The sequence below is a fragment of the Pelobates fuscus genome, chromosome 6 (genome assembly GCF_036172605.1).
Source record: "Pelobates fuscus isolate aPelFus1 chromosome 6, aPelFus1.pri, whole genome shotgun sequence".
Lineage (NCBI taxonomy): Eukaryota > Metazoa > Chordata > Amphibia > Anura > Pelobatidae > Pelobates > Pelobates fuscus.
Window position 1 is genome coordinate 22,796,141 of NC_086322.1, and position 72,089 is coordinate 22,868,229.

The 72,089-nt window shown below is 45.0% G+C and overlaps 1 protein-coding gene across 1 annotated transcript; it reads left to right on the plus strand.

Annotated features, from left to right (window-relative positions):
- The first annotated feature begins 12,579 nt into the window (after positions 1-12,579).
- On the plus strand, positions 12,580-27,368 carry LOC134614113 (tachylectin-2-like). The gene is made up of 4 exons (XM_063457556.1): positions 12,580-12,698; positions 16,826-17,672; positions 17,752-17,932; positions 27,012-27,368. Exons 1-4 carry the CDS (start codon positions 12,686-12,688, stop codon positions 27,213-27,215), a joined length of 1,245 nt encoding a protein of 414 aa, XP_063313626.1. The 5' UTR covers positions 12,580-12,685; the 3' UTR covers positions 27,216-27,368.
- Positions 27,369-72,089: the final 44,721 nt, after the last annotated feature.

The following is a 72,089-nucleotide window of genomic DNA, read 5'->3' on the forward strand; positions in this document are numbered from 1 at the left end:
GGGACGCCTGCTGTGTTTGGTCTTCCACCTCCTCAAAGCCACCTTCCTCCTCTGACTCCTCTTCTTCAGACTCCTCTCTCTGCGTTATTATAAGGTGTGTTAAGTAGTACTATTCTTATCAGTTTAATCCCTGTTATGTCCCCTATCAGGGGACGTGTATATGGCATCGATTTTAGAAACCGGGAGATGGAAAAAGATGCTTGGTTAGTCCTCCTACTTCAAATTTGGGGCACTGCGCGTGTAATCTAATGTGCCACCAGATAAGAGTCATGTGTTAAGTAGTACTATTCTTATCAGTTTAATCCCTGCTACGTCCCCCTCATCAGGCCTTTTTCAGTCGAATGTATCGCCCACTGTCAGTCCCTTTCGGGATCCATCCCTCATTCATCTTAACAAAGGTGAGGTAATCTAGACTTTTTTGACCTAGGCGACTTCTCTTCTCAGTGACAATACCTCCTGCTGCACTGAAGGACCTTTCTGACAGGACACTTGAAGCGGGGCAGGCCAGAAGTTCTATCGCAAATTGGGATAGCTCAGGCCACAGGTCAAGCCTGCACACCCAGTAGTCAAGGGGTTCATCGCTCCTCAGAGTGTCGATATCTGCAGTTAAGGCGAGGTAATCTGCTACCTGTCGGTCGAGTCGTTCTCTGAGGGTGGACCCCGAAGGGCTGTGGCGATGTGTAGGACTTAAAAAGCTCTGCATGTCCTCCATCAACACGTCTGTAAAGCGTCCTGTCCTTGCCGGCATGGTCGTGGGAGGTGGAGGATTACTTTCACCTCCTACCCTGTTAGATTCCCGTTGTGCTGTGACATCACCCTTATACGCTGTGTAAAGCATACTTTTTAATTTATTTTGGAACTGCTGCATCCTTTCCGACTTGCGGTAACATTTCAGGCACTTTATGCTTATACCTGGGGGTCTAGTAGTGTGGACACCCAGTACAGGTCGTTCTCCTTCAGCCTTTTTATACGAGGGTCCCTCAACAGGCACGACAGCATGAAAGACCCCATTTGCACAAGGTTGGATGCCGAGTTACTCATATCCCGTTCCTCGTCCTCAGTGATCTCAATGAAGGTATGTTCATCCCCCCAGCCACGTACAACACCACGGGTACCAGATAGGTGACAACGAGCACCCTGGGATGCCTGTTGTGGTTGGTCTTCCTCCTCCTCCTCAAAGCCACATTCCTCCTCTGACTCCTCTTCCTCACAATCCTCTTCCAGCGTTGGCGCAGGTCCAGCAAGCGATGCTGATAAGGCTGTTTCTGGTGGTGATGGTGACCACAACTCTTCCTCTTCACGCTCATCTACGGCCTGTTCAAGCACTCTTTGCAGGGCACGCTCCAGGAAGAAAACAAATGGTATGATGTCGCTGGTGCCTTCGGTGCGACTGACTAGGTTTGTCACCTCCTCAAAAGGACGCATTCAATGCTGCCAACGCATTTCTTGCCCCAACACTGTGTGCCAGACATGCCATTACTTCCTTTTGCACAATCGAGTACAGGTTGGGGATTGCCTTTTGTGCAAAGAAATTTCGTCCGGGTACCTTCCACTGCAGTGTCCCAATAGCTACAAATTTGTGGAATGCCTCAGACTCCACCAGCTTGTATGGTAAAAGCTGGCGGGCTAAGAGTTCAGACAAGCCAGCTTTCAGATGCCGGGCAAGGGGGTGACTTTGTGACATTGGCTGCTTATGCTCAAACATGTCCTTGACAGACACCTGACTGTGGGCAGATGAGCAGGAACTGCTCAAGGCGAGAGACGGAGTGGCGGATGGTTGAGAGGGGGCAAGGAGGACAGCAGTGGTTAACGTGGCTGAAGATGCTGGACCAGGAGGAGGATGGCGGCTTTGAGTTTGTGTGCTGCTTGTACTCATGTGATGATCCCATAGGCGTTTGTGATGTGAGATCATGTGCCTTCGCAAAGCAGTTGTACCTAGGTGGGTGTTGGACTTCCCACGACTCAGTTTCTTTTGGCACAGGTTGCAAATGGCATCGCTGTTGTCAGAGGCAGACACACAAAAAAATGCCACACTGCAGAGCTCTGCAATGACGGCATTCTGGTGGTGGCAACAGCATGCGTTGATTGGCGTGCTGTCTGGCTGACCCCGGGTGCCGATGCATGCTGTCTGACTGTGCCACTAGCTCCTTGCGACGACCTCCCCCTGCTTCCAACTCGTCTCCTCCTTCTCTCTGTCTCCCCATCTGAACTTTCCCCCTGTTCTTCTTCTCATCTAGCGGGCACCCACATGACATTCACGGACGCATCGTCATCATCAACCGCTTCACTTGTATCTGACAACTCAGCAAAGGAAGCAGCATCATCACACCATACGTGTGTAATTATGCCTGACTGAGACATATCCCTGTTATCTACATCCTCTGGCAATAATGGTTGTGCATCACTCATTTCTTCCAACTGATGTGTAAATAACTCCTCTGACAGATCAAGTGATCAAGTGAAGCGGCTGTGGTGCTAGTGTTGGTGGTGGCGGCAGGCGGGCGAGTGGTAACTTGAGAGGTGCCCGAAGCTAAGCTGGAGGAGGATGGTGCGTCAAGGTTCCGAGCGGAAGCTGTAGAAGATTGGGTGTCCTGTGTTAGCCAGTCAACTATGTCCTCAGAACTTTTTGAGTTCAGGGTACGTGGCCTTTGAACACTGGACATTATTCTAGGGCCAAAGGGAATCACAGCACCACGACCACGACGGCCCCTGCGGGGTGGCCTGCCTCTGCCTGTCATTTTTTTTTCGATTAGTGGTACTATGCGTGCAAGCTACTGTGACAACAGATATGAGTGGCACTGTGCACTGGCAGAAGTTGGCAGAGTAGACGCTGTAGGCCTGACACACACGCTTGCAGACAACTAACTGCTATTCAATCTATTACAGTCAAATTTTTTTTATTTTTTTTTAAATTATACTACTGTTACACCAGGTATGAGTTGCACTGGTGTGACACTGTGCCCTGGCAGGCCCTGAAACGCACACGTGTGAAGGAAACTGACTGCTATTATTTCACAGTCAAAAAAGTGTTTTTTTTTTAAATGCAAGCTATTGTGACAACAGATATGAGTGGTGGCACTGGGCAAGTGGGCACAGTATACGCTGTGAGCCTGACACACATGCTGGCAGGCAGGCAACTGCAATTAGATTACACAGGAAAAAAAAAAAAGCAGACTGATGTTCTAGCCCTAAAAAGGACACTGAATACACTAGCCTAGCTATCGATTTCCCTATTAAATCAGCAGCAGCTACACTGTCCTTCCCAGTGGCGTACACATGACCCATGGGGCCCCGGTGCGAAAATTGATCCGTGGGCCCCTCAACCCCCCGCGCTTACTCTGGCGGACCGGGGCCGCAACACATTGCGGCGGGCACCTGGTCGCAGGGGTTGCAGGGCTGCGAACCCTGCGACCGCGGTATGTACGCCAGTGCATACAGATGCACACACACTTAAAGGACCACTACAGACACCCAGATCACATCAGCTCAATGAAGTGGTCTGGGTGTCAGGTCCCTCTAGTTTTAACCCTGCAGCTGAAAACATAGCAGTTTCAGAGAAACTGCTATGTTTCACTGAGGGTTAATCCAGCCTCTAGTGGCTGTCTCACTGACAGCCGCTAGAGGCGCTTCCGCGATTCTAAGACACTGAACGTCCATAGAAAAGCATTGAGTAATGCTTTCCTATGGGCGGTTTGAATGCGTGCGCGGCTCATGCTGCACATGCGCATTCGGAGCTGAGAGGCGGAGGGATCCCCTGCGCCAAGGGAGTCCGGCACTGGAGAAAGGTAAGTGCTGAAGACACACACACACTCTCACGAACAGACGCATACACACTAGCTAACAGACACACACATTTACTGACAGAGACACACTCAGCGACAGACATACATACACACTCACTTACAAAACATACCAAAACATACACTCTCACTAACAGACATCAAACAGACTCACTAACACACACAAACACACTCAGTAACAGACACACACAGTAACACAATCACTGACACTCACTAGCAGACACACACTCACTCACTGACACTAGCAGACACACACACACTCTAACACAAACACACACACACACACACAAACACACTCAGTAACAGACACACACAGTAACACACTCACTGACACTCACTAGCAGACACAAACACACTAACACACACTAACACACACTCACACTCACACTTACACACACACACAAACGTTTTTTTTTGGTTTTTTATTTAATCCCCCCAGCCTCCTTACCTTTTGGAGTGCTGAGGGGATTCCCTGGGGTCCAGTGGTGCTGCTGGGCTCCTGGGGGGGCCGGTCACGCGGCGGGCAGTCAGGCTGGCAGGCGCGCAAGGGAGCACTCTCCCCTGAGTGCTTCCTCTTCAGATCCCTCGCGCGCCGCGTACTGATACCGGCGCCGGAAGATTACGTCATCTTCCAGCTCCATTATGCGGCACGGAGAGAGCAGGAAGAGCTCAGGTGAGCATGCTCAAAAGTGGCCAGCCGGCCTGCTCTTGAGCCCCCCAGGACACAAGGCAAACAAGGGATCTGCCTGGGCGTTTGGGGGTGGCTTTTTTGCCGCCCCCTGCAAAGTGACGCACAAGGCAGATGCCTTGTTTGCCTCATGGAAGATACATCCCTGGCCCTAATAGAGAAAAGTTGTCACCAAAAGCGCTGGGGTATGATGTTGGACAAACTGATTTGAACACCAGCAACAGAAGCCCTCAACTCCCTAACAAACTGAAATTTTGAAAAGTTCCATCTTGATGCATCAGGAACTGGGCTGAAATCAGCACCTGGGTAAAGGAACTTAAACATCGAGCAAAGCTCCCAGTCCCCCTGGGGGAAACATCAGCCAATAACCTCCACTTATCTGATTCATCTTGGACCAAGAGGATAAACAACAAAACTGCATCCCCATCAAGGAAATGGGGGACAACTGAATCCCAAACCCAATGGCAGTCTTAGAGGAAGCCACCAGCTCCCCAATTCAGAGGGCCCCCAAAAATTCCAGGCCAAATGCACTGTGGAACAAGGAGACTTCGCAAGTGGTGGAATGGACAAAGGACAAAGCATGCAATAGCCTTTGTGATCTACATTCACAATTCTCTTACAACATATTAATTCAATACACTTTAGATAATTAAGCAGTAGCACTATTAAATCTGTTGCCTACGTTGGAATTATTCTATGACTCACTGATATTGTGGCACTGTGGCATAGTGGTGGGCTTAACATGATATGGCCATATGGTGGAACTGAATCCCATGTTTGTTTGCTGAGACAGGTGATTTTAAGTATCATTGTAAAATTTGAAATTGTATGTTTTTGTGTGTACTCTACTCTGTTCCTTAATCTGCATGTTGTATACATTTTGATCTCTACCTCAGCACCACTGCTGAGAATTGCATGTTCCGATTGCCCCCAATTCCATCTTTTGTCTATTAATGTATGCAAGTCACATGAGAGGTTAATGGAATTTGTAGAATTACCCACATGAGGACTAGCAAGCATACCCTTAATCCCAACCCCAGTCTGAGTAGCACTAACAGGGTTAACAAAGTTCCCAGTCCTATTCAGCTTCCCTTCTTGGTATCACCACATTTCCTTTTAGCCAACATGAAAGGACAATAAGAGGCTTCCTAGATGCGGCAGGGCCCTGATATCTGGAAGATGATGATGCAGAGAACTGGCTGGCCACTTTTAGGTGATCCGTCTGCAAGGCTCACCTGCACAAGCATCAGGCCTGACCACGTAGCTGAACATGAAGGCTCAGTGACGCGCTCTTGGGTGTTGAAGCAATTGGCATCAGAAGAACTCAGCAGAAGAGAAGGGGGTGTGGACCCAGCTGTGAAAGACCCTGAATTAGTTATGGCCACCTGAAATATTTGTTACATGCCCACTAGTGGACCCTCCATTCATATTTTTATGGTTAGACTAAATTAGTAATGATTTTTTTCATATTGCAAACTCAAATTTGACCTGAAGAGTCATTTTTTTTTTTTTTTAAAGAAAACCATTTTGCCTATTCATAAATATTTATTGCTGTCAGTATTGAACATATCTACTTGTTACATATTAGCAGACTCACTGTTAATTTATGTCCAATGTGAGTCCAACACGAGAATGTCTTGAGGGCTTCTATATCTTTTTGAGGATATAGCAATAAATCATATCATGTGTTTTTTTCTGCCATACATGAATAACAAGTTTTGTCCAGAGTCTGCTAACTCCGCAATTTTAGCCAGGTTCAGCTGTGTTTAGGGGGAGGGGTCCTGACTATAAAGCTAATGCACTGATGGTGTTGTCCTTATACTGTATCTGGAGACCATTCCTGATCTACACAAGCCAGAGACCCTGAGAGGAATCAAGAAGGATCCCTGGAGTCTAGAGATTTGGAAACTTGTTTTTTTTATTCTCTCTGTGATAAAACATACCAGGTAAGTGATACCTCTGTAATATATGTTTTTTGTGTATGGGAAGCTCACCATGCAGGGCCCAATATACTGAGTGTTACTAGATTATCTCATTGTATAATGGATATACCAGGTAAGTGCTCTCTGTATTATATCAAGTCAGGTTTAAGGGAATCTAAATACGCCTCCTATCTCATGGTGGGGATTTTGACCTGAATATATAAACTTTTTAGCTTTTTTTTTTTTTTTAATCAGAGTTGAAGACTGACTCATTTCTCCACAGCTTAGAAGTCTTTCCTCACTGACCTTTGCCACTTGTAAAATGTGTGTCTTTAATATTCAGGATACAATATAACAGTTCTTCTAATACAGATTTTATCCTAAACCTAAATATATCATTTCCCATATGATGAATGAAAAGTGACATTGGCGGATAGCAAATTAGTTTAATATTTAGACTTTAGTCTATGAAGCCATACATTTGCTGCCTGTCTGCCTTGTGGCGGCTTTGTACTGTGGTTGTGACCAGCCGCAAGACAGGAAAGAGTGTCTGTCTGTCTGCAGAGCAGTGCCACAGGAGCGTCTAGCCTGCTTGAGCAGAGAAGAGCAGAGCTGGAACCAGAGGATAGGCTTCTCATCTTAAAGGACCACTCTAGTGCCAGGAAAACATACTCGTTTTCCTGGCACTAGAGTACCCTGAGGGTGCCCCCACCCTCAGGGACCCCCTCCCGCCGGGCTCTGGAGAGAGGAAGGGGTTAAACTTACCTCTTTTTCCAGCGCCGGGCGGGGAGCTTTCCTCCTCCTCTCCATCTTGATCGCGACGTCATCGGCTGAATGCGCATGCGCGGCAGGAGCCGCGCTCGCATTCAGCCGGTCGCATAGGAAAGCATTTACAATGCTTTCCTATGGACGCTTGCGTGCTCTCACTGTGATTTTCACAGTGAGAATCACGCAAGCGCCTCTAGTGGCTGTCAGTGAGACAGCCACTAGAGGATTTGGAGGCTGGATTAACCCTCATTATAAACATAGCAGTTTCTCTGAAACTGCTATGTTTATAAAAAAAAAAGGGTTAATCCTAGAGGTACCTGGCACCCAGACCACTTCATTAAGCTGAAGTCGTCTGGGTGCCTAGAGTGGTCCTTTAAGGTAGGGGAAGAGGGGTTTGGGGGAACTTTCCGGGGTAAATTGGGGAGGGGGCAGTGTATTAAATCGGGGGAGGTTGTGGGCAGTGTATTAATTTGGAGGAGGGAGCAGTGTAATATTTTGGGGGAGGGAGGAAGCCAGTGTATTAATTTAAAGGAGGGGGCACTGTGTTAATTTGGGGTAGGGATGGGGGCAGTATATTAAATTGGGAAGGGGGCAGTGTATTAATTTTAGGTGGGGCAATTAATTAATTTGAGGGAAGAAGGGGACCGTATTAATTTGGGGTGGGGGGCAGTGTATTAAATTGAGGAGGGAGTGGGGCAGTGTATTAGAGTGGTGGGAGGGGGCGCAGTGAATTAATTTGGGGAAGGGGGCAGTGGCAAATAAATTGGGGGAAGGAGGAGGCAGTGTACTAGAGAGGTGATGGGGCAGTGTACTAGAGAGGTAATGGGGCATTGTATTAGAGTGGTGGCAGGGTGCAGTGTGTTAAATTGTGGGGGGGCAGTGTATTTGAGTGGTGGGAGAGTGGGAAGTGTGTTTAATTGGAGGGATGGCAGTGTATTGAATTGGTCAAGAGAGGGGCAGTGTATTCAATTATAGTGATGGGAGTGGGGCGGTGTATTCAATAAGCGTGGAGGGAGGAGGGGCAGTGTATTAGATTGGGTGGAGGGTGCAGAGTATTAAAGTGGAGGGAGAGGGGGCAGTATATTGGATTTGTGGGCAGTGTATTAGAATGGGGGGAGGGAGCAGTGTATTAGATTGGGTCTGCATGGAGGCGCTGAACTTTCCCAATGGAGACGCTGATTGACCACGCAGCATTTTCCCACACATGCATAATAGCATCCCAATGCTTTCTTATGGAAAAGCATTAAAAACGGCTGAGATCATATAGTTAGATGATCTCAGCCAAAGTGAAGAACACACTCATAGGGCTTCAAAATCAACAATATAACGTCATGTGTTTATTACAGCTGTGCAATAGCATACATTCACCATTTCAGTCCCATTACCAAACTTTCCTTAATATGTCGAGGTAGTTGGACTGAAACATTGGTTATATGCAAATGCACGTCTCCTTAAAATAAATATTTCAATTGACCATTTCTACTTATTTTTCTCACATCTACTGGAAGTGAGAAAATTTTAATTTTTGCTATTAGACTAAAATTTCAGACCCATTGTAAAATAGTAGATAAAAACTAATATGTGAACGCTCCAAGATAATATCACCACCAATATTAATCTACACTCCGGCAGTAGACATGATGTTACTACAATAGAAAAGAATGTAGTAATATCATGTCTACTTAGGATATATACCTCTGTGATATACATTTTTTTTAATTTTTTTTTATGTGAAACGATTCTAATGGCACATGATAAGTTGAATAAATAGCCACTTTTACACATTGTTTAGAATATTGGATGAAAATAATTATCATATATTAATAGATCTGGTGGTTTCCATATGACCCACCAGCTGATCATTGGATACCGACCGCATCATATTATATTTGATACTTTTTGGCCCTTTCTTTCACTGCCGGAGTGTAGATTAATATTGGCGGTGATGTTTTCTTGGGGCGCTCACATATTCGTTTTTATTTAGATTTTATGTTCATACACTGGCTGCTTGATTTTATTTGTGATGCAGCCCTCTAATATTTCTATATAGTATAAGATAATCTAATCTATATAGTCCATATTCAGTTCCTTTATTCTTGACCTTCTTCCATTGTAAAATATTGCAAGATAAATTACACTGTATGCGGTCTAGACCTTTTCATTTCACAAACATTTTTTTATAAAGGATAAACGAAATAAGTGAAAAATAAAAACTGTGCAGATTTACATCATTTGAATTTTTAAGTTTCTCTGCATACACGTTTGTTATGATATGTTTATATGCTAGCTATGCATCTTTTGCTTCAAATAAGTGTTATGCACAAAATGTTTAAATCAAAATATGCTTTGCCGTGAACGGGTTGGGGGTTACTCCAAGCACCATGACCTCTTCCGTAATTTGAAATTGTCATGATGGTAGGAGTAAGTATATTTTTAATTGTGAGCTAGGGGCTAGTTTCACCCCCAGCACATGTGACATTGCCAACCCAGAACTCTCTTACAGGCTGCTAATGCCCATTCTGGGCATGTTTTGCATCTGTCACTGCACACAGATGACAGGCCTGCTATTCTTCCCCCTTGGAGGCAAAATGCCCTCCATCCCCACCTGGTGAAGCTCCCTCCACTAATAGTAGAGCACTATTTTGTTTGTTTCTTTAATGATAAATATTCCTCCCTCCTCTCCCTATTTTAGATTGCACTAATAAGCTCTGAGCCTGCAAAAAAGTCCAATCACAGACTTCTCGATGAGAAGCCAGTGAGTGGACTGTGCTTGGCCCATGTGAAGTCACACGGATTTGTGGAAATTAGTTCCTGGAACTTCTCCAGGCACTGGATTCCAGGTAAGTAAAACTTAAAATCTTCAGGTTATTCTACAAATTTGGAGGTAAGCTACTTCATAGTGCCCAATAGATCATAATATTCCAAATAGGTCCTTACACTCAAGATTGCTGGAGTAACCGTATAAGACTCCATTGGTCAATGGTCCTTACTTGTCTACGCATTTGGGGAGAATCCTTGTATCATTCATTGCTCTAGCCTATCTCAGAAAGCAGGGTTATGAGTTTTCAAGTACATCCCAGTATCTTCTTGTTATTAATACGCAATATGTAAAACTGATTTCACCTTAAGGGAATCTGAAGCTATACTTCTGAAATGCTGTATTATTTAAAAAGAACACTTAAAGCACCATAACCAATACACTTTAGTGGTAATAGTGCCTCGAGTGCCCTGACATCCTCCCAATGTAATTTGTTAAAATGTTTTGGAACTATTTGAACTTTCCTGGTGCCGACTTCTGGATTCTCCTTGTGGAAGTATTCAGTTAGCTCTTAAAAAGGATTCACCAGGAAGAATATTTTCCATAATCTTTTATTATGTATAAATACGGCATAGATACAATAATAGGTGTGTGCAGCAGATTGTGTTAGGGTGTGCACCAATGATAATTCTGTTCTAGCAATATTGCTAATATAGAAATACCATGCACACAGGCAATAGCTCATGCACATGCATGTACAGAAATACACTTTTCCCCACCCAGCCCCTCTGTGTGTCTCTTTCTCCTCCAACCTTTCTGTGTATCTTTTTACCTTTCCCCAGCCTCTTTGTGTGTTTCTTCCTCTAGGGCCTCTGTGTGTCTCCTTATCTCTTTTTCATCTGTGCCTCCTCCCCCATTCCTTTACGGTGTCTCTACCCCCATGCCCATCTTTGTTTTTCCCTCCCAAGCTACTCTGTATGTGTCTCTCCCCCTCCCCCAAAGCCCCTCTGTGTGTCTCCCCAACAAGCCCCTCTGTGTGTTTCCCCCCCAGCCCAGTGTCTCTTCACCCCCTTCTCGGCTGTGTCCTCCACAAGACACTCTTTGTGTTTCTCCCTCCCAGCCCACCTGTGTTCCTCTACTGCTCCAGTCCCCCTGTGTGTCTCTCTGAACACCTCTATATCTCTCTATATCTCTGACCCTCTGGAACTTCTGTATCTTCTACTCGGTCTGAAAGTAAGCGGCTAGTTGCTCTCAGTGAGCACTTTCTTGTCATATGATCCTCTAGGATGGACTTCTAGGTCTGTCAGGGTGGCCCTTCTACATCAAGTGACAGGCAGAAACGACATTGCTGTGTCATCCCCTCCTGACAGTCACCGGATCATGTGCTCCCCAAGCCAGTGCTTTCCAAGGCAGCCACTATGCCACTTTAACAGTAAGAGACAGAACAAAAAAATAATCCAGAAAAACGTATGTAAAAAAAATGTATAAATTGATTTGCATGTCAATGAGTGAAATAAGTATTTGACCCCTTCGACTTAGTACTTGGTGGCAAAACCCTTGTTGGCAATCATAGAGGTCAGACATTTCTTGTAGTTGGACACCAGGTTTGCACACATCTCAGAAGGGATTTTGTCCCATTCCTCTTTGCAGATCCTCTCCAAGTAATTAAACCCCATTAAACTCCTTCAGTTACTTACCTTAATCCAGTGCCAGGCTCCCTCTACGCTGGTGACCTCTTTCCCCGCCAACGTCAGCTGAGCTGAATGCACATGCGCGGCAAGTGCTGCGCGTGCATTCAAAGTGTCCATAGGAATGCATTTCTCAATGCTTTCCTATGGACGCTCTGCACGATGGAGGCGAAATGGGCCTCCAGCGTCGCAGATGCGCCTCTAGTGGCTTAACCCCAAATGTAAACATAGCAGTTTCTCTGAATACAGTAATGTTTTCTTCCAATGCTTTTTGTACTATATTCAAACAGCTTGTTTAGCAGATATACCCCCAGCTGGCTCATTAGTAGAGATAACTGCTACAAGCTAACATTGTATAAACTTTATCAATTTTACATTTTGACACTTGTGTCAAACAGACTATAACTGTTGCAAATCTCTGGACTTTTACACAGTGGTATTTTAAAAACATTGCATTGATTTTTACATATATTTTATTGTTCTTACTTTTAAAGGTATATATCACACACACCACTCCTGGATACCCATTAGATTCCATCTAATATTCTATTTTTATTCTGCACTTTGTTTTTGTTTTTAGTGGGAACCCTGTTATTTCCAGTAAGAGTGGTATCTCTATCCACACTATTCACTCCACATTTTGAGACTTCCAATCTCAACCACAACTACATTCCTTTAAAGGAGTTGTAACTGTGTTTCCTTATAAATTGATTTATTCTTAAAAAAAAAAATAACAGTAAAAGTAAATGCAACAATATTTGTATGTGTAACCCGACTAAATCTGTTATTACCCAAACTATTTTTGTTATTATGGGATGTCCTCACACATGTGTAAAATGTTAACCGTTCCCCGGGAGATAATCTCTGCTACTCCTGCTCTTTAAATTAGGTACAACTATGTTTACAGAGTCGTCCTGGCTATAAAGCTAATCACTGATAGTGTTGTCCTTCTACAGAGATATCTGCAGACCTTTCCTGATCTACACAGGCCAGAGACTGTAAGAGGAAACAAGAAGGATCCCTGCTGGGAGTCTTGCGATTTGCCTGATCTCTCGCTGATAATGGATACACCAGGTAAGTCATTCCTGTGTAGTCTATGTGTATTGCGTATAGGAAGCTCACCCTACAGGTCTCTATATACTGAGCATTACTAGAGATTATCTTACTTTATAGCTGATTACTTCTAAAATGGTCTTAGTAGCTTCTCACTGCTACTGTTTGATCGATGGATCTCATCGTGGATACTAACTAAACTCTCTGAATAAAATCTTAATCTGCTTAAGCCCTATGTTTAGGGCACTAGGACCCTGCAGGGAGCCCTGAAGTGGTCACGTGGTTGGAGTAAACCTTTAAAGGAACACACCAAATACCATAATCAAGGAAGCCAGGTGTGGTTGTTTTGTTGCTTGACGCCTCTTTTTAAGTATGAGCAGCTTCATGGGAATAATATCCTGATGATGTCAGGACACAAAACCAGGACAGGACATTAGAAGGATATATAAAAGTGGGGTAATATTCTGCTAAAAAATATATATACACACAACATAGCATGGAACTGTATTTATAAAGTACCATACATTATTGTGCCAATTGGCCACTCACAATAGTGAAGTAGTTATAGTGCCTTGTATAGAATCATCCATCAACGGGTTAATTTTATTTTCCCAATCACCAAAGATTTTCATTTAAGTTTAAAACACAGATGTAATAGCCTTAAGTCACCACTGAATATATATTTATTTGCGCACTGTTACTTTTAAACCCAAGTTCCTGAACTGGACAAAATGCGTTGGACGACTAGTGGTGACTTAAAGCTATTACATCTGGTGATCAGGAAAAGAAGAAGATTAACCCCTTAATGAGGATTCTGTACAAGGCTCTATAACTACTTCAGAATTGTGAGTGGCTGATTGGACCACTAATTGTTGGCACTTTATAAACACAGTTACACACTATGTTGTGTATTTAGTTGTTTTTTTTAGCAGAATATTCCACCACTTTTATATATACTTGTTTGGAAGACAGGAGGTCTAAACTTCCTTGTAAATCAAAGAAGTTAGGATTTCTTTGATTTACAAGGAAGTTTATTTCTATATACACTGCTCAAAAAAATAAAGGGAACACAAAAATAACACATCCTAGATCTGAATGAATTAAATATTCTTCTGAAATACTTTGTTCTTTACATAGTTGAATGTGCTGACAACAAAATCACACAAAAATAAAAAAATGGAAATCACATTTTTCAACCCATGGAGGTCTGGATTTGGAGTCACACTCAAACTAAAGTGGAAAAACACACTACAGGCTGATCCAACTTTGATGTAATGTCCTTAAAACAAGTCAAAATGAGGCTCAGTAGTGTGTGTGGCCTCCACGTGCCTGTATGACCTCCCTACAACGCCTGTGCATGCTCCTGATGAGGTGACGGATGGTCTCCTGAGGGATCTCTTCCCAGACCTGGACTAAAGCATCTGCCAACTCCTGGACAGTCTGTGGTTCAATGTGACGTTGGTGGATGGAGCGAGCTGCGAGACATGATGTCCCAGATGTGCTCAATTGGATTCAGGTCTGTGGAACGGGCAGGCCAGTCCATAGCATCAATGCCTTCATCTTGCAGGAACTGTTGACACACTACAGCCACATGAGGTGTAGCATTGTCTTGCATTAGGAGGAACCCAGGGCCAACCCCACCATCATATGGTCTCACAAGGGGTCTGAGGATCTCATCTCGGTACCTAATGGCAGTCAGGCTACCTCCGGCGTGCACATCAAGGGATGTGCGGCCCCCCCAAACAAATGCCACCCCACACCATTACTGACCCATTGCCAAACCGGTCATGCTGGAGGATGTTGCATGCAGCAGAACGTTCTCCATGGCGTCTCCAGACTCTGTCATGTCTGTCACATGTACTCAGTGTGAACCTGCTTTCATCTGTGAAGGGCACAGGGTGCCAGTGGCGAATTTGCCAATCTTGGTGTTCTCTGGCAAATGCCAAACGTCCTGCAAGTTGTTGAGCTGTAAGCACAACCCCCACCTGTGGACATCGGGCCCTCATACCACCCTCATGGAGTCTGTTTCTGACCATTTGAGCAGACACATGCACATTTGTGGCCTGCTGGAGGTCATTTTGCAGGGCTCTGGCAGTGCTCCTCCTGTTCCTCCTTGCACAAATGTGGAGGTAGCGGTCCTGCTGCTGGGTTGTTGCCCTCCTACGGCCTCCTCCACGTCTCCTGATGTACTGGCCTGTCTCCTGGTAGCCCCTCCATGCTCTGGACACTACGCTGACAGACACAGCAAACCTTCTTGCCATAGCTCGCATTGATGTGCCATCCTGCATGAGCTGCACTACCTGAGCCCCTTGTGTGGGTTGTAGACTCTGTCTCATGCTACCACTAGAGTGAAAGCACTGCCAGCATTCAAAAGTGACCAAAACATCAGCCAGGAAGCATAGCAACTGAGAAGTGGTCTGTGGTCACCACCTGCAGAACCACTCCTTTATTGGGGGTGTCTTGCTAATTGTCTATAATTTCCACCTGTTGTCTATCCCATTTGCACAACAGCATGTGAAATTGATTGTCACTCAGTGTTGCTTCCTAAGTGGACAGTTTGATTTCACAGAAGTGTTATTGACTTGGAGTTACATTGTGTTGTTTAAGTGTTCCCTTTATTTTTTTGAGCAGTGTATATATTTTCACTATATGCGCTTGTTGTTTGTGGACACATTTATTGTTTTGCATTAGGACTTGATGGCTGCTTGGAGATATGGGAAGTGTTACTATGTAGGTAATTAGGCATATAGGCTTGAGGTCCAAAGGTTGATGCTAAAAACTGCATCTCATCATTGCCTAGAGTCACTGTCACAGCAAATTGGGCTATAACTACAGGTGGGAGCGCTGTCAATACTCTATTGGTTGTGTATAATTAGTGCCAGCTGTGGTATGACTACTGGCCAGGGTTGTTTCTAAGAGTGTGCCCAGAACCTTAAGTGGGTTCTCAAAGCTATTGGTCTAAGTTTGCACCATTTATTTGTAGTCCTTTGTAATAGGAAATTTAAGCCATTTGTGTTCTGTGGGGTCCTGTCCATATTTGGAGCTTCGTGTTCGAGGAGAAATCATGTGTTTCTGTTTCACACTTGTGAAATATAAATGCAGCCAGGCTTCCTTATTGAAAGGATTTGTATTTATTTTATTAAAAACACCTTAGACATAACTGGGTAATCCCTAATCCTGGACTGGTTGGGGTACCTTGCGGACGGTTTTCAGGACCACTGACATCTAATTATCTATGCAATATTGATTAGATGATGATGATGATGATGATCTCTTTATAAATAGGCCTTTTCTAAGAATAGGAATGTCATCTAAAAACCATAAAATAGGACTTATATATAATAAAATATGACTTTTGTCCCCATATATTAAAAAACAAACAAACATAAGAATAAAAAAGTATATATAAGTACCAGTTGAAACAAATATATGCAAAGTAAAAATGGCTCCAATACACACTTTACGTGTTTCACCCCTCAGGGAAAAAAAAAAGTCATATTTTATTATATATAAGTCCTATTTTATTGTTTTTGCTGCAAATCCTGGTTCCTGCTATATCACAGGTGGGGATTTTACCACCACAGCTATACAAACTAAAAAACAACAACTTCCTGCAGCCTGGACCTCTTCTCCTCCTAACAGCACCCAGAACAAGATCCATATTGAAAATATGGGTGGGTCGCCTAAACGGACCCAGAAACGATCAAAACCAGAGCTGGGTCCATAGCTCTCCGTTTGCGAGTGCATATCCACCATAATTCCAATATATCACCTTGTTATGAACGATCTATACTATGTTTAATTGTTTCCTATAGATATCTATATATCTGACATACAAGTGGAAATCTTCCTCCTAACCTAACCAAAAAGGTGATTAATTCATTTATTTATTACTAAAGCGCTACATTCTTTTCTTGTTTGTAAACTCTAAATTCAACCTAGAACAGGAGTGGGCAACCTTTGGCACTCGAGATGCTGCCAGCATTCTGGGAGATGTACTCCGTGACATCCGGAGTGCCAAATCTTGCCTATTCCTGATATACAATATCTTGACTAATTGCAAAAAAATAAAATTTTGTTTGTACTTTCATACTGTTGTATTATGAATTATGTCTGATAGTGGCTATAACCTTTCTATTTACTTCCAGATACCCTCCTGTTTACCGTGCATGGCAACGTTGCCAGAGTTGGATTACCTCCTAGAGATCCCTTGGATGGGTTTAATGACAGATCTAAAATTGTAGGGAAGCTGAATAATGTCAGTAAGATTGCCTTTAACCCAGAAGGGGTGCTGTTTGCTGTGCGTGGTACAGAGCTCTTCGCAGGAGCTTTGCCTTCAAATCCAAACCTGGACTGGTTCTCTACTGCGAAGAGAGTGGGCAAAACCAACTGGGATGGGTTAAAATTTCTCTTCTTTGATCCAAATGGCATTTTGTATGTAGTTACCAAGAAAGGGGAGTTCTTCAAGGGTCCAGCACCAAGCAATGAAAATGTGTCCTGGCTTTATGGCCAAGCCACCAAAATTGGAAACCAATGCTGGAATGAATTTGATGCCCTTTTCTTTGACCCTAAAGGCATCATGTATGCAGTAACAAAGGAAGAGAAGCTTGTGATGAGAAGCCCACCAACCAAACCAGATGATAACTGGCTTGCCTCCAGCACAACCATTGGAAATAGAGGCTGGCGCATCCTCACCCATTTCATGGCTTTCTCCCCAGAGTTTGACCTGTGGTGTGTGGATTCAAAGAATGGCAACATCTATAAAGGGCCAGCCCCGACCGTTACTAATGCCGGCTATCTGAAGTATGCACAGAAGCTGGGTTGGGATTACAATATGTACCCCCTCCTTTCCTTCACAATTGATAAAACCATCCAGAGCATTGTTGGGTTTGAATTCCTGCCAGGTTCCGGGAAAATTCTATCGCAAGGCACAGAGGTGGTGCAGTCCCAGATCTATGTGAACAAGAGCAGCACTCCATTAAAGCACAACTTCTCGTGAGTATAACCATGTAATGGATTATATGTAGAATGCATTATCTGCTGCCTCGTGTTATGTGCCTTCTTGCTCTTTTAGGTTCTCAAAGACCATGACTGAGAGCAGCACCTTCAGCCAGGAACATGGATTCACAGTCTCTGTTGGTGCAGAGATGGGCTTTAAAGCTGGAGTCCCATTCATAGGGGAAACCGAGTTAAAGATTTCCATCAATGCGAGCACAACTCATACCTGGAACTTCACCAAGACCAATGAAACTCAGGTAAAGGGTTTAAACTCTGAATTTATAACAATTCACACTTTTCACTAAACTATCTAAACTGTAACTTTATGGGAAGCTTTGTGAGCCCCTACAAAAATTGTATTTAAATCTCCCTTCGAAGAATCCCCAGCTCATTTGGTTGCCTACTAACCTTCCTGCCTGAGATGGTAAGGTGACCACCAATGCTCTAATACTGAGGTAGGTAACCTTCAGCACTCCAGATGTGGACTAAATCTCCCCTCATTTGTTGCCAGCATTATGCAATATGTAGTCTACCATCTGGAGTGCTGAAGGCTGCCTACCCCTGCTATAAACCACATTCCCACAAAACAAGTCATAACCAATTGGACATACCTTATCCAAACACTGTTGGAAATGAGGGCAGTCTTTACATTGAGATTCAAATAAATAAATGTAACACCATGTCTGCTCTAAGTAGTTGAAAAGTCTGGAAGTTATGAAAATGTGTGCTCCTGGCCAGGTCCGCCATCAGGGGGTGACTGCTCTGCCCGGGGGTGAGGGAGGGGGGCCCCAGACCTTGTGCTTTGTCAGGGGCCCCAAAATTTCTGATGCCAGCCCTGCTCTTGGTCCTTCTTATTATTTATATTCTCTTCTTCTTGGTTCCCTGCCAGTCGACATGCAAGAGATGGACATGTGCAATTTGTTATGTTCCAATCAATTAAAATAATATATATATAAAAAATAAAAATGTATCCATTCTTTTTCATAAGGATAGTATATTAGGGGTGTAGCGGAGAGCCGATCTTGCACAGCTATTCTCCACTAGAGATCCCAGTGAGGCTCAGGAACAAGGTGATGTTAAGTCCATAGGCAAGGTTTCCAGCAGGTAAAGTAATACAGCAGTATCCCCATCGCAATCCCAATAACTGGACGACACACAGTTTCAGGAGTAGACTGACAAGCTTTATTCCACAGTTCCTTATAAAGCCCTCTCCCATGCAAGGGAGGAGGTTCTATCACTTAAGCCATTATCCAATCTCTAAGTAGTAACCTCCCACAGATCTCCTCCCCTCCTCTAGCATCATAATCCCCTTATTGTGTACACAGTTTTCCCCGAGTTTTGGATGTACCCTAAATACTTGGGGTACATCCACAAATCCAACATCCCCAGATAGCTCTATTCTGGGGGACCAACATACTTAAAAATTAGCCCATTCGGATGAAGCGTTCGTGAGATATGGGGTTCCAAAGATTTGACCGACCGCATGGGTAAAGTATCCGAAAACAGTTCCATGCATTTTGGCCCTGCGGTCGGTCACAAACAAGGGAATGAAAACAGGCGAATTGCCTGTGTTATAGAGCCTGGAGAGGGTTTGAATGAATTCCCTTGTTTATGGGGTTCTTTCTACCGAACGGCGGGTCATTCGGTAGTTTCCATACGAATTTCTGGAAGTATGGAGGTCTCAGCGGTGTTTGCCTAGTCAAGTGTCCGATTTTAGTTCCAGACACTCGACGGCAAAACACCGCTGTTCGGTAGTTTAAGATGGCCGCCGCCACGTGTTTGTTTCCCGAATGACGGCCACCCAGAGGACAAAGAATACATTACACTGATTGCCAATTACCCGTTTGCAACATTGTTGCAAACTGTAATTGGAGGCACACTTATTCCTGGGTGGTCTGGTTGTTCGGTAGTTTCACTCAATATAATAAATGGAGTGATTCTACCGAACAACTAGAGGAATACAATTCTTTACATACATTTAACTGTCATTATACCCGGATACCATGCTTTCTATACATGTACATACACATTAAACCAGCCATATGACCAAATACACTTATTCTCATACATGTCGTGGGACAGCCCGGTACCAATCCGCTACACTGCTCCCCCTTGCCCACAAGCCGGCATACACAGTCTGATCCAACACGGATCGGCTTGGGGATGTCCGGGGGCTCACGGATCATTTCTCTAAGTCAGTTTGTCTTGACAACCCGTCAGCATTTCCATTCTGCTTACCCGGCCGGTACTGGATATTAAAGTCAAAAGGCTGTAGCGCCAAACTCCAGCGCAGCAGCCTGGCGTTGTCTCCAGCCACCCGGTTCAGCCAGACTAACGGGTTGTGATCCGTGAGCAAGGAAAAGGGCTGTCCATATAAATAGGGTTGTAGCTTCTTTAGGGCCCACACCACAGCCAGGCATTCCTTTTCGATGGCGGCGTAGCTTACTTCTCTAGGTAACAGTTTGCGACTGATGTAAGCCACTGGATGTTCTCCGCCATCGGCCCCGACTTGACTCAGTACTGCCCCCAATCCAAACATAGAAGCGTCTGTGTGAACAAGAAAACGTTTAGTTGGATTGGGAGCTGCCAAGACAGGGGCATTTATCAGTGCATTTTTCAATTGTTGGAATGCCTGCTCACACTCCGGGGTCCAGTTTACTTGGCGGGGAAGGTTCTTACGGGTCAGGTCAGTGAGGGGTTTGGCCAGGGCGCTATAATTGGGAACAAACTTCCTGTAATACCCTGCTGTCCCTAGAAACGCTAAAACCTGGGTCTTAGTCCTAGGGGTGGGCCACTGGGCTACAGCCTCTACTTTGGCGGGTTCGGGTTTCTGTTTACCGCACCCTACTCTATGTCCCAGGTATTGTACCTCAGCCATGCCGATACTACACTTGGCCGGCTTCAAGGTCAGACCTGCTTCCCTTATCCTATCTAGTACAGCTCCGATGTGAGCTAAGTGTTCCTGCCACGTATTGCTAAAAATAGCAATATCGTCCAGGTAGGCACATGTATAGTCCTGGAATCCATCTAGGAGTCGATCCACCATCCTTTGGAAGGTGGCTGGGGCGTTTTTCATCCCAAATGGCATGACCTTAAACTGGTACAAGCCAAATGGGGTGACAAAGGCCGACTTCGGGATGGCGTCTGGGGCCAGGGGGATTTGCCAATACCCTTTACACAAGTCAATAGTGGTGAGGTATTGGCCCCTGGCCATTCTGTCCAGTAACTCATCTATCCGGGGCATCGGATAGGCGTCAGATACAGTCTTCTCGTTCAATCTCCTATAGTCCACGCAGAAGCGGGTCGTACCGTCTCGCTTTGGTACGAGGACTACAGGAGATGCCCAAGGACTGTCTGAGGGTTCAATCACCCCCAGTTGGAGCATTTCGTCGATCTCCTTACGCATGTTTGCCCGCACCGCTTCTGGGATGCGGTAGGGAGTCTGGCGCATGGGTAGTTGCCCTGGGGTCTCGACCCGGTGAGTTGCCAGAGGCGTGTATCCAGGTACATTAGAGAACGTGTCGCGTTTCTCTTCCAATAGTTGCTGTACCTCGATCCGCTCCTGTGGGCTCAGCCGATCTCCCAGCGCAACCTCCCCTAAATCTCCGGACAGCTGCCCATCCCCCAGCAAATCGGGGAGGGGTAAGCTGTCAAACTCTTCCGTGTTAGGGGCACAGATGGCGGTTACCTCCTCAGTACGCTCGTGGTAGGGCTTCAGCATGTTCACATGGAGCATGCGTCGCCCCCCAGTCCCTGTGCAGGGGCCGATAATATAGGTGGTATCGCATCTTTGCTCCACCACCTTATATGGGCCCTGCCAGGCGGCCTGTAACTTATCATGTCGGACAGGTTTTAAAATTAGTACCTTCTGCCCGACCTGAAAGCTACGGTCCCTGGCTCCCCGATCATACCATGTACGCTGGCGTGTCTGGGCCTCCTGAAGGTTTTCCCTTACCGTCTTGGTCAACGCTTCTAGGCGGTCCCGAAAGGCCAACACATATGGTAGGATGGGAGTGCCATCTGTGCTCCGGTCTCCCTCCCAATGCTCTCTAATAAGATCCAATGGGCCTCGGACCCTCCTTCCAAACAATAATTCAAACGGGGAGAACCCTGTGGATTCCTGCGGCACCTCCCGATATGCGAATAGGAGGTGCGGCAGGAATCGTTCCCAGTCCTTGTGGGTTTCTGCGAAGGTTCGGAGCATCTGCTTCAAGGTACCATTGAATCGTTCGCAGAGCCCGTTCGTCTGGGGGTGGTAAGGGGCACTGATAATAGGCTTAATGCCACAGATCCTCCAGAGGTGTTGGGTGAATTCTGCGGTAAACTGGGTACCCTGATCCGAGATAATCTCCCTGGGTAACCCCATCCGGGAGAATATCCGCATGAGGGCATCCGCGACCGTCTCAGCGTGGATGTTGGTCAGAGCCACTGCTTCTGGATACCTGGTGGCATAATCTACGACCGTTAAAATATACCGTTTTCCTGACGGGCTAACTTTATTGAGGGGGCCTATCAGATCCACCGCTATTCGGCTAAAAGGTTCCTCTATTATGGGTAAGGGGTGAAGTTTAGCCTTCCTGCGATCCCCCCTTTTTCCCACTCTCTGGCAGGTATCGCAAGTCGTGCAATATCTGCGTACTTCCTGGCTAATCCCTGGCCAGAAGAAACTCTGGGTTAGTCTGTATCTGGTGCGACTAACCCCTAGATGTCCGGATAGCGGAATATCATGCGCTATCCGGAGTAATTCAGCCCGGTACCGCTGTGGTACCACTAATTGTATCCTCGCTATCGGGTCTAACCCCGTAATCTGTTTGGTTGTTTCCCTGTACAAAAGTTGTTTATCCCAGATAAACTTCTCTCCCTCCGCCCCGGGGGAACCCGTGCCAACCTTGTCCCTATACACCTGAAGCGTGGGGTCTGTTGCGACTTCAGCTACAAATTCGTTAGGTGGAGCCCAGGGGACACATTCTAGAGGGGGGGTAGGGTTGCTTACCTGGACCTCCGGCAGTGTGTTGTGGTCCTGGGTGCGGGCCTGTTGTCGGGTGACTACAGGGTTGACCTCTCCTGTGGTGGGCGACTGGGGCTCAAAAGCAGAAGTGAGCCTCCCCAGATCGTTCCCCAATAAAACCTCCGCCGGTAAATGTGGCATCAACCCCACCTCCACTTCCCCTGCCCCCGCTCCCCAATGTAAATGTACCCTTGCTGTAGGTAGCCGGTACACTGCTCCCCCAGCTACCCGGACGGCAACAGTTTTGTTCAGTTTTGCCTGATCTGAAATCAGGTGGCTCTGTACCAAAGTGATGGTGGCTCCCGAATCTCGTAATCCCCGGACTGCTGTACCATTCAGATATACCGTCTGTCGATGGTGCCGTAGATTATCCACATTGGCCTGGACCGGATCTGCCTCGTGCAGTACCTCCCATTGTTCCACAGTAGTAATGGGGACTGCGGAACCATACGGGGTGGTGACTAGGTCCTGGTAGTGGTGGGCTGCGGCCGCCCTGGGTGGAGGTGGGCCTGGACGAATCCAGGTGGAACGGTCCCGTAGCTGTGGGCATTCCCTTTTATAATGTCCCCACTTCTGGCAGTGATGACAGGGGCCAGCGGTGGGTTGTCGGAACCGGGGCTGTGCAGCGGGTGGTGGTGGTGGTGGTAGCGGTCTCGGTGGAGCTGGGGTGTAGGTGTTTCCCCCGAATGTTTTGAAGGTTGCTTTTGGAGCTGCAGGTTTTTGTGACCTGCGTGCATCCAGGTAGTCATCCGCTTTCCTAGCAGCCTCGGTAAGGGAAGTAGGGTTTCTGTCCCTTACCCATTCCTGGACCTCATTGGTTACTCCCGCATAGAACTGCTCCATCAGCAACATCTGTATTACATCCTCCATAGAACGTGCCTTGCTAGCTTGCACCCACCCGAGCGCTGCCCCCTGTAATCGGCATGCCCACTCTGCGTGCGAGTCCTTCTCTGTTTTCTTTAGATCCCGGAACCTCCGCCGGTATGCCTCGGGTGTTATAGCATACCTGGCGAGTATAATTTCTTTCACTTTATTGTAATTCCTTATTTCGTCATTAGGTACAGTCCGATATGCCTCTGCTGCCCTCCCGGTTAACCTTCCGGCCAAAATAGGTACCCAGTCCTCTGCGTTAATTTTATGCAGTGCACACAGTCTTTCAAAGTCCTGCAGGAAAGCGTCTATATCTTCCTCTGCCTCCACATATGTTTTAAAAGCCTGGTATGGTATTTTAGGCTTACCTTCCTGTGGCACATTAATTGCACAGCTTTGTTCTGGTGCCTGTGTCCTTAGGATGAATTCTTGTACCTCGGCCATTGTCCTGGTAACAATTTCTGTTGGGGGGTTTTCCCCATAAAAGGATAGCCTGAACTGAACCTGCCTCTGGAATTCCGATCCTTGTGGTGTTCCTCCCGGCTCCCTCTGTGCCGGAACTGAATCGCCCTCCATTCTGTACTCTGCCATGAGTTCTGTAACAAGTACTGCTTTCTTCTTATTGCTGGCTTGTATACCCCTTGCCTCTAGGAGGTCCTTTAGCGTGGAGCGTTTTAGCGCAGAAAAATCAATCTCCATCCGTACTCCATTTACGCTTGTTCCTCTGTGAGTTTGGATCCCAGCGCTGCCAACCAATGTAGCGGAGAGCCGATCTTGCACAGCTATTCTCCACTAGAGATCCCAGTGAGGCTCAGGAACAAGGTGATGTTAAGTCCATAGGCAAGGTTTCCAGCAGGTAAAGTAATACAGCAGTATCCCCATCGCAATCCCAATAACTGGACGACACACAGTTTCAGGAGTAGACTGACAAGCTTTATTCCACAGTTCCTTATAAAGCCCTCTCCCATGCAAGGGAGGAGGTTCTATCACTTAAGACATTATCCAATCTCTAAGTAGTAACCTCCCACAGATCTCCTCCCCTCCTCTAGCATCATAATCCCCTTATTGTGTACACAGTTTTCCCCGAGTTTTGGATGTACCCTAAATACTTGGGGTACATCCACAAATCCAACATCCCCAGATAGCTCTATTCTGGGGGACCAACATACTTAAAAATTAGCCCATTCGGATGAAGCGTTCGTGAGATATGGGGTTCCAAAGATTTGACCGACCGCATGGGTAAAGTATCCGAAAACAGTTCCATGCATTTTGGCCCTGCGGTCGGTCACAAACAAGGGAATGAAAACAGGCGAATTGCCTGTGTTATAGAGCCTGGAGAGGGTTTGAATGAATTCCCTTGTTTATGGGGTTCTTTCTACCGAACGGCGGGTCATTCGGTAGTTTGCATACGAATTTCTGGAAGTATGGAGGTCTCAGCGGTGTTTGCCTAGTCAAGTGTCCGATTTTAGTTCCAGACACTCGACGGCAAAACACCGCTGTTCGGTAGTTTAAGATGGCCGCCGCCACGTGTTTGTTTCCCGAATGACGGCCACCCAGAGGACAAAGAATACATTACACTGATTGCCAATTACCCGTTTGCAACATTGTTGCAAACTGTAATTGGAGGCACACTTATTCCTGGGTGGTCTGGTTGTTCGGTAGTTTCACTCAATATAATAAATGGAGTGATTCTACCGAACAACTAGAGGAATACAATTCTTTACATACATTTAACTGTCATTATACCCGGATACCATGCTTTCTATACATGTACATACACATTAAACCAGCCATATGACCAAATACACTTATTCTCATACATGTCGTGGGACAGCCCGGTACCAATCCGCTACAAGGGGCTCCTCTAATAATTAACCAAAAGGGGCAAAATTTAGAAAAATACATTTTTACTAATAATTTTGATCTTTCAGCAGTTTAGCTGATGGCTCCCTTTATTTTTCATTCTTAAATATTTCAATTTCACTTAAGGAAGGCAAACTAGAAAATTAAAATATTACTACATATACTAGACAGCTGACAAATCAAAATTAAAGGCGTTTTCTCTTTGCTGTGTTTAGTAGTTGGCCCTAATCTGGCATCATTAAAAGGTTACTTCAACCCGGAGAATAACAATATAATATTTATATATTTTTTCATTACAAATTCGCTATGTGACATAACTAATAGGTACTGCCCTGAAACAAAAGTTGTAAACTTGCCTTTACCCAGCACCAGGTGAATCTCCTGGCACTTGCATGGTCCAATAACAGGCTTCTCCTGTGATTGGACTGTTTCGCCACTCAGAGCGCATGTGTGCAAAGATTTTAAGAGGTATTTTGTGTATGGGGGCGAATAGTAGTGAGGGAGTAGGACATGGTGTTCTCCTTGCAGGTGCTTTGACTGCAAAGGGGAGATTTTTATACCTGTCGGCACAGCACACTGGTGACAGATGTGGTTTTTGTGCATAGAATTTACATTCGGCATTCAAGATCACAGTGCAACTAGCCCCAGCACACAATTAACAAGAACTCTCTATGTGCAATGTTTCAGTGCCCAAATGTAGTGTTCTTTGTAATAACTGGATCTGAATGAGACTTCCCTAATGGGAGACAGCTGCAATACCTCTCCACCATGGTATTGGCAATCAATGTGGTGGGTTTGTTTTTATGTCTCCCCCTTTTTGTCAGAGCTTTTATAGCCAAACATGTTCCTGCAGCTTGTTAGCCATGTAATCCTGTGAAATGAAACTACATGGTCTTGTAATGGCATAAATATAGTCTGACTTCAGAAGAGCTTCTCATATCTTGTGCAATTCTAAGATAAATATGTAACAATGGTCTGACATGTTTCTAATTCTTCATGGGTCTTGAATCTAGAATGTCGTGTATGAAATCCAGGAGCTAGCCAATACGTTTTCTGTACCTGTTCAAATGTATAAAGATATATACAAAACTGAAACACGAGCCCCTATACAGGGCAAATCCTGCAGTGAATAAACTGTACTATTAAAAGAAACAGCAATGCCCTTAAGTAGATGAAGCTACCCAGAAGATCTCATCATGTCTTCTGAATGCAAAATATATAATGTGTATGGGTAGTAAGGAAAAAAGAAATACAACATAGTGTAGTTTGTACACAATTGCCACTCAGCACGCAAGTTCCAATTGGCAACTCACTATTATCCAGTAAAAAGATGCCTTCATAAAATCCTCATCAGGAAGCTCAACTTCCAGGTCTTCACTTTAACTTCCACTTCAATTCCAAGGTGGTGAGACCGAAAGAAATAAAGTGCAGAGTGTAAACCAAGGCCAAGTAAAATGCAAAATGAATGCTTTATCACTTACATATAAATTTAAAACAGCAAATACAACAGCATGTTAAAATGTAGAAAGGTAGCCTCATACTAAATGATTTGGTTTTGTCATAAACTTGTGTCAAACATATGACTTCTTTTTCAGACTACCTTCTCCTCCAGTACAGATGTGGAGGTACCAGGTGGACATTCAATACGTATGGTGGCATCTGTGGTAAAGGGAGAAATGGACGTGCCTTACCGTGCCAAGGTCCGCACCTTGTTTGGCTATGAATCCTACATCGAGGGATTATGGAAAGGGGTCACTCACTATAATCTGATGGTCAGCCAGGAAGACTACAAGCCATGAGATAGACATGACTTCTAATAAAGCCATGCAATCGTCCTGCATGGAACCTGATAAGGGCATAGTGGCAACAGTTCTATTCATGGTCTAATATGAATGGCTCTGAAAGTTTATCTGACATGCCATGTTTTGGTGAATAAAATGTATGTTCTAGAATCTTCTGTGTCTTTATAGTTTTAATATGCTGTCTATTTGGAATCTACCCGATTCTGGCTATATGTTCTTTCCTCAGTAGATCCATATCCTGCATGGCATCCCTAGTGGTACTGCACATGGTATTGTCATGCCCCTTCACATATGTCTGGTTGGAGAGTAGATGCTTTTTGTTTGGCCTTGTTTGAAGATTTGGTGCAGGGTGGTAGAATCTACAGCTTCTGACTGCAATCCTACTATACTACCCATTCTGTAAAATTGTGGTTGGGAGAATGGCCCAGGAAACATAGCAAATGTGATAATACTAAGCCAAACACCAACCAGTAACAATCGTAGTACAAAACTAAGTGACCTGCAAATATAATTTATAATTCTTCCTGCACTAACTTGTACATTGCCTGGTCAGTCATCAAGTATCCCAGGATATGCTTAGAAGACCTAAACTATCAGTGTGTGCATCCTTTCTCAACACTGCTATTCTACTGCTTGCTAAACAGTTGTGTTAATTCTATACCAACCAGCTATGGTGATAAATGAACAGGGTTGTCATCTTCACTTACACAATGACATTCTCACTTTGATAAACTATATAAAATGTTTTTGGATTATTTTTTATAACAAGAGATGCATCAATTGATAGTTATATGCCTTGTTGGCTCCGGTCTCCAAACAGTCACGACTTGCCTTATTTGTCCAAAGTGCAGAGATGTTTGCACACCCTTGCAGATAAACAAAGCCCACGGTAATCAAGTAAGAAGCTACCTGGACTGTGAATCTGTGCACGGGGGCTTAGGCAGGAACAGTACGTGGAAATAGACCAGGGCAAATCCAGAAGAGTAGTCAGGCACGGTATCAAAAAGGTCAGGGAAGGTGGCAAACAGGCAATAACGAATAAACCAAAAGCAGGGGTCACAAGCCAAGTCAGTCTTCGGATACAAGATACATGAAACAACAAACCCCTGTTCTCAGGGAGGGGCAGTGTTTTATGCCCAGATAATGAGTGATCTGCTTCAGGCGTCAGGTGAACTTAGATTGACAGGTAGGAGCAACTGGTGAAGGCCAGCCCCATAGTGCTGCAGACAATGCCAGGAAAACAAGGTTAGATCCAAAGTTCAGAAGTGGCTCAGAGGCAAAAACTCAGTCTTAGGATGCAGCACTTCTGGGGCAACCATGTCTGGATGTCACGGAGAGAATTGTGACACAAACTCTGCCAAAACCTGGAATAGGCAGGGTTATTTACTTGCCTTTGGGATTGTTCTAAGATAAGGAATCAAAATAAAATTGTTAGGCGACAAAATTAACACTGAATTGGTATTGTTACAGATGGCTATCATATCCATCTGCATGTTTTTAAAACAATGGCCAACCCAGGAGACATGTCTACTTTACATTAAAAAGAAAAACAAGCAAAAAAGGCGCTAAAAATGTAAAATAAGTGATAAAATAAATATAAACTAATATATAAAAGGTAAAGCAGCACCTAAAAGTGCCTAAGCTCTAAAAAAAAAAAACACCCTGAGAATACAAATAGAAAAAGGTGCACTATACCTTTAAATTTCAAAGTGCAGACAAGTGCATCAAAAGTGCAAAAAGTGCATACAATATGTAAACAAACTTAACACAATATACCATATGTGCACATTTATAGGTGAATATTGTGAAAACCAGCTTAGAAAAATAATGATAACTTACAAGAGACAATATTCCTTAGTACTCCACATAGAATTAGGACTTGTGGTACATACAAAAAAAACACAGAAGAAAAAACATAGTATAATACTGTATAATGAATGAGTATTAAGAGAAGAAATGGAATATGACTCACAAAGGAAGAGCAGTGGAAGTCTGCTCTAACTTATCCAGCTCGTAGTCCACAGACCAGGACTCAAAGATGAAAACAGCAGGACGCCAGCTGCATCACAAATAAAATAAACCTTTATTTCTTGAAGTAAAAACAATAATATACGTCCACACAGAAGTCCAGTAGCCCTATTAGTGCTGTATGAGCAGTCTCTGTCACCAATCTCGCTTCACTTCTTGGAATTCGGAGTTCCGTCTGGCAGCGTGATGATGTAACTATGTGATGACGCGTTTCGCCCAATCTGCTTCTTCAGATCACATCATGATGCAGCTAGTCCTGACCTATAAAGCCCTTGCTGTGGGCGTGGTATTCGGCATTTATTCAAGTAACTACCCGTAGTCAATTTCAAGTCCACAGTAAAAAGGAGGGTTTATCTCCTAAATGTCTATTTGAAAAGTCCAATATTATATAAAGAAACCAAATCTAAAGTGCAAATTCGCATCCCCTACCATCATACAGTATCACTTACCTATATAACCATACAGATTATATGAATAAATCACAATATAAATACAAAATATTTAAAGATATATTACATATCTATTTTAATTCACAATGGTCACATCACTTCAAAAGGAACACTAGGCAAACTTTAAAAACATACTATACATACAAAAATAATGTATATAAAAATATGCTAAAAAAAAACTTACAATGTGCCATATTATAGAGTTATTAAAAATAAAAAACTTAGTAAAAATTACTTATTACTTAAAAAAGATAATAGATAAAAAATAAAAATAAAAACAAGAGCACGTACTATAAAGGAGGAAAAAAGAGGATAATTAGTATTATAGTAAATAATAAAAAATAAAAAAAATAAGTAAATAATACAAATCAGCCCATATTCGAAAAAATATATTATAACAAAATTTTCCTTTTTTTCTTTCTTTTTTTTTCCCCTTCTCTTCCTTCCCTTTTTCCTTTTTCTTTTTTTTTCTTTTTTTTTCCCTTTCCTTTCTCTTTTACTTTTCTTTCCTTTTCCCCTTCCCTTCTTTTTCTTTTCCTTTTTTTATTAAAAAAAATTATACAGGTCAAATTCACTGTTGAGGCCCTTAGGTTCAAGAGTTTCTAATGTGTGAACCCATTTAATTTCTTCTCTCCCTACCTCCTCGCCATGATTTTTTCTCTATTTGTATTCCTAGAAATGTGAGGCCACTTGGGTCTTTATTGTGATACCTTTTAAAATGGGCAGATACACTATGGTGGTCCAAACCTTTCCGGACATTATTAACATGCTCGTAGATCCTTTTATGTAAGGGACAGATAGTCCTGCCCACATATTGAAGCCCACATGGGCAAATTAAAAGGCAAATAATATTTTTAGTAAAACAAGCAATAAAATCTTTACTAATATATTCTTCCGTATTATGTTTAGTCCTAAATTTGCTAATCCCCTTTAAGGTGCTATTCTTACTGCACTTATACCCTACACATTTTCCACATGAATAAAAACCTTTTTTATTTACATTTAAAAATGTTTTAGGCACCTCTTTTCTAGGGTGATTAAAAGTTAAAATTTGCTTTAAACTGGGCGCACCCCTAAATGTAATAAAAGGTTTATCCGGAATAATTGAAGATTATGCTAGCGTTAGTGTACTTATAATCTTAATTTTAGTAATGACAGGAGGCGAGTATTTTGCATAAACTCTCTTTACTAACTCAAATAGCAGTAAAGAAAAGGTGAAAACATTAACCAATCAAAAGAAAGTAGGAGGTATAGTATTCACAGCAATGAGGCTCCTCCCCCTCTTTCTAAAGCGACATCAAGTACAATAAAAATTTTTTTCAAAACAGATAAAGTCTTGTAACATGCACCAACGGGTGATTTTCCCCAAGTATGGAGTCCTAGAGAATGGAGGGTGATCCGAACATGCACCAACCGATGACTTTTCCAAGTATGAAGTCCTGGATGCTGAAGGAAAGACCAAATATGTCCATCCTGAGCGTAAGCTGCAATGTCTTGAAGTTATGCTGAAAGAGAGCGTGGAAAAGGTTAGGAACCGGTCTGGCAACTGTGTGCAATCATGTAATAAACCCAGCACAAACTCTATCGAAATGTAAAACTAGTCTAGCATGACATTTAACGGTGAAAAAGTTAGCTAAACAAATACAAGTCTGATATGTATATCAGGTGAGTAGGGGACAGCAAAGGAAGGAAAGTACAGAGTATAGGTATACTTACATGAGATTTCATCCCTCGAGGGTGCGGAGGGTGGGAAAATACTCGCCTCCTGTCATTACTAAAATTAAGATTATAAGTACACTAACGCTAGCATAATCTTCAATTTTACAACATGACAGGAGGCTTCATATTTTGCATTTTTAACGCTGATGAAGTAGAGACGTGGCTGCTCCTGAGTTCGGGCGGAAATAGAAGGTCCGAAAGGTCGCTTCGCGTGACCAATCCGCGGCTCGTAGGATGTCTGTCAGCGACGCGCCCGCGGAGAAAGCCGACGAGGCCGCCGCTCCGCGTACGGAGTGGGCACCGAAGGTGTCTTCCACACCTGCTAGAGACAGGATCCAACGTACCCATCTGGCAAGGGTGGTGGTAGAGACGGGAATATGAGGTCTAACGTAAGACACCAATAGTTGCCCCGAAGGTGAGGCCCGGAGTAGGGAAGTGACCTGAACGTATCGACGCAGAGCCGAAACCACGCAAAGCAGTGGTTCCGTAGGAAAAAAGGGATAGAAGACCGACGAGGAATCCGATTTTGTACGACGTGACACGAGGAAGGTAACTCCCTCGGGGGAGTCCGAAAATGCGTCACTGTCGAAGGCTCATACGTCCGAAACTCTGCGGAACGAGACCAGACAAAGTAGAAGTGTTAATTTGTCCGACAGTTGTCGGAGCGAGAGTCTGTCGTTATCTGGCCAATCTCGCAGAAACTGTAGGACGACTTCCACATCCCATAACCGAGTGTATTTGGGCTTGGGAGGCCTTTGGAGTCTGATGCCCCTGAGGAGGCGGCATACAAGGGGGTTTTTCCCGACGGGTATCCCTAGGGCCGGAACGTGAGCTGCCGAAATCGCGGAGCGTACGACGTTGAGGCATCGGTAAGATCGGCCCGCGGAGTATAGATGGGAGAGGTAATTCAAGATTGCTGCTACAGGTGCCGTAAAGGGATCAAAGTTCCGCTCACTGCACCAAGCGGACCAGGAATTCCATGCTGCAAGATAGCATCGTCTGGTTCCTGGCGCCCATGAGTCCCATAAGAGGTCTCGAGCCGTCTGCGATAGGTCCTCGGTCTGCCAAGCTCCCCTGAAAGAGTCCAAGCTACTAAAGTGAGGCGTCCTTCCAGAATGAGGGGATGGAAGTTCCCTCGCGGGTCTATGAGGAGTGTCGGATAGGATGGTATGAGGAGGGGATCCTCGTAGGATGATGCTAGAAGGTCCGGAAACCATGGTTGACTCTGCCATAGGAGAGCTATGAGGAGCAGAGACCCGCGTTGCGTCTTCAGGTATTGTATCGTCCTTGCCACCATGGCGAATGGGGGAAAGGCGTAAGCGCCCCTGGGCGGCCAAGGTTGTAGAAAGGCATCTACGGCTTTGCTCTCTGGATCCGGTAGCCAGCTGAAGTACTCGTCCGTCTCCCTGTTGTTGCGAGATGCGACGAGGTCTAGGTGGAGGGGGCCTCTCCTCATCGAGAGGCGATGGAATATCGTTGGGTCCAGTCTCCAGTCGCTGTAGTCCCGCCAATGGCGAGAGAACCAGTCCGCTGTTAGATTTGTCTCGCCCGGGAGATATTCTGCCATGAGGGAGATTTTCCGGGGTAGGCAGAACTCGAATATTTCTTTCGTAATCTCTGAGAGGAATCTGGACCGGGCCCCTCCCAGTCTGTTGATGTAACGGACCGCTGAGACATTGTCCATCCGGAGGAGGATGCAGCAGTTGGTCCGGTTCCTTGCTAGGCTGCGAATTGCGAAAGACCCCGCTAGGAGTTCTAGGCAGTTGATGTGGAGTTTGAGTTCCTGGGAAGTCCAAGTGCCTCCCGTCGAACTGCCTTCGCAGGTGGCGCCCCATCCCCAGAGGCTGGCATCTGATTCCAAGACCATGTCGGGTGTGTTCCCGAAGATGGCTCGGCCGTTCCACGCTTCCATGCTGTCCAGCCACCATCCGAGTTCGTCTTTGACTTCCGACGTCACCGGCACAGTTTGGTCGTACGAAGGGTTCTGGCGGAGGAAGGAAGCCTTCAGGCGCTGCATCGCTCTGTAGTGGAGTGGACCCGGGAATATCGCCTGGATAGATGCGGATAGCAGGCCCACGATCCGAGCTAGGCTGCGGAGTGGAATGTTGTGGCAGCAAATGGCTCTGCGTATTTCCTTCTTGATGGCTGTGATCTTTGAGGTCAGGAGCCGTAGTGTGCTGGTCTTGGAGTCTATCTCGAAGCACAGAAATTGAATCTTCTGGGCTGGGGATACTTCCGACTTTTGAAAATTCACCACGAAACCCAGGGACGTGAGGAGTCGGGTGGTATATTGTGTGTGTTGCGTTAGACTGTACCTGTCTGAAGAAGTAGCAGGTCGTCCAGGTAACAGTAGCAGGTCGTCCAGGTAGATAATGCACCGAATTTCTTGAGTGCGTAGTCGAGAGACTACTGGCTTCAGTAGTTTGGTGAAGCACCACGGTGCTGAGCTGAGGCCGAAGGGGAGGCATGTGAACTGCCAGGGGCGACCTTGCCATCGGAATCTGAGGAACTGTCGGCAGGATGTATGGACGGGTACCGATAGGTAGGCGTCCTTGAGGTCCAATCTTGTGAACCAGTCCCCTTCTTGGAGCAGATCCCTGAGAAGATGGATGCCTTCCATCTTGAAATGTCTGTACATATTGAAAGCGTTGAGCCTCCTTAGGTTTATAACCGGCCGGAAGTCTCCGGATTTCTTCTTCACTAGAAAGATGTTGCTGAAGAAGCCGTTTTGGTCGTGGGCGAGCTCTATCGCTCCTTTGGCCCTGAGTTCCCGTAGTTCGCCATTGATTAGGTGGCGATCCTCCTTGGAGCACCGAATGGGGTGCGGAGGGGCGGTCTGGGACGGGGTTTCCACGAAATCTATGATGTAGCCTCGGACCGTCTGGAGGACCCATGCGTCTGTGGAGATGGCTGTCCAGTTCTGAAAAGACAGAGCAATACGGCCTGCAGTATACGGGGTTAGTGGACATTGTGACATCATGCTGCTTACCTGTGGGGAAGCGTGTCCTGCCACGGCTACGAGGTCCTCTGCCTCTGTCTGCTCCTCGGGTGTAGGAGAAGGGTTGTCTGAAACCCACTTCCGGGTAGAAGGGTTGGGGACTGTGTGAGCGGGGGCCGGAAGGCCAAAAACGGCTGGCTGCTCGGCCCCTGTAGCGGCCAGCCCTTCCAAAAACACCCCGACTGGGGTGGCCCCTGAGAACCCTCTTCATTGAGGTTTGGGCCTTATTTAGCGAGGTGAAAATGTTGACATGTTTATTCAGCTCTTTGAGGAAGGCTTCCCCAAATAATTTGCCCTGTGCAAGCGGTCCCAACTCCTTGGTGCCCAATTCCACCAGCTTTCCGTCAATACGGAGCAGCGCTGCTTTACGCCTCTCAGAGGAGAGGGCCACGTTGGTGTTACCAACAAAACAGAAGCACCTCTGTGCCCATTCTCTTATATCGTGTGCCCACTCTTTAACCATGCTGGTATCAAATTCATCAGCCCGTGTAAAAGCATCGTCCGCCAAAAACATGATGCGGGACAGTGGACCAATAGAGTCAAGGAGTTTGTCTTGAACTCCGTGGAAACCCTTTTCCACTCCTCTCCTGGGGTCACGGCCACCCCGAGACATGAACGTGTTCATGACCTGGTCAAATTCGGGGGTCTGAGCCAAGTGGTCGGGAAGGGAAGGGCGGGGGCATTCCGAACGTAGTCGGTTGCGTATCGTTTTGTCCAGGGGCTTTCGTAGCCAACGGTGCATAAATTTGGAGACATGGTCGGGAGGGGTCCAGTCCCCCGAACGTGGGTGTCTTATATTGCGAGGGTCAAATAGACGTTGCCCCGTGGGGTCCAGAATTGTTTCCCCTTCTTCTTGGACCGGTGTGGGGTCATCCGGCAATTGAATGTCGTTCAAGAAGGTGCCTTGCAGAAGACCCGAATGGGATCCCGTGTCCGAACCCCAATCGTTGTCTTGATCGGAATCTGCAGCCTGCCACTCGTCCAACACGGCCATGGAGCGAGTGTGTTCTTCCCCCTCGTCCGAGGAGTAGTGGGCCGGAGTGGGTGGGGCTGGCCTGTGGCGTTTAGAAGGTGCCTTGCCTTTGCCCGGGTTATCACTTCTTTCCTTGCCCTTCCAGTGGCGTTTGCTGGGCCGAGAGTCGGCCTGGGTATGGGATTCTGAGGCCTCAGAATCATAGTCATGGGCTTGGGCTGTTGTGACTTTTTTAGTCTGATCGGCAGTTGCCGTCATAACCCTGGATATTGCTTTTTCCATAGAGGTGGAGATGGCTTCCGCAATCATGGTTTGGAAGTCCACAGGGTTTCATCCATCATGAAAGGAGTAGGGCCGCTGTAATAGTTGAAGCACAGAAAAAAATTGGGTTAGGGGTCTGTCCCAGTTAGTGAAAATGGTACCCGCAGTACCCAAGTAACCCCAGCAGGGTAAATTAGCTATATGTTAAATAAAATGAAGTGTAATATGCACCCCAGCAGGGTGAGTATGAAAATACTGGTAATAAAAAACACTAGTTTCCCCAGCAGGGAATATTGGGATTTTCCTCTGGGCCACACCCAGGTATATATATGCATAAATATATATAGGTGGCACGAAATCCACCTGATAGCAGCGGTAATAAGTATAGGGCTTCACCCTGTGAGAAGTATCAGTGCACAAAAGCACCAGAAGTCAGTAGACAATAGTAATTATGGGGCTGCACCCCAAGCACAGGTTAGTAACTGTATATTAAATAAGACTGACCTGGGGACCCCTGTCTGATCGCGTCCGGTTACTGTGTGTACGGGCGCCGGAATGAGGAGACCGCAATGCTCCCAAGATGGCGGCCGTGGATCTCGCGGTTTCCCGCCGTGTGGTACAGTGAATGCGGCTGAGAAGCCGCGAGGAGGAAAAGGGGGGTGGAGGGTGAGCGTTACCCTCGGTGGATATGAAAGACAGTCGGTCCGACGGCGGAGAAAGCCGGCGGACCGAGAGACGAAATAGGAGAAAAGGGAAATAGGAGAAAGGGGAAAAAAGGCTCCCCAAAGAGCGCAGCCCCAAGGGGGGGCAGATGAAATGAAGGTAGAAAGTATAAGGCAAATAAAGAAACTACCATATAAATATAAAATACATATATATATAATACAAATAGAGAAAAGGGAAGAGCCAAAACTCTGACCTGTCTGCTGATGGAGCAGTAAAGAAAGAGGGGGAGGAGCCTCATTGCTGTGAATACTATACCTCCTACTTTCTTTTGATTGGTTAATGTTTTCACCTTTTTTTTTACTGCTATGTGAGTTAGTAAAGAGAGTTTATGCAAAATATGAAGCCTCCTGTCATTACTAAAATTAAGATTATAAGTACACTAACGCCAACTAAAATTGCCAACAACTCTCTATCTTTTTTTAAAAGGTGCCAATGTTTGTTAATAATAGATTTGATTTTCTTAGAGTCTTGATTAAAATCCAGAACCAAAGGTAGTTTGTCAAGTTTTTCTTGTCCTCTATTATTATTACTTTGTTTAGAAACCAGTTCATTCTGATGAAGTTCTTTTATTTCATCATAAGCTTTCTTTAATAGGTCAGTAGGGTATAGTTTTGGGGAAAATGTATCTATTACTATTTTTGCCTTTTTTCTCGAATATATTCTTCTCAGTACAGTTCCTTCTTACTCTTTGTAGTTGTCCTTTAGGCATATTATTTAACCACGGGGTATAGTGCCCACTATTATATAAAACATAACTATTGGCATCAACCTTTTTTTTTAAAAAAAAATTGTTTTTAAAAAGCCATCATCTACATAAATCTCTAAATCTAAAAAAATAATATTATATCTACTGAAAGAACTATTAAAATTTAGACCCCATTGGTTCTGATTAATACTTTCTAGGAACATTTCTAAATCCATTTGCCTTTCCATATAAAAAATATATTGTCGATATATCTATGGTAGGAGACCAGGTTCATCCCCTAATTCTGATTGCTGTAAATAACTTCCGCTTCCCAACTTGACATGAATAAATTAGCGTAACTAGTGGCGAACCTGGTCCCCATCATTGTACCCTGTAATTGTAAATAAAACCTAGAGTTAAAAACAAAATAATTATTTTCTAAAAATCCATCTAATACTGTCAGTTAAAAATAAAATATGGTTTTCTCTAAATTTACCAGATTTTCCCAAACATTCTTGTATTACTTTACATCCTTTCTCATGGGAAATAGAAGTGTAGAGTGCCGTTACATCTGAGGTTACTAAAAAATATCCTTCCTCCCATTTGATATTCTTTACAATTTTTATTACATCCGTAGTATCTTTAAGATATGATGGCATTTCTTTAACTAAAGTCTGTAACCAGATATCCACATATTTGGAAAGGTTGGCCGAAATGACCTGCCAGGGGGGTTCTCCAAAATTTTATGCACCTTCGGCAAAGTAAAAAAAACACAAGCACTCTAGGGAATTCCACTTGTAAAAACTTGTACTTATTTTCATTTAAAATACCCTCTTCTTTCCCTCTTATTAAAAGAATCTCTAGCGAGGATTTCATCTCTGTAGTAGGATCCCTTTCTAATTTCCTATATATCTTTTTATCCTCCAGTTGTCTATAACATTCTTTAAGATACTTTATAGTGTCCTGGATCACAACACTGCCCCCCTTATCGGCTGGCTTTATTATTATTTCTCTGTTATTCCTTAGACCTTGTAGGGCTTTTCGTTCATTAAAATTTAAATTAAAATTACGTTTTTGATTGCAACTCCTTAATTTTTCAAAATCCTCAATAACTGATTTTTCAAAGATCTCTATGGCACTTGTTCTATAGTTCCTCGGATAAAATTTAGATTTATTCTTTAGATCAGTATGGTTATCACTTTTCCTAGTGTCTGGATATTTATTAATTTCAATATGTGGGCAGGACTATCCATACCTTACACACAAGGATCTACGAGCATGTTAATAATGTCCGGAAAGGTTTAGACCACCATAGTGTATCTGACCATTTTAAAAGGTATCACAATAAAGACCCAAGTGGCCTCACATTTCTAGGAATACAAATAGTGAAAAAATCATGGCGAGGAGGTAGGGAGAGAAGAAATTAAATGGGTTCACACATTAGAAACTCTTGAACCTAAGGGCCTCAACATTGATTTTGACCTGTATAATTTTCTTTAATAAAAAAGGAAAAGAAAAAGAAGGGAAGGGGAAAAGGAAAGAAAAGGAAAAGAGAAAGGAAAGGGAAAAAAAAGAAAAAAAAAAGAAAAAGGAAAAAGGGAAGGAAGAGAATTACTTAATTACTTAGTATTAGTAAATTTTGCCCCTACTCGCTATACCGCGAGTAGGGGCATGTCTAGTAAACAGTGAGCAGCCTGTGGCTGCTCACTGTTAAAAAAATAAAAAAAATAGGGTCCCCCTTTAATCTAAAGGGGAATCCTATTGCCCCCCCTGGCCCCCACCCCTGAGCGGCGGGTGGGGGCCCTACAGTAAATTAAGGGGGGGACCTAATGTCCTCCCCCCTTGCCCCCACCACTGAGCTGTGGGTAGGGGCCCTAAATTATAATAAGGGGCGGGGACCTAATGTCCTCCCCCCTGGCCCCCACCCCTGAGCGGTGGGTGGGGGCCCTAAATTATAATAAGGGGGACCTAATGTCCTCCCCCCTGGCCCCCACCACTGAGCGGTGGGTGGGGGCCCTACAGTAAAAAGGAGGGGGACCAATTATAATGAGGGGGGGACCTAATGTCCCCTCCCCTGGCCCCCACCCCTGAGTGGTGGGTGGGGGCCCTAAATTATAATAAGGGGGGGACCTAATGTCCTCCCCCCTGGCCCCCACCCCTGAGTGGTGGGTGGGGGCCCTAAATTATAATAAGGGGGGGACCTAATGTCCTTCCCCCTGGCCCCCACCACTGAGCGGTGGGTGGGGGCCCTACAGTAAAAAAGGGGGGGGGGGCAATTGTAATGGGGGGGGGGACCTAATGTCCTCCCCCTGGCCCCCACCCCTGAGCGGTGAATGGGGGCCCTAAATTATAATAAGGGGGAGGGACCTAATGTCCTCACTCAATTTTACCTCACTCTGGTAAACAGCAGCCTCATTAGAAGCTCATGAGACACTGCTGCATCCAGCCCAGCCATGGCTCCTATAACTTGTTTTTTCAACAAAACCGTAAGTTTGTTTGTTTGGCCATTCGGATATGGCAAATTTTACTAGTAAAGCAAATTCAGCCTATTTCAATCGTACATAGCATGCCTCATTCTGCTTACTCTATGTGGCAGCGATGCCTCATTCTGCTTACTCTATGTGGCAGCGATGCCTCATTCTGCTTACTCTATGTGGCAGCGATGCCTCATTCTGCTTACTCTATGTGGCAGCGATGCCTCATTCTGCTTACTCTATGTGGCAGCGATGCCTCATTCTGCTTACTGTATTTGGCCCACACTAGGCCATTTCGACTTTTATCATATGGATTTTAGTTAGTCAAAAATACACAAAAGTTAATGTTTCACTCAACATTTTAAAGTTTTCTCTCTCCTCCTCTCTACAACCATCCCTTTTGTGTATTTCTCCCAAATATTTTCTGCTCTCAAGCATAGCAGAAAGCTCATATTTTCTGCCCAAACTAAACTTCCTTTACCAGGTGCTGTGTTACTCATTGAGATGCAAGATAGGGCATATACCACCCTCCCAGGACTCAGTGTCCCACCGGGAACCAAAACATGCTGTGAGTCCATAATGACAGCGATTAGGAAATTTGTGTGGAATGGCAGAGCCACACGATTACGACACACCAAACTGATAATCCCAAAGACCTCGGGTGGGGTGGGTCTCCCATTTATACTCATGTACAACCAGGCCATGCATCTGCAGAGGATGGTGGGCTGGCACCTCAGAATCGCAACAAAGCTCTGGGTCACAATTGAGACCCAGTACTCTGGGGACTTCATACCAGCATAGCTCTGGCTCAGCAGGGCAATGTTAATGCCATTGAAAACAGGCAACCCAATGATAGATGAGAGGCTCAGTGTATGGTGATCAGTTAGAAACACACAACGACAGACTACAACCCACTCCCCGCTGACCCCTCTGATACACAACCTAGACCTGGCAGATTGGCTGAAACCCACAGATCTGGCAGGGTTCTAGGGTACATACTGGATGTATATACGCCAATGGTGCGCGGACATGCGACTCAAAACCCTTCCAGACCTAATACCCAATCGACAACCAAACACAATGGAGAGGTTCTAATATCACCAGATACACACATACTATGCATCACATAAGGACCGACAACAATTTCACAGAATACTCACACAGTTCGAGAACTACTGTACGGCTAGGGAACACTTACACAGGGGGTATCGACCCTCTATGCATACTAATGATGGGCGAAGACAATCGTCCAGCGCAATTCATCTCCCAAGGGGAAAAGGGAAGCAAGAGTAACACTAACAGAGAATGAGTGGAACAAAATATACACCCTTACTCACAAATGCTCGGTAGGAGCGAAGTACCAGTTACAAGCTCCTGACCTTTGTGGTACAGAACACCAGATGTGCTGCATCAAATGAACCCTGATACACCTGAAACCTGCTGGTAATGTGGGGAGGGGGTAGGGACTAGCATGCATGTGTGGTGGTCATGCCCAGTCCTGGCCCTATTCTGGACACTGGTAAATACAAAGACACAAGAAATAACAACTACAGGCCTACCGCAACTACGGCTCCCTGTGCTCCTACATCACACTGACAGCATGGTAGCCACCTTCAAAAAAATCACTAACCATGCACTTGCCCACAGCCACAAAGTCCTTGATCCAAACTCTTTGGAAGCAGAAGGGTGCGCCAACATTCCAGTAGTGGGTAACCAGGGTGGAGGAGATACACAGCATGGAAAGCATGACAGCAGGTCTTAGAGGCCAAACAGACAAATGTGCCCTGAAATGGTTCCCATGGATGGACTTCGTACATAAAGGAGGAACACTAGCCCAGGTACCCGTATAATACCGCAGCACTGTCAGGGAGCAGCAGATGGTGTATAGGGAACAACCCACAATTTGACCAAGAGAGCTGAACCACCATCTTGTAGAATAGGGGGCCACCTGGGGTGGGCCCACATACTGGATCGGAAGGACCAGACACAGAATTACCACACTAGGAACAGGGGGTGGTGGGGGCCAACAAGGCCCCACCCCCTCCTTGCCCATTTCCCCCCCCTTTTCTTTTTCTCACTCTCTTATTTTTTTCCCCACACTCCCACATTTCACCACCCCATCTTCTTACCCTGTCAGACATAACCACACCACACTATTCTACACATGACACCACTGGCATACAAAATACAAAGCTGAAACCTGAGACTAGAATACAGGCAAACATAGCAGTTAAAGATGACCTACAACCGCAAACCTAAGGTTGGTATATGAGGTAATACTCGTAACACAAGGACCCGCTAAACTCCCTGAGAACTAACACAAACCAAAAAAAAAAGTGAGTGAGAGGGTTTATAAGCACAAGTAATTTACTGTATGTGCCTGTATGCTGCTACATATTGTTACAAACGTACCTGTATCACTTGACAATAAACAGTAAATAAAGATTGTAAAAAAAAATATCTGGTTGTGTATGAATGAAAAGTTTGGTGAGTGCTTCTGTGTGTGAATAGAGACATAAAAGGTGTGTGAATAGCCAGTAACAAGGGTTGAAGGCATTATTGCACACATGTGTATCCATGTGTCAATTTAATGTGAATGATTTTAAAATTGATGTGGTTAACCAAAAATACTGTGACTGTATAAACGATGTCCCTCTGACTCGTTTAATCTGACCTCTGGCATCCCTTGACTTCGGCTACTCCTCGTTGTTCCTGTTCTCTGGCATCCTTTGATCTCGGCTATTCCCTGACAATCCTGCTGGTTCAGTCCTTGCCTGTCCTGCTACTTGGTACTTCATCCTGCACAGCCCCCATGCACAGACCCACAGGCCAGGTGAATTCTTACCTGACCACCTTGGCCTGTGGCTATCTGCAAGGGTGAGCAACATATCTGCACTACAGACTCCCAACTCAGGTAAGACCCTGACAATGTGAGCACCTTTATCCTCTGCACCCACAGACACATTAGCACCCTTATCACCTGCATCAGCACCCAAAGCAGCAACCATCACTAACAACTAATTATCATAAGCACCAGCCTGTCCGTGTTTGGAGTATATTGAAGGGCCAGTCCAGGTAAAATGTGGCTGTAACAGCACAGTTCAACTTCATCTATTTGCCTTTTCTGAAAGGTTATTTGCCTTTTCTGAAAAGCACCATGTTGTCCTAGTTACGGAAGGGTTAATTAGGGGCAGATAAATCCATCATGTTTTCCCTGACACTAGTTAATTAGGGGCTGTAATTTTTCCTACCCCTGCAGGTGCTCACATGCAAGTACAGCACAGCACACCCCCATACTGCAGCTTGTTCCGGCCGCACTGGAAGTGACAAGGGTAGGGAATTTTTACAGGGTTGGGGAAATTTGATAGACTACCGGAATGCTTTCATGGAATACATGGTGGGAATGCAATATTACGCTACTCTCTCTAGTATTACTAAAGGTGAAATAAAGATGCCACAGGCACTACGCACTGTGGCATATATGTTTGGTGGCAATAGAGGGTTAATGAAGTCCAGTCAAGGTTAAAAGAAGTTGACATAAAGTTCATGACCCCAAGATCAGTGATTGGGCAGCAGGGGGACAGGTATCTGGGCAGTTTTAGTGACGCAGCAAGCCAGCAAAAGAGCTGGAAGCCAGGTAAGAATAAAAGGAGTTGAGTAAGGGATTCCCTGCCAGCTGTTCGTGACAGGACGGGAGAAGCTCTGCGGACCCCGCCCACCCTCCCCTATTTGTTCAAAGTTGTATAATTAATGTCGTGGTGTTTTAGAAGCTTGGGGGCAAAGTCCTCCTCAGGTTCAAGTTCTGAGGATAGATATTGTTGAGTGGTGGTGGTTAAAGGCGGTCAGGTTAGATATGACTGACTGGCACTAAGTGATGGAAATAGAGTGAAGTTTTTGTGAAGTGAAAAGTTTGAAGTTAAGTGAAAAGTTTACCTAACGTTACCATTATCAAGTTTTGGTGTGTGCCCCAATTTGCAAGCTTTAATGAAAAAAACATGGCCAAGCCCATTGAAATAAAATAAACGGTATCTGTGTTTATTGTGTAGTCTAAGTTATTTATGCGAATTATTGCCTACCGGACATAAAACCAGTGCAAGCATAGCTCAACTGTATTCGTAATCACCCAAGAAAACAATGAAATCTAGACTCATGCATTCTTTTTTGGACAAATGAAGATTCATCCAAATGTTGGGCATTTTTCTTCATTTGTCAGAAATATGAACGAACAACTTACACATCTAACAAAATTATTAGATTAGAACTAAAGCAGTGTCAGCCTGGCATGAACACTCTCCGGGTAACTGACTACGTCTCTGGCCGGCTCCACTTTGGACAGACCATGCTTGGAGTGCTGCTGAAGTGCTCTGTGCATCCCTGTATGACCCAACCTGTAACAGAGGAAAGGAGACCAAAATCTGGATGGGAAATCAGGATGGGGATATGGCATAATTAATCTTTCAAGTATTTTTTTAAATGAGGAACGTATTAAAGTTTCAACTAAAAGCTTGATATATGCACCTATGGGAATATGGTACCTAGGGTTCACTTTTATTTCTAAAGTGTGTTATAGAGGCAGTTACTTGTAAAAACCGAGCTTGTGCTTTGCAAACTGCACGTGGGACATTCAGCCCTTGGGTATAGCACTCTAACAGAGCTCTGCGCATGTGTGTCCCCCAATGGTAGAGGCCAGCAGTGTGGCAAATGCACGCAAGCTGACACTCCTTTCTAGGTCATATATATATATATATAAAAAAATTGGGATTATCTGCTAAACCAATAGAAAACAAGAATACATAGCGTATAACTGTATGGATAATGAGCCACACATGTTGTATTTCCAAATGGCCTCTCACACTTTCACTGAAGTATTAATGCCTTTAACATAAATCCCCTCCAATGGTTCAGTCTTCACAGTGTGTTCAGGTTACCATGTGTTGGCTGGAGCACATATACTCAAAAGAAAAGATAAATTTTCTTACCAGTGTGCAGCAAAATTAGATAAAATCCCGAAACACGGCTCCCACAAACAGACACACGCTTCCCTCACAGAGATAAATATGGGGCGCAAAAATAAGAATAAAGAATAAAAAAAATAAGAGAGCGCAAATTAAATGAAATAATAGCACTATGACAGTGCATAACAAATTGTGAAGAGCCGAAGGGGGGAGTAAGAAGAGGGGGAGGGGAGAGTAAGAAGAGGAGGGAGGGGGGTAAGAAGAGAGGAGAGTAAGAAGAGAGGGGGGAGTAAAAGGGGTAAGAAGACCGGGGAGGGGGTAAGAAGAGGGGGGAGTAAGAAGAGGTAGGAGTAAGAAGAGGGGGAGGGGTAGTAAGAAGAGGGGGAGAGTAAGGAGAGGGGGAGTAAGAAGGGGGGTAAGAAGAGAGTGGGAGTAAGAAGGGGGTAAGAAGAGGGGGAGGGGGGAGTAAGAGGAGGGCAATTGCCCCCTCCCCTGTCCGCAGGCACCGTGCGGGCAGCCGGCAGGGGAGGGAGGAAGAGAGGACCCAGGAGCTCAGCCTGCAGCTCCTCTGGGTCCTTCTTGCGCGAGCACAGATCGTTGCCGCGGTTACCACGGCTCTTGCGAGAGTAAACTCTAGCCCTGGAGCTACGGGCTAGAGTTCACTCTCAACACTGTGACCACCAGGTATTCCTGGTGGTCGCAGTGGTGAGAGTGAACTTTAGCCCCATAAACACACTGCCCCCACACACCATACACATTCACACACTGCCCCCCATACACACACTGCCCCCACACACACCATACACATTTACACACATTGTCTCACACACACACACATACACTGCCCACCCATACACACACAGCCCCCCATACTAACATTGCCACACACATACACAGCCCCCTCGTACACACATTGCCCCACACACCCTACACATTCACACACTACACCCCCTCACACACACTGAACCTTTCACACACACTGCACCCCTTACACATTGCACCACTGCTCCTATACCCTACTACAGCCTCATATCCCAGCAGACCCCAGGTAAGTTGTCAAACTGTTCTTAAACGGTTTGACTACTTACTCTGGGAGGGGGGCCCGGGCCTCCTGGCACCATAACGACTACACAGAGTAGTAGTGGTTATTGTGCATGGATTATTTCTTTAAATAATCTACGAGTGCCCCAGTAGCCAGCAAGCCAGCCAACCCACAGGCCAGCCAGCCCACAGGCTGGCCAGTAGACAGCCAGCCAGCCTACAGGCCACCAGTTATGCTTAAAGCCAGCAAACCCACAGCCTGCCAACCGCAGCCAGCAAGCCACAGCCTGCCAGCCAGCAAGCCACAGCCTGCCAGCCGCAGCCAGGAAGCCCACAGCCTGCCAGCCGCAGCCAGCAAGCCCACAGCCTGCCGGCAGTAGCCAGAAAGCCCACAGCCTGCCAGCAAGCCCACAGCCTGCCAGCCGCAGCCAGTAAGCCCACAGCCTTCCAGCAAGCCCACAGCCTGCCAGCCGCAGCCAGCAAGCCCACAGCCTGCCGGCAGTAGCCAGCAAGCCCACAGACTGCCAGTAAGCCCACAGCCTGCCAGCCGCAGCCAGTAAGCCCACAGCCTTCCAGCAAGCCCACAGACTGCCAGTCAGCAACAGTAATTAAGGTAAGAGGAGCCAACTTGGCCTAGGTATCAGCTATGTTGTGTTGCTATATTGTGAATAGGAACCAGAGTGTTGGAGAGACCCCCCTCCAGGCCCCATTAGACTCCATTGTAGTCTCTAATGGGACCTGGAGGAAATTCTTTCTAACACACTCTCTAAAGGACACTGAGAAAGCCTCTGCTAGAATGCTCCCCCCCTCCATGGCCCATTAGCCCTCAATTGTAGTCTCTACTGGGGCCTGGAGGCGACTGTTTCCAGCAGGGACACTGAGATGGCCTCTGTTAGAAAGACCCCCTTCCAAGCCTATTAGACTCCATTGTAGTCTCTAATAGGGCCTGGAGGGGATTCTTTCTAACACACTCTCTAAAGGACACTGAGATAGCCTCTGCTAGAAAGACCCCCCTCCATGGCCCATTGTAGTCTCTACTGGGGCCTTGAAGGGATTATTGCACTTTTGTTCCTTGTGTCTAAAGATTGTGTAGGGTGTGGCTGGAGGCGGTGCATGGAGGCGGGACATGGGTGGCGCTTGCTGCGGAGTATGGGTGGGGCCTGTAAGGGGCCCTTGATTTATTTTGCCCGGGGGCCCTGAGGGTTCTCAGTCCGCCCCTGAGTACTTACACTCAAATGAAATACACATTTTTTTTTTTATATAAATATTCTAGAGAGTTTATGGAGGAAGGTCGAGTGAGGAGACTGACATTGCAGGTAAAAAGCATGCTGGTTTCTGTGTCTTATTATGTAGATTTTGTGTAGTTCTTAGCATGGAATAATGCTATCTTTATCACATCTCTTGCACTTCACCTCTCTCTACCTCACTGATAGCAGGGGAACTGTCAGCCGTGAATGTAAGTCTGATCATCTTTAATTCACATTGCATTTCGCACATATTGCTTTGCATTCCTGACACTACTGCAACAAACCATTATTCTCCATGTGCACAGCCACTAACTGTCTCACAGCATTAGACATGGCTGAGTAGATCAGCAGTTTATTTACATTTACATGGTGCTAGGTTTTAGAAGACGATAATACGGGGTCATTTTAGTCTAAGGATGTCCTATTTCTGCCTTGTGTCAATTTAAAGAAGAATTGTCACCTCGATATTTAGCTCGCCCTGGTAAATGGCAATGAATTGTTTATTGTGGCCGGGGCCTGAGCCTGCAGTAACGCATTAAAACTTGTACACATTTAAAGGATCACTATAGTGTCCCTTGGCGCTGGTGACCTCTCCTCCCTCGCCTATGTCAGCTCCCGAGTGGAGCGGAATGTGCATGCGTGGCAAGAGCCGCATGCGCATTCAAATAGTCCATAGGAAAGCATTTCTCAATGCTTTCCTATGGACGTTCTGCATGCTGGATGCGAATTTCGCATCCAGCGTCGCAGAAGCGCCTCTAGCGGCTGTCAGAAAGACAGCCACTAGAAGTTGGATTAACCCTGCTATGTAACCCTGCAGTTTCTCTGAAACTGCTATGTTTTCATCTGAAGGGTTAAAACCTGGGGGACCTGGCACCCAGACCACTTCATTGAGCTGAAGTGGTCTGGGTGACTATAGTGTCCCTTTAATAATGCATTTTTGCATTGGGGGTATATCTAAGAATTTGTTTTTGGACAATCAAAAGTTTTTTTTTTTACAGTTTACTATAAAAAGATTTTTGAAAGACATCCTACTAATTCCTTAGTCACTACAGAGAGAGATGATGTTCCAATAGAGACTGATTCTTTATCGGCCTCTACTGTTATACATTCGGATTTAAGGAAAAAGACCAGTTTTAATCCATATTCTGAAAGTAGAACATTTTTGGAAGTATTTGTCCAAACAGGTTGTGGCAAATTAACGGGTACTAAATGTAAATCTAATATATCTAAAAAGGAGAGAGAAACTATAAACAAATTAACAAATAATCTAAACCTGGTAATCAAAGAAGCTGATAAGGGAGTTATTATGAGTCTATAATGTGACAGATCCCTCTGTCTTGGAATTATACTGCTATCCCGTTTGGTTTGTGTGTATTCGTGTAATTGCCTGCTCGTACTCCCCCGTTCGTTTAATTCCTAAACTCCCGAACAAACTACCGAACGGCCGGCCACCCAGAAGAGAAGTGTGCTGCTGGTTAACCTCTTGGCCTCATTAGAACGTTGTGGTTAACCGCAGACACCTCTTAATTTACAACCATATGCTGGGTGGTCGTCGTTCATATGCCGACCACGAGGCGGTGGCCATCTTGGACTCACGAATGAACAGCGGTGTTCGTCGACGATTTCCTGGAACCCAAAACGGACACTTTTTTTCCCGAACACTGCTGAAGCCATCGACCTCCCTCCTTTGTCATCTAGCATACGAACGCCGGTCCGTTCGGGACTTTTATTACACAAATGGACTTAACCCAGATGGCCATCCCATGGAGCCATTCATATACCGAAAGAACAGTGTAAAAGACTTTGGCTCCATGGCGATTGGACTGTGTGTATTGGATCTGAGCGCCATTCGGTAATAATGTGCACTCAGATCTAGGCTGTCTGGGGATACGTTAAATGTATTGAATGCATTTGGTAGTTTCCCAGTTATTGATTTTTATGTATTTTTATTGTCCCATGTAAAATGGCGTTTTGCCTCTATCCATGGAGATAATTGGATTTCTTCCCAATTATCTCTAGGATAGAGAAGAGAGTTTTGCTCATCCAAAGGGTAGTCTTCATGCCTGACCCACTGTGATTGGCTAATGTACCATTCTTGTCCCAGTCTTCCATCTGGTCCCCTAGGGGAGTGTCCACCAGGTGGAAGACCTGCATAAATACCGGACAAGTAGCCCTCAATAAATCAGAATCCTGTTTAACCCTGTTAACCTGATTGCTACTTTGGAGTATTACTTGTGCCTGTTCCAGGAGAGAAGGAGTTTGTATGTTTCCTGCTAGGTGGGATAGAGCGTTCGTAAGTTGCTGTTCCCTTGTAAAGGTGAATCCCCGAATCGGTATTAACCCTCACTATACCGGGTTATACCGTAACATATAATATCCCTGTATAGCGCCCTCTGTTCAATGCAGCAACAGCTATATGCAGTACCTGAATATCAAGGCTTGCTAATTTGCATATTTGGGTACATTTGCATATTGCAAATTCTGCAGACAGGAGAGATATTTTGTGTTGCAGTGTCCTTTCCCATCAATATTACTTCCTTTCCTTTCCTTTTACTGTGCCTTTGTTTTTTTCCACACTCCCCATGTGTCTGTCCACAGCCCATTTTACAGTGGTAGTTTTCCTCACACAATCAGCACACCTGGAGATTGTTGGCTTTCTGTGTCAATCTGATGTTCACCTCCCACCTTTCACACATGAGACTCTGCATGTGGGGAGAGAGCAATGGAGATAAGGTCATCTCCAGTTCTCTCCTAAAATTCCTTCACATGGAGCTCCAAGACGGGACAGTGAGATAGAGGCCTGTAGTCAGGTCTCATACAGCTGAGTGGGCAGAAACAAATGTCATGAATAAATTCGCCAGTAGGTTGTGAGATACTCTGATATTCCCAGCCAGATCAGAGCTGCAGCGCTGGGCCATGTGCCGAGGGACCCCACATTCGGGCTTGATCCCTAAGGATCCCACCAGTGACATGCCTAGCATGATTTTGAGTAATTTCCCAATGATATGGAAAGCTCTTGCAACCTATCACATTTCAGTTTACTTTCCCAGCTCAGCTGCTTCACACCAAGCCACAGGTCCATTCCTCACCGTCCCAACTCGGTGCTCTGTATGTGGGATTAGAGATGGTGATGGGAGATGACCTCACATCCCCTACTCTCTCTTCACACCCAACACCACATGTGTGAATGATGAGTAACAGCCTGGCACAGTAAGCAGATGAATTTCATATATGCTGATTATGGGACGACTGCAGTGGCAAAACAGTGAGCTAGTTGAGAGACACAAGTAAGTGTGATAAAAAGAGACACATGGGTTAGGTTGATAGTCACATGGAAAGACACATGGGAAAGCAGTAATGTTGACAAGAAGAGACACAAGGGAAGGGGGTGATGGCCACAGGAAAAGACACAAACGAAGTGGGTGATGGTGAAATTAGGGGTCGCAAAAGGGGGGAGGTGGAGCAGAGGACAATTGGGGAGGATGAATGGAGATACAAGTGTGTAAAAGGAATGCTAGGCGGATGACACAATTACTATATGACCCAACACGCAGAAGTATGCAACATAAAAAATAAATGAACAGGAAGAGCAAACAATGGACCTTAGAATGACTGGACTTAATGTAAAAGAGAATGGTCAAAATACTAGCCAAAGTCAGATATACAGAAAGAGACAGATTGATGAAACAAGCCAAGGGTCAAGGATACCAAAAAAAAAGGACAGTCAAAATGCAAGCCAAAGTCAAATACCAAATAGAGATCCAGAACAAGACCATCTCTGACAACCAACTAGTGGAAACCACGACAGGGATTTAAATATGCCTCTCTATGCACTGATTGGCCAGATTCCTGAGATTTCGAAGGAACTGTACGGAAGATGCAGACTATGCAGAACAAGCCAAACACTTGAAGAAACAATTTTTAGAAAAAGGCTATGAGGAAAATAATCTTGGGAAAAATTTAGAGGAAGTGGGACTTCTACCAAGAAGAGAACTCCTCTAATATAAAGAAAAGAAAAACTCTCTAGAAAAGAACGAGGCCCCCTTCATTTGTAATTACAACGGAAATACCAAGAAAATACATCAAGCTATAAAGAAACATTGTACATTTTGAGAGATTTTATATAAGATCACACCACCTGAACCGAAAATTATTTATAGGGGAACAAAAAACCTTAAAAACATTTTATTTAGGAGTTGTCTAGAAACTAAAAAAACCTACACATTTTTTAAAAATTCTAGACTTTTATGGGTGTGGTAATTGTCTCCCGTGTAGGGAAACCAAAAGCAATACAAGGCATCTAGTTGATATAAGCTATATTATAAATAAACAATATGTAATTAAAGATCAAATGTAATCTCCTATATATAGGCTGAACTATTAGACCACTAAATGTGAAAATTGCAGAACACATAAGGAATATTAAAAAAGGTCTGGATACCCATAGTGTCTCACAACATTTTAAGGCGGCACAGAATCCAGAGGGCCTGTTTTTGTGTGCTTTAAAAGCAGTGAAAAAAGATTGGAGAGGAGGTGATTACATTAAGAAATTAGGAAAAGAAGAAATAAAATGTATATTTAACATTTATGGACCCATATGGAGGAGACCCATATGGACTTAACTCAGACTTTGAGATTTGCCACTTCTTAACATCATATTTTATACACATATTTCTTAATATATTACAGATACTAGGTATTTATATAAAATGGGGGAAATGATCTAAGGCTTACTATATGGTTGACTTTTTTTTATATATTTTTTATATATACTTTTATTATTCTTATTTTTTTCAACTTTTTCTAGATAGACATATTTCTTATGGTGGGATGTTTCACTTTAATGTTGTAGCCCTATCCAACCAATAGAGTATAGATCCTCCTTTTCCCCATTTATACTCAGTTTTCTTTTTAGATGTTTATATCACCTTTTTATGTAGTCATATCAACTCTTTATATCAATTGACATATTTGTATATTAATAGACATATTTTTTTATTAACTGAAATTCTTCTAATTTGCTTATACATGTATTCTTGTTTCCATTTTTATGTTTCATTATTCTACACTTCTTATATGCTACGAAATCCTGGTGAGGAGTATATATGGACTATTTTAAGTTAAAGACTCTGGAGAAGGTCTACGAGAAGTTGTTTGGAACAAATTCTTGCACTCCAAAGTAAAGAAGAAACTGTTACCTGGACTAGAAAGACTAATAAGCATGGAACACAATGATGCTTTCCAACCAGGATACGTGACACCGGCAGCCAAGCGCAACGATGCGTTCCAGAGTGGACGCGACACATTATGATGACGTCATACGGAAGAGACGGAAGTCACTGTAGGTACAGGGTGACAGCAATTAAGAACACTTAAAAGAAATAAGCGAACCAGGAAACCCTATACACAGCAACTGAAGAAGCCTCCAGGGGAGGCGAAACGCATTTTGCACTGTAGGAACTCTATTTTGTTTTATATTTTATTTGTTTTATGTACCAATAAAGGTAATTTCTACTACATCTGGTGTGTGGTGGATATATACGGGGAAGCGGAGGAGAAACCACTTTGTCAGAGTACAGAAAAGGGAGTGCGATCCCTGCCAATATCCCATCACCCCTTGTGAGTACATTACTGTAAGAGTATATACCACCGCTATATGACCAAACAATATTGCACTCGGATTTAGCCTTTTTTGTCTCTTTCTCCCTGTTACAGATTATACTTACCTTTGTACCATCATATTACCATCTACCTATCTCATTGAGTCAGCACACTCCACCTATTGCATGTATTTTGTATTTTTGATTTATTGGTGTGGGTGAAGAGGACACCACACAGGTGTTTTGAGTGTGTTGTATTAATTGTTACACACCGGGATTTTGTGTATATTTTGTTGAAATGGTCTTTGTATTTAGCATGGCCAATCAGGGACCACGGTAGAGGAGCTTGTTTCCCTATACCAAGTCGGTCAGATAGGAAGTACTTGCAGGGAGCACGGAGCTGCTTCCTGTCAGACTGGCCAGTAGAGGGAAACAAGCTCTTCTACAGCAGTTCACTCTTAGCCACGCTACAAGATAGAGGTGAGCTGGGGGGGAAGGGGGGCAATCAGTCACTCAGTCACTTGGAGAGGCTGGGGGTTGGGGCAATAAGACACATGAAGGGAATCTGACACATGGAGGGGCTGGGTGGCGGGGTAATCAAATACATGGAGATGTAGGGGAGTTAATGAGACACATGTAGGGGCTGGGGGGATAATCATACACATGGATGGGATGGGGGGTAATGAGACACATGTTGGGGCCTGCAGTAATGAGACACGTGGGGGGCTGGCTGGGGAGTGTAATGTGACACACTGAAGGATTGGGGAGGGTAATCATTCACATTGAGGGTCTGGAGGGGGTAATGAAATACATGGAGGGACTGGAGGGGCTATGAAACACATGGAGCGGCAAGGAGGTTTTTGAGACAAATGGTGGAACTAAGGGAAATAATGAGACAAATGGAGAGAAACACAAAGATCTGGGGGTGAGAGAGGCACACAGAGGACTGAGGGGGAAAGAGGCATGTAGCAGACCCTAGGTAATCCGATCGGTTACCTCTGCTAATCTTTTTCTTCAGCTGCTCAGGAACCACTTAGAATTGCAAGAGACCCATTTCCCCCCAGTAAGTGGACGAGACACAGCTCTGGGAGTACAACACAATTTTATTGAGCCACACATGGCTTTTATGCATAGCCCCATGCAAGGGGTCTCTAACACAGACAAACAGGGGTTGTATCCCAGGATCCTCTATACTTGAGAGCCAAAGCGCGGGAACAGGCGAGGGGTCTCCCACACCAGACGACATGGGGTTTTCATCCCAGTAGCCTCTGTGCCTGGGAGCCAAGGCACGGGAAAAGGGATTGTCTCTTTGTCTCCCAGGCACAGAAAAGCCCACCAAACTAGCCACTGACCCAAAAGTGTCCCCACCAACCTCAGGAACCCTCACAATGTTGCAGTGCCCAACCAGCCTCTGTTCGCGAGGTTCCTGTGCTGAAACCATGCAAGGGAAGAGTCTCTTTTCGGGATACGAATGCTCCCCCTGGTTGGCGTTCCTTTATATGAAATGGCGGCCGCCCAGGGGAGCACTCATTAATTACTTAGCTTGCAGTTTTGCACTTATGTTGCAGGCGCAAATTTTCTAATGAATTAGTGTGAATCGTCTAATGGGGCACTGGGGGGGTCCCCGTTCGGAAGACGAATAGATTCCGTTCACATGGCCGCTCCTGAACAGGGAATAAGGTACAACACATGAAAACCAAGGATAAAACACATGGGACGAGGGGGGAACACATACAAATAATCAGTGGTTCTGCCACAAGGCACACAGAGAACTGGGGGGGGGGAGGGAGAGGTACACAGAGGGCTGAGGGTGGACCAGGCACACAAAGGACAGAGGGGGGTAGAGGCACACAAAGGGCAGAGAGGGGAAAGGCAGACAGAGGGATGAAGGGGAAGAGAAACACAGAGGGCTGGAGGTGGAGAGGCACAAAGAGGACTGAAGGGGGAAAGAGGCACACAAAAATGAGGGGGAGGGAGAGGCACACAGAGTGCTGTCGGGAGAGAGGCACACAGAGTGCTGTCGGGAGAGAGGCACACAGAGGACTGAGGGGGGGAGAGCGGCACACAGAGGACTGAGGGGTAGTGAGGCACACAGAGGACTGAGGGTAGAAGAGGCATACAGAGAACTGGGGGGGAGAGGTACAAAGAGGACTAAGGGGGGAGAGGCACACAGAGGACTGGGAGTAGAAGAGGCACACAGAGCAATGAGAGAAAATGCACACAGAGTGCTGAAGGGTGAACAAAGGCTGAAGAAGCACACAGAGGGCTGAAGGCTAAAAAAGCACACAGAGGACTGAGGGGGGAACGAGGCACACGGAACTAAAGGAGAAGGAAAGGCATACAGAGGGATGAGAGGGGGAGAAGCACATATAAGACTAAGGGGGGAAAGGTTCGCAGAAGGGCTGGGGACAAGGAGACACAGAGGAGCTGGGGAGGACAAAGAGACACAGAGGGGCTAGGGGGACAAAGATACACATAGAAGTGCTGGGGTAGAGACACACAGGGGTGGTGGAGGGTACAAAGTGACACACAGAGGGGCTGGTAAGAGAAAGAGACACACAAAGGGGCTGGGAGGAAGAAACATACAGAGGGGCTGGAGGGGAGAAAGATACCCTCTAAGGTGCTGGGGGGAAGAGACACACAGAGGGGCTGGAGGGGAGAAAGAGATACACACAGGAATTTGGGGGGAAAGCAATACACAAAGGGGCTGGGAGAAAATAAAAGTTGGCAATTAGTGTTTAGTGGGAGGTGCAAGTAGCTGATCTTGCCTAGGGAGCAAAATATTATTGCACCGGCCTTGGAAATGCCCTACACAGATCACATCACACATAATGTTACCATAAATATATTCTCTGTACTTGTCATGAAGTATTGCAGCATTTAGGGAGGTGGAATATTTATACTTACCTTATGTAACTGTCAGGATCTGCTGTGAAACCTTATTAGAATTTTAATGATTATTTAAAAAGCAAGTTATTTGTAGACAACCTTAAGGCTTTTTCCAGCTAAATAATACTTGAGACCGCAATGTATGTTTATGTAACTGTATGATATATAGCTCTTGGCATATGAAGTTACATTTATTGCCAAGCTAATTATCAGAAGTAAAAGACAAAGCAAATTCTCAGTTTGAATTTCATAACAGCTTAAATATATATCACACTGTATGTCAACATTTACCAGAACAGTAAATATTGAACCAGAAGTCACTCGCAGCAAGTTGGTGCTTTCTGTTTTTACTCTTTGCATAATTTGAGAGATATATCAGAAGCTAGTAATACAGACTTACATCCTGAAAGCTAATGATATCTGACGTGACGACATGCTACGACTTCCTGCCAGGTGAGCACAACTGAACATTCTTCACAGGTCAATAAAATGAGCATCATGGAACTGTGTATAAGTAACAAAAAAAGCAATTTGAGCCAGTTTAAGTGGTTTTAATATTATTTAAACATAGATTAATACAGGATTGTCACGGCACCCGATCAAAGCTAGTATTGAAGGTGTGTACCTATGCGCTCGGTATACTCACCGCAAGTGCCGCCTCCTTCCTTCTCTCGTGCCATTGCTGCTCCTTCTGGCGTCCTGTCCGACCAGTGGCGTCTCCAGGATTCATATTTAGAGGGGGCACATGAGGGGCCAGGGACAAAAGTAGGGGGGCAGTTATAAAACATATATATGTGTGTGAGAGTACATTAGATATATATATACAAACACAAATAATCTTGCACTCTACTTACTGATATTAGTGCCGGTGCTTGTCAACAATTACAGATCCAACCACATTCAGAAAGCACTCTAAGGACTTGTTGAGGAATATAATAAAACTTAGCTTTTATTGCTCAAAGTATTAAAGATCAACGTAAAAACCAGATCAAATTTGTATTTTGTAATACCTTTTCTACAGGACTAATGCGGCTACAATCTCTACTTGAACACTACATATATATAAATACTAGGACAATTCCTTGCACTCAGGCTGTAGAAGTGTATACTTGCCAGGTGCTTAGCCTGGGACTTTGGTTTATCCAGATAGTAGTAGAAATGGCAGCACTCATGGTCTTCAATAAAATTCTTCTTTTATTAGCAAGGTTAAAACATGGGATCGACGTTTCAGTCCCTGTATAGGACTTTCATCAGGATCAATACGTTGATCCCATGTTTTAACCTTGCTAATAAAAGACAAATTTTATTGAAGACCGTGAGTGCTGCCATTTCTACTATTATATATATATATATATATATATATATATATACACACACATACATACACAGGGCTCGACAAGTCATAGGTGCCAGGTCGCCATTGCGACTAGAAGTTTCGCCCTGGCTCCTGGGATTTGTCAGCCCTTTGCTAAGCCGCGCAGGAAACATTAAAGCCAGCCGCCACGGGGAGTGAACAAGCTCACTGGTACACACCTGCTTACTACAGACAAGCTCACTGACACACACAAGCTTTTGAGAATGTGTGTGTGTTGAGAGGACCTGTAAAGTGTGTGCGTGTGACACTAGGGACTGCAGTGTGAGTGCATGTGTATTGGGGTTGCATTGTGTGCTTATTAAGGAGCTGTAGTGTGTATGTGTTAATGGAATGGGGTGTGTATGCGTGTATGATTCGGTGCGTAATGTGGTGAAGTATGTATGTGTGTGTGGGGGGGGGTGAATGTACGTGGGGATGAAGTGTATATGTGGGTGAAGAGATGATGTGTGGGATAAAGTGTGAGGTGTGCACTGTGTGTGTATGCAAACATGTACTCTGTGCGGGTGGCCCCCCCTAGTGACGCCCCTGAGTCTGACACGGGTCACTGCATGTCGGATCCTTTTTAAGGCTCCACCTCCTCAGGCTGGGTTGGTGGACATGAATGCACATCATGACGTTATAGGGGTAAAACAATCTCTACCCATGTAAAGCTCTATGCACCCTCCTTAGCTGGTTTCCGTTTAGAGGTTATCCAAGAGAACATTTTTCCTTGTTTTACTCAGGCTTTTCTGACCTTCTGAGCTTGTTATTTGACTATTCTCCATTGTATATGTTATAGTCTACCTCTTTGACCTCGGCTTGTTCTATACTGACGTTAAATCCGGTCACTCCAAGGCCCAGCAATATGCATTATCCTCCTTTGTTTGTCAATTCCTAGTTTTGTTAACTTAGGTTCTGCCTGCTAGGTCATAGCTATACAATGATGTTGTATACTGTATATTGTAATATGTTAAGAGGGTCATTTTAAGTCATGGGGAAAAAGAAAAGCATACATGTTACGGTTGCCTCCAGGCTGGCTGGAAGTTGGACTGTAGAAAAGGATGCTCCTAGCGCTCACCATAAGTACTGCAGACTCCACGAACCACCGCTGCTGGGCTGGTATCTCGCCGTCTGCTCTGCACCCTGGACCTACGACCAGGCTCCAGTAGGTGAAGAGCTCAGTAGCTAAGGGAGTATGAAGAGCATAGCAATCCCTGTAGTGATTATAGCTGTCCCCTACAAACATGAGTCAAGGCTGCAAGTTAGAGGGTCAGAAGAGGTCTGAGGTGCTGGAACACCCAGCCTGGTTTTTATTACCATTTTGTAAATACAGGACCACCCACAGGGAGGGACAAAACAACCAATCATACATGTACATCATTGAAACCACTCCCAGTAATTACACACAAAATCCTCCCTTCTGTCTGTGATATAATTAGGGTTTAACATAAGTTTTTACACATACACTGTAACTTTGAAACCATACATTCAATCTCCATAAAAATTTAACTCAGCATACATCAAACATAAACACTTCCAAAAATCAGCCAAATCCCTCCAGTGGATCAAAGGTTAAGTGGAAGTCCTTTATGACCGACCGCAAGCACAATTTCCTGCCCAAAACAGTTCCATAGATTTGGGCTGTGCGGTCGGTCAATTTCATGCAGAAGAACAACTACGGTAAGTCCCATCTTCGAACGGGACAGTCTCTGGAGCTGCAAGTTCAGGATGGAAGAAGGTAAGGGTCAGCGGTGTTCGTGTATTTGCGCATCCGATTTTAGTTCCACAGAATATTTAGCATACACCGCTGACCGCGTTCGAATGAACAAAGATGGCCGCCGCCACGTGTTCGACTGTCGAATGGCGGCCACCCAGCGGTCGGCAATTAAACTGCAGTAACCTCACAGCCTGGGAGGTAAATTGCCTGCACACTTTAATTTCTGGGTGGTCCGCCTGTGTGGTACTTGGTTCAGTAAGCCCTATTTACTGAACCAAGTGGGAGAAAGCCAGGGACAAGTTATTTTGCAGGTCTGGGGACATAGTCTTAAAGGGGCATTGTTCAACAAAGTCACAATATGTCCCCCAGACTGTTCTTAAAGGGCCATACACACCCAATAAAAGTTCATATGTTTTCAGGGGCACAATCTTCCAGGGGCCATAGTCATGAGGAAGGAGGCTGGCAAATAGGCTTCTCCACAATCCAGGGAAGCAGGGCAATTTTCCATTTAAAGGGCCAGTTACAAATAGCAAATTGTAACAATACATGAGAGAAAATACTTCAAATACAAGGAAAACAGAAAATCCTGGAAACTAAATCTGCACAAAAAAATGCTGTAGCAAGTTCTTCATATGCTAGATTGTAAAATGTTGACACTTTAATGGAAAATTGGCTTTGTTTCAACCCACCACATTCTCATAGGTGAAAATGTTCTCACCGTGGATTTTAATTTTTTTCCTTCAAATATACATAGTAATGTTATGGTACATTTTAGCAGTAAACCAAAATGTTTAAATGTCTATCTGTTCCTGTCCAAATCAATAAAATTAAATTGCGTATATACGCTGAAGTAATTAAGTCTGACACACAAGGTTCAGGTTAAAATAACTTCGAGAAAATTTATTGGCAAGTGATTAAAAAGCGGACGCGCAGGCCCTTTTAAGAGACATTTTACGTCATCATCGATTATTAGAATATCAGCAAATAAACATCATTAATTGGATTAATTGTTAAGTGTCGGGATTAGTGTCCACCTATCAACATTATTAATTGGCTCAAGAACTAAGTGGTTAGTCCCGTGTCCACCCACCAAGAGGTGGGATTGTTCTGGACACGGGTGGGGACAAGGGGGTCTTGAGCGTCATTTTACACAGTCAGTGATCTCAGGCCTCGTGGCCAGGTGCAAGGTCTCTTATGAATAGAACATTTCATTACTACTGTGTTCTCATGGCCTTCAAATTATACTATGTTGCAAGTTTAAGGAAAAGTCAGCAATTCCTGTGTTAATCATGTCTTTATAGAAAATACAGTTTTTGTCTATTGTATTAGATGTGCTGGGAAATTCTGTCATGTAAGGTAGTTTTAAAATGAACAAGTTAGGTTATGAGGGCAAAATGGAGGATTGAAGAAGTCAGGTTAGGAGGACAAAATGGAGGATTGTCACAGTATAAAGTTAAAATGGAGTTAGTGCAATAATTCAATACAGGTACAATAAGGATTTTTAATAATCCCACATCAGTCCCCCCTATGAAATGTTAGATTCTAAGAGATAAAACTTTATTAAGTTAGTACCAGGAAGACGTGTTAACCCAAAGGCACAGAAACCCCGTGGCCGCTAGCTAGGTGTTAATGCAAAGTGCAAGACTGTCCCTAGATCTGACCCTGATAGGCTAACTCATCCGTCAGTATGGCTCTCGAACGCTTCACTCCCATGGGTGTCCCATGGCAGCTAACCCACCACTTCTCCACACGGGGCCTTTACCATTCACTGACAGATGCTGTCCCTAAGCTAGTCCCTTCCTAGAATTCCTGCACTTTATCAACAAAAGGGATTGTTTGCAGCGGCAGACAGGGTGAGTTGATGTCTTGGAAATCTTGGTCATCAACTTCGAGATGGGTGAAAGTGGGTGCCGCTTGGTCAACAGTCTTCATGAGGGATTTTCTCAGACATGGGAGGATACAACAAAAGAGAAGAGCAAAGATAAAAAGAAAAATTAGTATAGCCATACCAATCTGCATTAAAGCCTTTTGCCATCCTGTCATCCAACCAAACCATCTTTCCCAGGGATCTTGTATCCCAGAATTCCTTTTCAACTCTATAGACAGGTCATTTAATTTCTCTATGGCTAATGTAACTTTACCATTAGGGCCTGTGTTTTCTGGGATATAGGTACAACATGTCAAGGTGTCGGGCAAAATTTTACAAACCCCTCCTTTTTCGGCTAAGATCATATCTAGGGCCATTCTATTCTGAAAAGCCATTTGGGATGTGGCCTGCAACTGTTCGGCCAATCCCTGGAGGGCGTCTCTGGTATAATTAACAAAACGCTGTTGATTATAATAAATGTAATTTATCCAATTTAAATTCTTGTTTGTGGTAACTATGGCAAAAAGTGATTCAAATCCTGCAGCAACTTCATCTCTTGCTTTAAATTCATTGGGCACCCCCCTAGGCACCCCAATAGCATCAATATAAACATGAGGATCAAAACTTCCTTTCACTGGGGCGTCACGCTTAACCTTAGTGTGCCTGGACTCATGGGTGACGAGGTGTGTGTCAGAGATGATATGTATAGGCATAATAGCTTTAGCCAAAGTACACTCCCCCCACCACTCCTTGTCCATTCTGGATCTTAGCTGTAAATCCCCACACAACCAGTAGATATCCCCTAATGACCTGGTGTGAAACTGCAACAAGTTCATAGAGACACTTCTGTAGGTAGCACAATACCCCTTAGAGAAGTTACCCAAGAATTTACCAATTCCATCATAATTAGCATAACAAGTGTAATTACCTTTATACACGGTAATACCATCTGGGGGTTTGACATCCTTTGTTAGGAGAGGATACTCCTTTGTCCATGCAATACATATGGACCTGTTAAAATCATAGTGATAGGCAAAAAGGCTTAAAACACATTCCTCTACATCTACTGGCAGGATTAGAGGTACAGTACCCAGGTGAGGCCGGGCACCGCCACACACATAGCATGCAGTCTTATTATGCTTATTAGCATTATATTTCATCCATTCTAACCATAAATTTACATCATTAAAACCTGTTTCAGCGGCCATGGTATCTTCAAAGGTAGGGTTAGCAATGGCCATCATGTCTTGAAAGGTCTGGATATGAGGTTTTAATGGGTTAGGGACCATATGGGTGGCCCCTTGCCACTCAGAAGAGTTGCACATATCTTTTAGGAAGAAATGCCCTAATTTACGGTAGGAACCCTTTTTCCAATACATTCCCATCACATACTGGTCTGCATCCGTTGGGCTTGGATGTTCAATGTTAAGGATTAATTTCATTGGTGTACCCCCCCCCAGGCTTTCTCAAAGTCATTCTCTGGAGAAGGGATCTACCTTGATCATCTACTTTAGATAAGGCACTTTTTGGTTTGTAACCCCAGGCAGGCCCGGCATTCCATCCCGCCGCCCCCCAATGGTTACAATTGTGCCCCCATTGCTTGTCAACTACACAAACATATGGGTCTTTTGAATGGGGGATATCTCTATAGATACTCTGGATTTGTGATGTGGGGAACGGGCATTCTACAATATCACAATAGTCAAAGGTGTAAGTAGCCACATGGGTGCATGATGAGTTGTACCAGAAGGTATACCCACTAATATCTTTAGTGATGGCTACTTGTTGGGCCTTTATGAGGCTAATTAAGGAGAAGGTGTACCAGAGATACATGCTTGTGCGGTATTTGCTTCCTCAGGGGCTGGAGATTTCTTGCAGTGGGAAGCGTGGATCCAATTTGGCCTACCGGCCAGTTTGACGGAGGTTGCGGTAATCAGGAGAACTTGGAATGGACCGTCAAATCTTGGTTCCAGGGTATTTTTCCGCACAAACTTCTTGACCAGAACCCAATCTCCGGGAAGCAGGTTATGGGTACCTGTATCCAATTCGGGATCTGGAATTGAAGAGAAAACTTGGGCATGTATTTTGTTTAAGGCACTTGCAAGTTCAGTTACATAATCTACTAAAACATCTGATTGGAGCTGTAACTGTTGCGGATAATAACAACCTAGTCTGGGTGCTGTCCCAAATAGAATCTCATATGGGGACAGTGAATGCTTCCCTCTAGGTGTGTGCCTAACACTAAATAAAGCTATTGACAGGCTTTCTGGCCAGGGCATTTTCGTTTCTTGTGACATTTTTAACATTCTGGCTTTTAGAGTGCCATTCATGCGCTCTACTTTACCACTACTTTGTGGGTGGTAAGGGGTGTGGAAGGCTAGGGTCACCCCTAGAGCAGTCCAAATTTCTTTAGTCACTGTTGCTGTAAAGGCTGGGCCTTGATCACTTTCAATGACTTCTGGGAGTCCGAACCTACATACTATCTCTGTAAGTAGGCGTCTCGCGGTTGTTTTTGCAGTGATATTGGCCACTGGGTAGGCCTCTGGCCATCCTGAGAACATGTCCACTATGACTAGTGCATATTCATGGGGCCCACTCTTGGGCATTTGGATGTGGTCAATTTGAATTCGCTGGAAGGGGTACATGGGCTTTGCCAGGTGTTTTGCAGGCACCTTGATTGGTCTTCCTGGATTGCATTTTGCGCAAATGACACAGGCCTTACAGAAGCTGCTGATCAATGTTGTGATTCCGGGTGCTTCATAATACTTCTGTATGAGGGCGGTCATCAATTCCTTTGACAGGTGTGCAGGCCCATGTGCCCATTGGACAACTGCTGGATATAAATTTTTTGGAAGACAAAATTTGAAGTTGTTGTAATATACTCCGTCCTTTTGGACAGCCCCTTTCTTTTTCCATTTCTGGATTTCTTCAGGAATGACTGCAGCTTGCTGTTCTCGCAAAATTCGCAAATCAGTAGGAAGAGTTTGCAGAGCAAAGATAGGGACTTCTTCTTCTTCTTGTCCGGACACTTCTTCATCCACTTCCTGCAGATCCCTGGCTGCTAGCTTAGCAGCCTGATCAGCCAAATGGTTGCCCTTTGCTTCATCTGTATCCAATTTCCCATGGGCCTTTACCTTCAAAACGGCCACTTCTTTAGGGAGTAGGAGGGCATCCATTAGCTCCTTGATTGCAGTACTATGCTTGACTGGTGTACCGGCGGTGGTAAGAAATCCTCTTGTCTTCCAAATTAGGCCGAAGTCATGTGCCACGCCCAGAGCATATCTTGAATCTGTATAGATGTTGGCACGTTTTCCTTCGGAAATTTTGCATGCTGAAGTCAGAGCCTGTAATTCAGCTTCTTGCGCAGACATTGCTGGCGGTAGGGGTGATGATTTGATAACTTCATCTGTTGTGGTTACGGCATATCCTGTATGATATCTTCCTTCTTCATCAGCATATCTTGAGCCGTCCACAAACAGGGTAAAATCTGGATCTAGTAATGGATTCTCATGCACGGTTGGTAGGTGCACTGTCTCCATTTTCATCTGTTCAAAACAGTCATGAGGTGTTTCGGGGTCATAATCATTCACTATGACCAGATCTTGAAATTCTTTTTCTAGGAAGTGGCGTGGCCACGCTTCCAGAAGGTCAGTTGTTGGGTATTTGACAATACCATTTTCCTGTAGCTGTTCTTCATCCATGGTGGCCCATAACTTTGCCATGGGCCCAAGATCATTCCATGACCTTGTCTTCAATTTGGTAACAGGAATATGTGGGATAGCAGTATCCCAATGGCGGTAGAGGTAGTTAAGTTGTTGAGGTAGTTGGACCAAGACCATGCTATTGCCTTCAGAGTCACAATAGAAATCTTGAGCAGTGAGCTTCACATCAGTCCAGTGGTAAAGCTCATCTTCATAGCAAGGTTCGGGAGTAATGTTTGGTTTGTACCACATGGTACAGAAGGCGTAATCTGGGCCTTCACAGAGAGGCTTCTCATCTTCATAAAATGTCAAATGTGGATGCATGACTTTCTTGATACATCCACAAAGCAGGTAAATGTAGGTTTCATCTGTGATAAATCCGTAATAGATACCCCCCTCAGGGAGTGGAAGAAGAGTGGATGGGTTAAGAACTTGACATCTTTGGATGGAAATGTTGTCAGGTAGAAGAAGATGGCACTGGAGGCGTAGGTGTCTGGCTGGAGACACGTGCTTGAGCTGGACTTGGTTGATGATGGCAGAAATGTCATGAGGGGCCAAAACAACCAGAGGGTGGCCAAGGACCAGGTCTGAGGTTCTTTCTATGAGCTCTCTTGCAGCAAAAACAGCCCTGAGACAGGAAGGAGTCCCTCTGGCCACAATGTCCAGTTGACATGAGAAATATCCAATAGGCCTCTGGCGGCCTCTTAAGTCATTTGTTTGGGTGAGAACTCCTGTTGCATGGTCTTGTCTTTCGGAGACAAATAATTTGAAAGGTTTGGAGTAGTCAGGTAGGCCCAAGGCAGGAGCAGAAGCAATGGCACGTTTGAGAGCATTGAAATTGTCCAGAGCTTCATTAGTCAAACAGAAAGGGTCAGACTTATGTGCATCATAGAGAGGTTGCATAAGCAGAGAGGCTTCTGGGATCCATGCTCTGCAGTAGGAAATGAGGCCTAGGAAGGCATGGAGAGATTTTGAAGTCCTTGGAGTTGGGATATCCAGTACAGCCCTTACCCGGTCCCGAGTAAGATGTCTGGTACCTTGAGATAGGCAATGTCCAAGGAAAATTACTGAGGGTTGGCAGAACTGTAGCTTGATGAGCGAAGCTTTGCATCCTTGTTCTGCCAAATAACAAAGAAGACTAATTGAGCACTTTTCAGTAGTGGGTATATCATCTCCACAGAGCAGCAAATCATCCACATACTGGAGCAGAACAACTTCTGGGTGCTCAGCTTGCCATGGGTCAAGGATGGTGGCCATGGCCTTTGCAAATTGACTTGGTGAATTTTGTGCCCCTTGGGGCATGACAGTCCAGGTATACTGTTGCATCTCATGGGTGAAAGCAAACAAGTATTGGCAGGATGGGTCCAGTGGGACACTGAAAAAGGCATTTGCTAGGTCAATGACTGTGAAAAATTTTGCAGATGGTGGGACTCCAGAGAGCAGAGTATGGGGATTTGGTACAAGAGGGGTGTCTAGGACGGTAGCTTCATTGACAGCACGGAGATCCTGAACCATCCTGTACTTCTCTGGCTCACCTTTTGGAGTTTTCTTTTTCACAGGGAATAATGGGGTGTTGCATTCAGATTTACATTTCACTAGGGCACCCTTCTCCAAGAGTGCCTTGATGTGGATAGAAATGGCAGCAGCCTGTGCTGGTTTTAATGGATATTGTGGTTTTCTTGGTAACTTAGCTCCTGGAATAAGCTTTACCACCACAGGGGGAACATTTAGGTGACCTATGTCCTCTGGGCCTGAGGACCATAACTTGGCGGGCACCTGTGTTTTTAATACCTCTGGGAAATTGGACTTTAATTCTGCTGCTTTCTCACGGGGCTTTTCTAAATGCAGCATTAGAGGCAAGGAGCACAAGGCTGAGGTGTCTGATTCAGATAGAGGTGTGGACATTTCTACCTGCCCATCCGGGGTGAAGGTGATGTATGCTTGCAGGCGTGAGAGAACATCAGCACCTAACAGGTTAATTGGGCATGTGGAGGATACCACAAAGCGAGCAAGCAGGCTAGAGCCAACTCGTAGTGGAGTTGTTAAAGGGCTATGTCTTGGCTGGCCATCCACTCCAACACAAGAGACATCAATATTTGACAGGAAGGATGGGTCTGGCAGGTCTTGTTCTCGCAGAACACTACGGGCTGCACCTGTGTCAACTAGAAATGTGGTAGGGTGGCCTTCAATGGGCAAAGTCACTGTGGCAAGTGCCCCCCCCTTATCCCCTGTAGACACTGCCATTACAGGGGTTACAGACACAGGCTTGCCAATTTCCTAATCATCGGGTTCCTCAATTATCGGAACCTCTTTCTCGGCCTTGGGGGCCGGGGCAGGCCTGGATGGCTTTCTTGGCTCTCTCTTGGGTTCTGGGCAATCACTCTTAAAATGCCCCTTAGCCTTACAATTAAAGCAATGGCCATCCTCCGGTCGGACACCCTTGGGAACAGGGGTAGAGCGGGAGACCATGAGAGGAGCTGAAGTGGGTCTTCTTGGGGTCTGAGCAGATTCTAACCCTCTGGCAACTAAGAGCAGGGTATCCAGAGGAACAACCTTATATTCTGGGCGGGCAGCAATAATTCCCTTGCGTATAGAGTCTTTAACACCTTGGACAAACGCACCAGACAGCATTTGTGAATGAATCTTGTCAGTAAGATCAAACCCCAAATCTGTAAACATTTGATACAGTCTTGCATGAAACCTTTCCACTGATTCTCCTTTATCTTGAATAACATCAGTAAGGCCAGCAGCCTGATCTGCAAGTTTGTCCTTAGCCCATTCTCTTAATTGGGTGCAAAAAGTTACTCCAGAGGGGTAATCAACGTCACTGCTGAGCAGATCTGTACTGAGGTGTCGGGCCATGCTTGGCCAATATGCATCCCCTGCTTTAATAGCACAAATGCTCAGTAGATCACGCCATGCGGCGGAATAAGTCTTTTGAATTTGAACTATCCCTCGGTAGAAGGGCATAGGCTGCTTTTCTGGGTCAGGGAGTGATTTCATTAGAGCACTAGCTTGAGTGGGGTTGAAAGCAACATATTTAGGAGGGGCCCGTTCTCCCCGACCCTTGTGGCCAAAGGGGTCATCGATAGAACGATGAGCTGAGGCTCCCGCAGCAACCTCCGATGAGACATGGGACACCCTGTCTTCCTCTTCGTCATCGAATTCTATGATATTGGCTCTCTTACGCGGTGCAGGGCCCGCGTGAGGTGAAAGGATCGGGGGTTGGGAATGAGCCCCAGATGCAGGGGTGGCTAGTGAGTCATAACCTGGGGACAGGTAGTCACCGGGGATTACCGGCATCAGGGCTGAACTGGGGGCCGCCATATTGGAGGCGGGGAAAGGAGTTGCATTAGGATTAAGGGAAGAAGTGGCGGCCATGTTTGATATGGGCACTTCCGGGGCAGACTGAGCCGGACTGGGCATGACCGGAACCTGGGGAGTGGCTTGGGGAAAGGGAGGGTAACCGGGGTAGGGCAGGGCCATGGGATATGGGAAGGGGTAGGGCCAGGCAGGGGAGGGCAGAAGAGTAGGGTGGGTGGGTACATTTAAGGAGGTAGGATATTGGACTGGGGCGGAGCTGGTTATGGGAGGAGACAGGACGGGATTGGTAGGGATGGGTGCAGAAGGAGGAGTCGGAGCAAGGGAGGGAGGGGTAGTTAGTTGGGCGGACGCTGACGGGAGGGGATTAGTCATGGAGAGGGATTGCAGGGAGGAAATGGCAGATGAGATGTTAGGATTAGGCATGGAAGGGAGCGTGGGGATGGATGAGGATGATGGGACTGTTAGAGAAGGGGAAGGGGTAAAGAAAGATCCGTCAGAATTCAGGACCGGGCAGACAGGGGAGGTGATGGGATGGGATTCGGGAGGATCGGGAGTGGGGAACATAGTCAGCTGGCTATCACCTATTGCTGACTGAACCTTGGGGATAGACATCCCCTGGGCGCCATTTTGGGGCGCCGGCTGAGGGTAAACCCCAGCAACACAATTCTTATGATACACAAACAATTTCAAACCTTTGTGATTTATCTCTTCCTCAACCCAACCTTCTAACTGAATAGCCTTCGCTACTCTGTACCATGCTTCAGCAGTCTTTAATAAACCATTATCTGTAAGCTTGCCTTTCATTTCTGCCAGTAACTTGCGCCAACTTTCTGTTGCAATCTTCCACATGTCGGTACAGCAATTTTACATACTTTTGCAATCTTCTCAACACCTTTAACCATCTCTTCACCCTCTCTGTTCTCTACTAAATCACATGCTAACCAGCCCTTGCTGGGCTTATCTAAATCCTGTCCCATAGTCCCTTTACCCCTATACCAGCGTCCTAGATATAGAGAGAGAGAAGGAAAATTGAACAGGAACGTCTACAATGCTCGACTGCCACCCGAGAACCGTGGGACTTTCTCAGGTGCGTCTTCCCAAAACGTAGACCAGTCACTGAATCCGCCTACCCGGGGTGGTAGACACGGATTGGAGCGAGGTGAGAAGTGTGTGACCAATCACTTCTCTTTTAAGAGGAATGGGAGTGGATAGTATAATTATATAGAAAGTGTAGAAAAGATGAAAGGCAAGGAAAAATCCTTAGAGACAGACACAGGAGTACATGAGACTCCTCATTAAATAAACAAGACAACAATACAGTTGAAGTACAGTGCATGCATCACAGTTCAAATGAAATCAACAGTAATTCCTTTCCTTTACTCGTGTGCTTACTCCAAAGTCACCTCCCTCAACCCCGTAGTGTCTCCACTACCTGCAGCCGCGGAAAACAACTGACACCGGTCCGAGTTCCGCCAGCCTCCCTCAACACAGCAGCCCACTAATAGTGTCTGCGCTACCCTCACCCTTGTAGTGCCTCTATAAAAACCCACTTTATAAGTCTCACTACTCCGTGGCGATGAAAACAGCAATGCCTGCCCGAATTCATCCACCACAAATAGAAAATTGGAATGGCTCCAGCTCAGCGCTCAAAGCTGGAGTGTACCACCACTCTGCAAACAGAGTAACGTGCACAGAGAAGCTAGCTAGGCTTTCAAAGTGACACAAGAAGGATCCCCAGGAAACTATGAGTCTACACAATCTCCACAGATCCAACACACCTCTTTTTCCCTACAGCCCCAGCCACGAGGCTCCTAAAAGAGTTAAACAGGAAAAGATGACCCCCAGGAACACATCCACAGGTCAACCCCCCTTTTTCCCTACAACCACAGCGCCGTGGTTCCTAAAAGGGGTAAAACAGGCAACAGGAGACCCAGGCAACTCCCCTCAGGTCCACCCCCCTTTATCCCAAAAAGGGGAAAACAAGCAAGACAGAACCCCAGGCAAATCCCCTGCAGGTCCACCCCCCCTTTATCTCAAAATGGGGAAACAGGCAAACAATTCAAACACACCCAGGCAACAGATAGACTAAAATGCAGGTAAACAAGTGAGTAACGAGGCACCGGGCAAGATATTACCTGTCTTTGATGTCCTCCCGGGAAGCAGTCACAGACACGTGGACGGGTCAATCAAAGGGGCCGGAACATACCGGTGGCTCTGCAGAAGTCTCTACCGTGTACCTGGAGGTGATCAATCTCCTTTCCTTCCCCCTGGATTCCTCCGTCCACCCTTGTCTTCCTTAGGACGGCTCACCGGCCGGACATAGCCCGGTGCCCCACGTTGGGCGCCAAGTTGTTATGGTACTTTTTAGCAGTAAACCAAAATGTTTAAATGTCTATCTGTTCCTGTCCAAATCAATAAAATTAAATTGCGTATATACGCTGAAGTAATTAAGTCTGACACACAAGGTTCAGGTTAAAATAACTTCGAGAAAATTTATTGGCAAGTGATTAAAAAGCGGACGCGCAGGCCCTTTTAAGAGACATTTTACGTCATCATCGATTATTAGAATATCAGCAAATAAACATCATTAATTGGATTAATTGTTAAGTGTCGGGATTAGTGTCCACCTATCAACATTATTAATTGGCTCAAGAACTAAGTGGTTAGTCCCGTGTCCACCCACCAAGAGGTGGGATTGTTCTGGACACGGGTGGGGACAAGGGGGTCTTGAGCGTCATTTTACACAGTCAGTGATCTCAGGCCTCGTGGCCAGGTGCAAGGTCTCTTATGAATAGAACATTTCATTACTACTGTGTTCTCATGGCCTTCAAATTATACTATGTTGCAAGTTTAAGGAAAAGTCAGCAATTCCTGTGTTAATCATGTCTTTATAGAAAATACAGTCTTTGTCTATTGTATTAGATGTGCTGGGAAATTCTGTCATGTAAGGTAGTTTTAAAATGAACAAGTTAGGTTATGAGGGCAAAATGGAGGATTGAAGAAGTCAGGTTAGGAGGACAAAATGGAGGATTGTCACAGTATAAAGTTAAAATGGAGTTAGTGCAATAATTCAATACAGGTACAATAAGGATTTTTAATAATCCCACATCAGTAACATGAAAAGCCCAGCAGCAGAAAGTGGGATTTACCACCTATCCATCCCAGCTAGTATAAGAACAAATAAAACAAATTACAAACATGTATATTAAAGTCTATACATATACATAACAGATTTTCACGCTAGCAATTAGCATCAAAAGGTTAGGTCAGTTCCTTTACTGTATTGGTTGTTCATCTTTCAAAAGTTTAATAATACACAGTGTTAAGAGTTACTCTAAGATTGTTTCAGTGCTTTGAAGTGGTTATGGTGCAAGCTATCTGTATGTGCAGCAAGTTAGCATGCAACAAGACAAATGAAAAGGAAAAAAAAAAAAACAGTGTTTAATTACTCCTTTTTTCTGTATTCGTTCTCTTTGCTGACTGCCGGTAGCAAAGGACAGAGCTTATAATAATATTTGAAAGAATGTCCGAGCGCACACTATATGGACAATGCAGTAGGCAACGTTATGGTTCTAAGTTAGAGGCCTTCTCAAGAAACAGGAGCTGAGATTTTACTTACTTCATTATCCAAGTCTGCATTTGGATGATATCTATTAAGAGTCTTGACATTCTTTAACTATCTATTAGAATATTGCCACCATGGCCGATGAGGCACAGCCTGTGCAGTCCCTAATTTAACTTTTTGGAAAGGCTTTAAAAAGTTATGGGAATGTGCTGGATTACCTCATTACTCACTATTACCATTAGACATGGAGGTGTATGGATGTCTATGCCTGGCAGCTTTGTTACATAAAGCATTTTCCTCTACATCCTGGTAATGAATCCGGTTTGCTAATATTTTTATTGCAGGATCTGTAAAACCTGGCTCTTGTGATGTTTGTGAATTCAACTACTTCCGACACTCATTTTGCCTTTGAGCTGGGAAATGCCAGGATAGTCTAACACCCAACACGTAGAACTTTAGTTAACGAATAAAAAAAATAAAAAAATAAATAAACCATAAAATGTGTCATTGACCTTAGAACGGCCAGATTTAAAGTTAATATAGAAAAGTACTGGATGGGCCGAGGTCAGGGAAACAGAATTTACATAAACAGTAGACAAGCCAAAAGTCAAGGGATACAGGAGTCAGAATAGTCAAAGAACAAGCATGGTTCAAAACACACAAGAATCAAGAATCAATAGAAATAACGCACTCTTAATAACCAAACTGGAAACCACGACAGGGCACTGAAAATTAGCTCTTTTAGTTTTAAATAGCTCAAGAAGGGCTCTGATTGGTCCACAGAGCTCATGTGATGAGACAACACACTTTTGTGAGTGTCAGAAAGAGGAAAGACCTTAAGGAGCCATAAAAGGGTCTAGTGCACAGCGGTTGTTGTCTCTAATACTTCTATATCTGGCTGCTGCTTAGTTAAGGAGGATGCCCGGTGGTGCGTCACAACGGAGTACTCCATGGCAGGTGATCACCTGGTCTGGTTGATGAACATTTGGAGTAACACACTTATCTAAGGTTTATCTGTTAATTAATCTGTACTGTAGAGTCTTCTGTGAGGCCGCTCCCCCGATCGATGTGAAGCAGCGATTATCTTGTAGCCCCATTTCTCCCCCCTCTGGACCGGTGGAGGTTATCCCGGTCACCACTAGACACTAATACACACCAACGTGATTCATTGGTATGATGCCTACCTCGACACAGAGGACAGCTCACTCCAACAAAATGGCGGCTACGCTTTCTCCTCATAGTACCGAGTCTCTGCAGCCAGGGAAGTAGTGCACTGATACTGTAGAGCAGTTCTATAA

What these genes read in the sequence shown, in the direction of transcription:
- LOC134614113 (XM_063457556.1), top strand. An exon ending in CCATTAAAGCACAACTTCTC is followed by an intron (nt 17,673 to 17,751) that starts GTGAGTATAACC and finishes TTGCTCTTTTAG; the next exon opens with GTTCTCAAAGACCATGACTG. An exon ending in CCAAGACCAATGAAACTCAG is followed by an intron (nt 17,933 to 27,011) that starts GTAAAGGGTTTA and finishes CTTCTTTTTCAG; the next exon opens with ACTACCTTCTCCTCCAGTAC.